General features: G+C 35.7%; 1 pseudogene; it reads right to left on the reverse strand.

The window, feature by feature from the left end:
- Positions 1–40316: 40316 nt before the first annotated feature.
- LOC139887964 (uncharacterized) lies at positions 40317–52653 on the reverse strand (annotated as a pseudogene).
- Between the last annotated feature and the right edge of the window lie 19436 nt (positions 52654–72089).

Here is a 72089-nt window from a genome sequence, read left to right on the forward strand (position 1 = left end):
TGGTTTTGGGTGTGTGTTCTTGCTAGAGAGAAAGAGAGAGAGATGGAGGTGGGAATGAATGGGTGAAAGGGGTTGACCCTTTGACCTAGTCAAGGGTTTGATCCCTTGTCAAGTTTAGTCCCTCAACTTTCGTTCGGGTGCGGGAATTACCTAAACGAGATAATTTAAAACGCGTATCAATGGGAGATGTTATAAACATATAACGGACTTTATATTAGTATAACGGAAAAGTAAATGGAAAAAGGCGGGATGTTACATTACCTACTCCTTAAAAGAAATTTCGTCCCGAAATTTAAGTAGGCGTAGTAGTCGTTGTTTCTTCCTCGAGATCTTGCGTTTCCGAATTCACGAATAGATGAGGATACTTCCTTTGCATTTGATCTTGTCTTTCCCAAGTAAACTCGGGTCCCCTTTTGGCGTTCCAACGGACTTTAACAATCGGAATTCGGCTTTGTTTCAATGTCTTGACGGAGTTGTCCACAATTTCAACCGGTTCCTCCACAAAATGAAATTTGTCATCAATAGTAAGTTCTTCGAGAGGGATGACGATATCGGGTTCGGCAAGACACTTTTTCAAGTTAGATACATGGAAGGTGGGATGAACGGAGTTCAATTGAGGCGGAAGATCTAAACGATAAGCAACGGTTCCAATACGCTCCAAGATTTCGAAAGGACCAATATACCGCGGATTTAGCTTCCCGCGTTTCCCAAAACGGATTACACCCTTCCAAGGTGCGACTTTTAACATTACTCGGTCACCGACTTGAAATTCAAGATCGTTGCGTCGTTTGTCGGTATAGCTCTTTTGACGACTTCGGGCCGTCCTAAGCCTATCTCGGATTTGAACGATTTTCTCGGTGGTTTCGTGAATGAGTTCGGGTCCGGTGATTTGCATGTCGCCTACCTCGGCCCAACAAAGAGGTGAACAACATCTGCGGCCATATAGCGCTTCAAAAGGTGCGGCTTTAATACTCGCGTGATAACTATTGTTGTAAGAGAACTCGGCGAGAGGTAAGTGCTTGTCCCAAGCTTTTCCGAAATCAACCACGCAAGCTCGTAACATGTCCTCTAAGGTTTGAATTGTACGTTCGCTTTGTCCATCGGTTTGAGGATGATATACGGTGCTCATGTCTAAACGCGTTCCCAACGCTTCTTGCAAAGTACGCCAAAATCTAGAAACGAAACGGCCATCTCAGTCGGAGATAATCGATAAAGGTACACCGTGTCGGGCTACGATCTCTTTAATGTAAAGTTGTGCAAGTTTCTCCATTTTGTCCGTTTCTTTCATGGCAAGGAAGTGTGCGGATTTGGTGAGACGGTCAACAATAACCCAAATGGTATCATAACCGCCCGTCGTTTTTGGTAGTTTGGTGATAAAATCCATCGTTATCCTTTCCCACTTCCATTGCGGGATCTCGGGTTGTTGAAGTAGTCCGGACGGTCTTTGGTGTTCGGCTTTGACTTTGGAACATGTCAAACACTTGGAAACATAAGTAGCTACGTCCCTTTTGATGTTCGGCCACCAATATAGTTGTTTAAGGTCGTGGTACATCTTATTGGCACCGGGGTGAATCGAGTATCGTGACTTATGGGCTTCATCTAAAATAAGGCTTCGTAGATCCCCATAACTAGGCACCCAAATTCTTTCGGCGAAATATCGGAGTCCGGTTTCTTTAACTTCGAATCGAGAGGTGAGGACGTTCAAGTGTTCGAGAGAGATGTTTTCATCCTTGAGAGCCTCATCTTGGGCTACCCGAATTTGGCTATTAAGGTTGGTGTGAATGGTGATGTTTAAGGCTCGGACACGAAGAGGCACCGCTCTTTCTTTTCGACTTAAGGCATCGGCTACTACGTTTGCCTTCCCGGGATGGTAACGAAGCTCGCAATCGTAATCGTTCAAAGTTTCAATCCACCGTCGTTGTCTCATGTTTAGTTGCTTTTGATCGAAAATGTGTTGGAGACTTTTGTGGTCGGTAAAGATAGTACTCTTGGTTCCATAAAGATAGTGTCTCCACATTTTAAGTGCAAAGACGACGGCTCCGAGTTCGAGATCATGTGTCGTATAGTTTCGTTCATGAATTTTGAGTTGTCGAGAAGCATAAGCAATGACTTTCGTTCGTTGCATCAATACACACCCAAAACCATGTTTCGAGGCGTCGCAATATACAACAAAGTCATCATTGCCTTCGGGAAGTGACAAGATAGGAGCGGTGGTTAGCTTCGTTTTCAAGATTTGGAATGCGGATTCATGTTCGGTCGCCCAAATGAATTTCTTTCCCTTGTGAGTCAATGCGGTTAGAGGACGTGCAACCAAAGAGAAATTTTCGATGAATCTACGATAGTACCCGGCGAGACCCAAGAATTGACGAATGTGAGTAGGAGTAGTAGGAGTCTCCCATTTATTAATGGCTTCGATTTTCGTGGGATCGACTTTAATACCTTGATCACTTACAACATGACCAAGAAATTGAACTTCCTTTAACCAAAATTCACACTTGGAGAATTTGGCATAGAGTTGTTCTTGTCTTAAAAGTTCAAGCACAAGTCGGAGGTGTTCCTCGTGTTCTTCTTCGCTTTTTGAATAGACTAAAATATCATCGATGAACACGATAACGAATTTGTCAAGATACGGTTTGCACACGCGGTTCATAAGATCCATGAACACCGCCGGTGCGTTAGTGAGACCAAATGGCATTACAAGAAATTCATAACTACCATAACGAGTTCGGAAAGCGGTTTTGGAGACATCTTCCCCCTTAACCCTTAATTGATGATAACCCGAGCGGAGATCGATTTTCGAATATACACAAGACCCTTGTAGTTGATCAAAGAGGTCATCGATGCGAGGAAGAGGATATCGGTTCTTAACCGTCAATTTATTTAGTTCACGATAATCAATGCACATTCGTAGGGATCCGTCTTTCTTTTTAACAAACAAAATCGGAGCGCCCCAAGGTGAATGGCTAGGTTGGATAAAACCACGATCAAGTAGTTCTTGGATTTGACTTTGCAATTCTTGCATTTCAGATGGAGCGAGTCTATATGGTGCACGTGCTACGGGTGCGGCTCCCGGAATAAGATCGATTTGGAATTCAACCGGTCGATGAGGTGGAAGACCCGGCAATTCGTCGGGAAATACATCGGAAAAGTCACTAACAATTGGCACATCATCGATATGCTTCTCATCAGACTCGACTTTCTTAACGTGGGAAAGGATCGCAAAACAACCCTTACGGAGCAGTTTTCTAACTTTAAGGCACGAAACGAGGTTGAGTCTGGTGCAACTCTTATCGCCATAGACAATCAAAGGTTCACCATTCTCGATAGGAATTCTGATTGCGTTAAGATCACAAAGAATGTGAGATTTCGTTTTGACTAACCAATTCATACCGATTATTACATCAAAGCTTCCTAGTTCCATGGGTATCAAGTCAATTTCAAATTCCTTACCCAAAATGTTTAACGTACACCCCCGGTAATATGTGTTGGCACTTAATAGTTTCCCGTTAGCCACTTCAATGGTATAAGTGGTATCTAATGGAAGAGGTGGAGTGCTAAAAGAATGAGTCAAAGTCTTGGATACAAAGCATTTATCGGCACCTGAATCGAATAAGCAAGAGACATAAGAATTGTTGAGAAGAAACGTACCCGTGACTAGTTCAGTGTCATCCCGGGCTTCCTCGGTGTTGATGTTGAAAGCTCGGCCGCGCGTATTGGGGTTATCTTTCTTCTTTGGGCATGCATTTCTATAATGACCCGTTTGGCCACATTCGTAACAAGTGCCCGTCTTTGGTGCATTGGGCCACTTTCGAGCAACGGGAGTGGAACTTTTACAATCGTTGGCCTTATGACCAACTCCTTGGCACCGGTGGCAAATTAACTTGCCACATTCACCAAAGTGATGTTTGTTGCATTTGTTGCAAAGAGGTAGGTTCCCGGCATAACCCCTCTTGCCGTCGGAAGTGAAAGATTTCTTGGCAAAGTTGTTGTTGCTTGATTGGGAGGGTTCCCACTTTCTTTTGTTGCCGCCCGATTTATCCTCGGTCTTAGGTGCCGGAACTACGATTTCGTCAACCGTTTCAATTAGTTGGCGAGCCATGTTCATAGCGGCTTGATGAGTAGTGGGTTTGGATGACATCACCCCTTGTTTGATGCTTTTTGGAAGACCGAGCATGTAGAGCTCAATCCTTTGAGATTCGGGGTTAACAAGATTAGGACACATCAAGGATAGTTCGGCGAAGCGTTGATTATAAGCTTTAAGATCGTTTCCGACCGCTTTCAAAGCTCTTAGTTCTTCCTCAAGCTTTCGGGTTTCTTCGCGCGGAAAATATTCAACAATCATCTTTTCCTTTAGATCGGCCCAAGAGAGGGCATGAGCTTCATCGGTACCCACCGATTGTACATAAGTATTCCACCATGTAAGAGCGACACCGGCGAAGGTGTGAGTGGAGTATTTGACCTTGTCTTGGTCCCGACAACCGCTTATGCTAAAGACGGCTTCCGTTTGCTCAAACCATCGGGTGAGCACGACCGGTCCCCCGGTTCCATCAAAAGTGTGAGGTTTGCAGCCCATGAAAGCTTTATAGGAGCATCCCTCGTTTGAGTTTCCGGCTCCATTGTTGTTGTTGTTGTTGTTGTGGTTGTTATTATTATTGTTGTTGGATGAGTGACCGGCCATGGCCGCATCTACGGCGGTAGCTATCATCCGTTCGAGAGCTTGTTCGGGAGTTTCATTGCGGCGTACACGACGAGGAGCCATTGTTCCTTCAAGACACAAGAATATCATTGATTAGTATTCTCAATAATACTAACCGTGATATAGAATAAAGATAAAGAGAAGTTTTTCCTCGACTCGCCTTAAATTCTTTATGTCATAATGTCGGAACGTTCATATGAGTCACCGTAATATAATCCCGGAAATTATATTACCCTGATTCGTATGTGCATTCGACATCATTTCATATAGTCAAGGTGGCGCGTCAATCAAATTAAACAACGTGAGATTAAGATGAACTAAGAGTAGATATGAGTAGAAGCGTTCGAGTATAAATGCACAAATAGTCAAGTAATTCCTACTTCAAGTCTATATGTCGGTTGTAGTCTAGACTCACCAATGTACCCTATGACTCGAGGTTGACACCAATGAACTCTAAATCCCTACAACCAACGCTCTGATACCATCTGTAGCGACCCGACCAAATCGTCATTGACGGCGCCGTCTACTTAGGTCCCGTTACGTGGTCATAAGTCTTTAAAACAACGTTTGACCAAAAGATATGTCGCATTTATTTCAAATGTAAAGGTTGTTCAAGTTTACAAGAATTGTTCCACCACAAGTTACGATACAAAGTTTTAAGTACAATTGAAACTTATGCGACACAATTTAAAAGTATCCAAAAGACGCTCCATGTATGCATATATACTCGACATCCCATGCAAGTATCAAAATAATGAGCGGAAGCATGTATCATGTATCGTTCAAGGACCTGAGAAAAACATAGAAATCTGTCAACGAAAACGTTGGTGAAATCATAGGTTTAAGTAAGTAAGTACAAGTGAACCACAAGATTTGCATCAATGAAATAATAGTAATACATTCCAAAAGTTTGTTTCACGAGCACCCAATTATCAAAGCTTAACATTCCTTCCATTGTATACCCCATCACTTAGTGCTAGAACAAACACTGATTCTCGAAAATATATTTCATCCGTAGACGGTAGCGAACCGTCAAAGATGAGGGTTGTCAACCCATATGGCCATATAACATAAGTTCTCGCTTACACCCGGCAAGTGTAACTAATGATAATCGAATTGAGGATTTTTGTTCTAAACTCGTATGTAGAATGTTTGTTTTCCCGTTCTTGTGTTCACTTAGTTCAAAAGAATCGTTTATGTTTTCTCATCCCAATATAAGTTCAAAAAGAGTAAAAGTGGGACTATGATCTCACCTTGAATGCACGAGTAGTAAAGTACTTCGACAAGTAAACGTGTGCAAAGAACAATGCTAGTCTTGACCTAAACAATAGGTTTGTATCAATAACGGTAAACACGATAGGTCAAAGATGTTCAATTAGTCCTATGGCTCGTTACGACTCGATTATTGAGCATGTGAAATCAAATTGTCAAGTTTCATGCAAGATACAAGTATATAAACAAGTTAGGAAGGTTGCAAAATCATTTGGTTAAGTTTGACAAAAAGTCAAACTTTGGTCGGTCAAAGTCAACGAAAAAGTCAACACGTTCGGGTCGTGTCCCGAACTATTTTTCTGAGGTTTTTAATCATGTATGAACATGCTAGGACAAGTTACATGTGAATCGGAGGTGCGTAGCATAGCAAACATTATTCGAAAATTGACCAAGTTGGACAGACCCAAACGGCGCGCCGCGCGGGTATATGGCGCGCCGCGCGGGTACCTGTGCAGAGAATTCTGGCAGTTTTTAAGTTTTATGCACGAACCTAACTTCAAACAATCACCATTTATGATCCGCAAACAATCAAGACAAGTACCTTATACCGTTGGGAAGGTAATTTGACGAGGAAAACAACTAAACACATTTCATCAATCAATCTACCTATTACAACAACCAAAACCGCATCTAATGCTTAACATTAACCGCATACAAGTTCATAAATGCAATTCAATGATTCGGGCAACCAATTTACATGAATGATATGCCGTTTCGAAGGTAATCAAGCATACAATCCAACTAAACACTTACCAATAATAATCCATGGCATTCAATGCATCACAAGTCCATTTCAAGTTCATCAAACCCTAACCCAAATTCACCAAAATCACTAATCAAGTTCATGAAGTTTTCTAAGGCAACCTACACATCAAATTGAAGCTAGTGATGCTAGTAACACAATTAAAACATCAACTTTTAACATCTAACAACATATGATCATCCAAAATTCAAGAACAACACACCAAAATTCAAGTTCATGCTAGTTACACTAAAACAACGAGATCGAGCATACAAATTACATACACGACATCACAATGAGCCATAGACACTAACTAACACCATTTCAAGTCAAAAACACGAATTTAGATAAATCTAGAGTTTTAGAAATGTTACCCAAACGAGATGAAGTTGGTACCAAAATGAAGAGGATGAAGAGAGGATCACGAATATGTAATTTATTTTGTTGTAAGCCTCCTAGATCGGATTTAGATGATGATTGAATGAATTTGGTTTTGGGTGTGTGTTCTTGCTAGAGAGAAAGAGAGAGAGATGGAGGTGGGAATGAATGGGTGAAAGGGGTTGACCCTTTGACCTAGTCAAGGGTTTGATCCCTTATCAAGTTTAGTCCCTCAACTTTCGTTCGGGTGCGGGAATTACCTAAACGAGATAATTTAAAACGCGTATCAACGGGAGATGTTATAAACATATAACGGACTTTATATTAGTATAACGGAAAAGTAAATGGAAAAAGGCGGGATGTTACAACTATGACTTGACCTAATTTGTTAGACAAATATTGACCAACACATAAATATATATAATTAATTTAAGTTCGTGAATCCGAGGCCAACCTTGCACTTGTTCCATGACGTTATATGTATTTTTACTACGAAATACAGTATTGTAAGTTTCATTTACCTTTTTACCCTTTATATTTTTGGGACTGAGAATACATGCGCTTTTATACATGTTTGACGAAATAGACACAAGTAATTGAAACTACATTCTATGGTTGAATTATCAAAATCGAATATGCCCCTTTTTATTAAAGTCTGGTAATCTAAGAATTAGGGAACAGACACCCTAATTGACGCGAATCCTAAAGATAGATCTATTGGGCCTAACAAACCCCATCCAAAGTACCGGATGCTTTAGTACTTCGAAATTTATATCATGTCCGAAGGAGGATCCCGGAATGATAGGTGATATTCTTATATGTATCTAGTTAATGTCGGTTACCAGGTGTTCACCATATGAATGATTATTTTTGTCTCTATGCATGAGAGGTGTATTTATGATAACTGGAAATGAAATTCTTGTGGTCTATTAAAATGATGGAAATAAATGATTATGATAAACTAATGAACTCACCAACCTTTTGGTTGACACTTTAAAGCATGTTTATTCTCAGGTGTTAAAGAAATCTTCCACTGTGCATTTGCTCATTTTAAAGATATTACTTAAAGTCTTTCATAGCATATTTCGAAGAACGTTGCATTCGAGTCATTGAGTTCATCAAAGATTATTATTAAATCAATTTATAGTTGGATAGTGGATATTATGAAATGGTATGCATGCCTGTCAATTTTCGATATAAAGAAAGATTGTCTTTTAAAAACGAATGCAATGTTTGTAAAATGTATCATATAGAGGTCAAATACCTCGCAATATAATCATCTATTGTGAATCGTTTATAATGTATATGAACGGGTCCTTTCAGTTGGTATCAGAGCGGTGGTCTTAGCGAACCAGGTCTGCATTAGTATGTCTAACTGATAAGTCGATAGAATGCATTAGTGAGTCTGGACTTCGACCGTGTCTGCATGTTAAAAGTTTTGCTTATCATTTTGTGTCGAAAATTAACTACTTATCGTCCTCAGGAAATTACCTGCTTATCATTTTTAGTCTAAGACACGTCTTGCTGCATTGATTGCATGAATAGTGTATAGACAAAAATTCATATCTTAGCATATCTGCTAAATCATATCTTATCGTATCTGTTACTTTAAACTTTGCGTGACATATCCCGCAAAGTCCTCCGTAATCTATGAAATCTTTTGATCTATATATATATATATATATATATATATATATATATATATATATATATTCTATGTAATTAGAATACCATCCGTTAGCCAAAATCATTTCATATCGGAAAAAAAAATCCTTTATCCAATCGTACGAAATGGAATTCGTCATCAGTTCAAGTCACTCAGATTCCGAAATGGAATCCCATTCAAGCTCCGAAAGCAGTGTGACCGGAATAGATCAACCAATCAGACATCACCTATTCTGGATGAATTGGGGATGGGTTCGTAGCCTCCTCAATCATTGGAGACAAGAAGAAGGTGATCCCTTCCATCCACCACATTGCCCTCTTGACGAAGAACCTGAAGCACTTACCGGCGAACCTGTCCGAAACACCATGTTCTCGCTCATTTCCAGAGTATCTCGTCATGATTATATATTACATCAAATTTTAGATTTTATTTGTCCGCTCGTCTGAACCGACAATCACCCCGGTGTAATAGAAGAAGTCAACGAGCTTCGCGCTCGGGTAGTGGCTTTGGAGAATATGGTGCAGAGATTACAAACACCAGCAGCAGCATCAGCAGCATAACCAGTACCACCATCATCAATGCCAACAGTACCATTACCACCTCCAACCACAACCGCGTCGTAAACCTCAACTTCACAACCTGTCCCACGAGCATCAACGTCATACGCACCATAGATACCAAGGAGTACCAACAACAATAACTGACGAAGTATTAATTCATAACTTCATTAGCGAAACATTCTGCGGCGATTATGTAATCTCTAAAGTCTTAGAGATTATCTAATCTAGCCCTAACCATAAATCAGTTAAGCGAACCAAAATGATAGAAGGAAGAGTAGAAACCCTAACAAAAATGGTGTGTGATTAACAAGCTAAACTTTCTCTACCAACAACATCAACAGTACCGTCAGCGTTACCAGCATCGTTAGTACAGTCAACATCCGAATCAACAACACCGATAACATCACAAACTCCGTCAGTTCAAGAATCACTGTGGACATCATTACGAATCAATAACGTGTATATTGTATCAACGAGTTATGAAGAATTAACTCATTCCCTCTGAAGAAATTATATGTATATTATATATATATATATATATATATATATATATATATATATATATATATATATATATATATATATATATATATATATATATATATATATATTTTGAAATAAATCTTTCCGTGCTAAGCTATTGTGTGTGAATCTTAACTACTAGGTTAATTCATATTACAAATATGCAATAATGTACGTCCTTCAGCCGCAACTTAACCAGCGTTAACTACAATCTCTGTCGCAATTCAACAAATTTCAATTCATAATAAATCAAGTATATATTTGATTTTACACTTTCATCATCGATGTACCCGAAACTTTTCTGATAACATCATTCGTACTTTGCGAAATTCACAAGAATTCCACGAACCAAACATCATACATCAACAAATAACGAAGTATTGATTCATAATTTCAATGTCATTAAAGAAATACTACGTAAAAGTTATGTACTTTTTAAAGCCTTTAGGGATTATTCAATTCTAGTTTCAACCGTAAATCAAATGAGTTTAATTTAACATTAACTCATTAAATCTATGTTACATCTGAAGAAAATATACATATATATATTTTCATAAAGACTGTAATAAAATTCTTTTGTACAAAATATTAATTGTGAAATTTTTTTTAACGGGTAGGTAATACCCGAGAGATATATAAATTCACAAATAATATGTTACATTCTTCGAATCTGATTCAGCAAATCATCCATTATACTCCCTACTTTCACAACAATATACATTCTTTTATAGAAATCAAAACAACCATACTCATTCAAAATTTAATTTCATATTCTGATTTTGAAATCTCAAAATTCAACTCGAGATATGACCAAAATCATCACTCTTAGATCCTTACATCTTTCACAAGCTATATTTTGACTTAAAAACTGTGTTAGAACATCAAATGTATGTTAACGATTACAATCTGTGTTCAAACCCTTCAAAAATTTCTGAAGACACTTCGAATGATGAGCAATCGAGATGATGATCCTACCACATGTTACCCACAGTTATGTACCCGAAAAACTCTTGAAACCAAAGTAAAAGTTTAAACAACGTATCCACGTCAGATTCTTTGGCATTTATTAGCAAAAATAACTTTGCGACTCCTATTCAAAGTAGCCAGTTTTGTCACAGCTCCAGCAAGTCAACTTTGACTTTTCAGTCAGACTAACTTTATTATAACCTTGAGATATACACCATCGTTACCAGGGAACCTTTTACATTCTACCACATTATTAGCAGATGTACCAACAACTTCATTACCCTTTGACTTTAGCCTCTCCAAAAAGTTATTATAATTATTTATTGAAACCCCATCATTTACTCATTCGCATCTTGTAATGAGAATTGCCATACGAATCATTGGGAATTAGCAATCAGTATTTTGAAATCTCGCAGCATGTCTACGCCAACAGTTATATGTGTATATATAACGTCTATCTTCTGGACTTAATTTGAATGTGAAGTTTCTGAAAAACACTCCGAACTACGAATTGGTTCTCCGAAAATGGAAAAAATGCTGATAAAGCAGCAAAAACTATAAACGACTTTAAACGGTAAAAGCTGGATGATAATGATGAAGTGTGCTGGCAAAGCGCAAAAAAAGAGAAGTTTTGGAACTGGAAAACGGATTGAGCAAAGTAGGAAGGAGGCTGTGGACAAATTACAAAGACTGAACCTGACTTTAAAGGATCCAAATGATTCAGTACCTGCTGAAGTCATTAACGAATACCTTGCTCCTTACTCTAAGCCCCTACGGACAATATTCTTCATCATCCTCTAATATTAGAAATTCTAAAATATCATCATATCTTTCATTATAAATATCCTCCATATTTCTGAAGATATTTTCTTAATTTTTCTTATTTGAAATCATTTACCTCTTCGCGCTATCTGTATTACATCATAAAAGAAACTATTTTAGTTTCTAAATTCTGAAACATTCAAGTTTAAAATAGGAATATTTTGAAGTAGTGTTGGGAACTGAAGCATGAATTAGTATAATATAATGACACTTGATCAACGTGATTATATTACAGTAAGTCATGCTGAGTTTCTAAATGAAACGTGATGATTCACAGATCATAACATCATCATGTGCCATGTTATACGACTCTTGTATTCTATTTAACCTCTAAAATATCAAGAAAATATTTCTTGATGATTTGGCCTTTTCCAAGGTATTCTAGTAATTTGACAAGTCAAGATCGTGCCATCACAATTTCCTTCCTAGAACATTAACAATGTTCATTCCGAAATTCATATCTGTGAATTCGGGACCATTACAAGCGGTGCTTAATCGCAAGAAGAAGAAACGAAAGGATAAAACTCCGAAATAGAAATTGGGGTATAAATTGCAGCAAATAAAAGAGAGCATTAACTGTGAATGATAATGATTATAGAAGACAGAAGCAGAGACTTTGAAATATAAGAGAACATATAAAGCCCAACAACATATCAGAAATTATAAACCATATATTTCGATGCATATAGCAATATAAGACACAGGAGAACTAGAAACACTATAAACCCAAGAGTATAGTAGAAGTAAATAGATTCTTCCGGCGGTAGATGAAAAAGAAGAATGACCGATATGAAAGTTAGAAGTATATCGAGAATCAGAACTGGATGGAGCATATTGATGAATACTTTAAAATATGAGTTGAGGAGGAAAGAATAGAAGGTGATGAAACATGACTAGGAACTTAGAAATCAACAGATTTAACTCACATAATGGCGAAATAAGTGAATCAAACCCTCTAGTGAATAGGTTAAGTTTTTTTTTTTTGATTAATTTAGTCAAACCACAACTAAATCAAGTGTGATTAGATCAACACCTAGAGCTATTATTCACCACCTGGGTGATTTGAACTGAGAGAGAATCGGAGGAACTCACTAGATCTGAGTGTGTGTAACAAATGAGAGGGTTAACCTAAAATGAAGAACATAAGACTTTATATACCCCTGCTGTTGACTCACCCATACGATTCATTCATCACATGTACGAGTTGGCTTCATCAGCTACGGGTGATCACTCACTTGTGCCTTCTCATTTAGGTTGTAATTGTGACTTAGCTCAACATCAATCGTGCGTATGAGCCTGTCAGCCATACTAGTGAGGCTTCACTCGTACGTCTAACTAAGTCTAACATAGTCAAACATCTAAATCTCGTTCCTGCAGTTCCTGTAATCACATACAAACACGGATAGGATAATAACGAGCAATCATGGTGGCATGTAAACTGTTGTACCTACAATGGACGTGGGTAGATGTCTAGGGACTTGCATAAAATGCATCAACAGAAGGTGTGAGTTGTAAGGAAACGAAGGAGGTGAATTTATAAGAAAATCTCTGACAGAACAATTAAAATGGACGATCGCATTTAAAGCGGATCCTAATTCCCTTGATTACCGGAGAGTCAAATCTTATTAAGAAGATTTTATTCAAATCCCTTGAAATCTGGGAATCAATCATATCTACGTCAAATGATAAGATGAATCTACACTTACTCATTTCACTCTTCTATGTTAGCTTCATTCGTACTCTTCATATAAATGGATTGTTTATCCAAATTATACGCTGGTGATAAAACTCTAATTTTCAGCCCGTATGCATCATGAAAACATACTTATTATTATTCACGACCTTTCCACTCAAATTTCGGGACGAAATTTCTTTAACGGGTAGGTACTGTGACAACCTGGAAATTTCTAACCAAATTTAAACTTTAATCTTTATATGTTTCCGACACGATAAGCAATATTTGTTAAGTTAAATTTCAAGAATTTTAAACTATGTTCATACATTCATTCAACCTCGACCAAGTTCCAACGATTCACGAACCATTAAACGAATATGATTATATATGTATATGTGTATATATATTATAACTTGAAACGTAAACAAAATATTAGATTAAATACTTTATATGATTGTATCTATTTCAAAATGTTTATCAATGGAATTAGAAGATAAGATCAAATGATTGAATTATCAGATATATTGAATTATGATTACAAGTCTCTGTTGAAAGGCCCACGTTGATTTGAGAAATCTTTCCATTTTAACAATATTCAGAAAATGGTAAAGTGATTTATAAATAAGAACAAATTGTCAATCACTGAGAACTAGACAAAGGATAGTGGAAGATTGAATCTCATAAAGACTCGATTGATCTATTTAGTTTCAAACGTACAAAAACGTTTTCAGTTTAAAAATAACTTTATTATTAAAACGTATATAACTTTTATAAATATCTAGAACCACTTTTGACAACTCATTACTTAACTAGTATGATAAAGATAACGATATTTATATTTTATTTTATTAAATATATATAACGATTTAAATTAATATTATATATATTTATACGCGTATTATACGTACATAGTTTTATACTTTTACTATACTTAAACTTTACCTTTACTTTATTTTTACTTTACTTACTTTAACTTTAATAATTCACTTTAATAATTCATACTTTAATAATTCACTTTAATAATTTACTTTAATAATTCATACTTTAATAATTCATACTTTAATAATTCACTTTAATAATTAAAAAATCTATTATAAATAGAATTCAATAGGTTTCATTATTTCATAGAAACTTGAAAATATTTTTTCTCTAAACTCTCTCAATCGATTTACATATATATATTTACTCCGTATTATTTCAAGATATTATTAGTATACATAAAATATTACGACGGAGTGCTGTCCGAGTGATTTCGAAATTGTTTTTCGAGTGGGATATGATTAAGGAAATTATGGGTTATAGCTATGGAGTTGATGGAGTATGGTTCATGGGTATGCTCGTGAGGTCAATATAGTGTTTATCATTTCCGTTGCGTCTACGTACCTTTCCTGCAATATTGAATCTCAATATTGATACGTGAGTACTCATAATTTAACTTTTGCATACTAATAGTGTATCCCTGACTAGTGCTCGAGTATTTAGGATTATGCATGCTTGTACTTTTGATATTGCCCTTAGACAGGTTAGGTTGAATCTTGAATTAGTTACACTTGCGGTTGAGATAAGGCATAAGATATGCATGTCCTTGGAAAGCTTGCGAAAAGTTAAGAACTTTTCCTTTAGATATCGAATGGTTTCGATGAACGGATTAGAAGTTATAATCAATTGAATTTTCGATATTTTTATTAAAAATGATTATTATTATCGTCGTTTTTATCGTCGTTCTAGTTTTATCTTATTATTATCATTATTATTATCTTTATCAATAAAAGGGATTTATCATTAAAAATTGTTATTTTTTTTATTATTACTATCGTTATTATCGTTAAAGTTATAATTAGTATTATTATTATTATTATTATTATTATTATTATTATTATTATTATTATTATTATTATTATTATTATTATTGGTATTATTATTATTATCATTATCATTATTAATATATATATCATTATTTAAAAATGGTTATTGTTATTGTTATTATTATTATTACTATATTATCATTAAGATAATTATTAGTATTATCGTTAATAATGTTATAGTAACTATCATTATTAATATTAGTGTAATTAAAACAAATATTTGTAACACCTAATTATTTTGATTACTATTATTATCATTATCATGAACACGATATAAAGGACGATTAAAAGCTATTAAACAAAACGATTAGGAAATAATGGGTAAGAGTATCATGATGAAATTAAAATATTATAAGATATTGATTTAGATAAAATTATCGTTCTTATTATTTTTATCATTACTATTATTATTAAAAGTATCGTTAGTATTAAAACTATCATTTTAACAAAAATTATCATTTTAATAGAAATGTCATTGTTACTATAAAATATCATTATTATTATTATTATTATAAATAGAATTATTATTTTAAAGATAATATTAAAAATTATCGTAAATATTAAAGTTATCATAATTAGAATTATCGTTTTATCATAATGTCATCTTAGTAATTATAAATATTGATATTTTTATAAAAATAATTATTATTACAAAATAATACAATTTTTACTTACTATCATTATAGATATTATTTTATCAAATAAATATGTGATACAAACATATTTTACTACGTGTAATAACTTACTTTAATAATACCTATCATATTATCTTTATGATATTAAATGAACCCTATAAATTTTATTACTTAATATATATAAAAGTATATTTTATTATATAAATTTAATATAAAATTTTATTTATTAATAAATAAATTATATTATTTACTCTAATAAATCTTTTAAAAATATTTAAAAATATAAAACGACGATATTTAAACTATATATTAATCATGTATAGATTTTTTGGAAATTATTTTGAGTCAAATTTACTTTTGTTGACTTTTGCATATTAGTCTCGAGCATTAGGATTGTAGTACACTATGACTTGACCTAATTTGTTAGACAAATATTGACCAACACATAAATATATATAATTAATTTAGGTTCGTGAATCCGAGGCCAACCTTGCACTTGTTCCATGACGTTATATGTATTTTTACTACGAAATACAGTATGGTGAGTTTCATTTACCTTTTTACCCTTTATATTTTTGGAACTGAGAATACATGCGCTTTTATAAATGTTTGACGAAATAGACACAAGTAATTGAAACTACATTCTATGGTTGAATTATCGAAATCGAATATGCCCCTTTTTATTAAAGTCTGGTAATCTAAGAATTAGGGAACAGACACCCTAATTGACGCGAATCCTAAAGATAGATCTATTGGGCCTAACAAACCCCATCCAAAGTACCGAATGCTTTAGTACTTCGAAATTTATATCATGTCCGAAGGAGGATCCCGGAATGATAAGGGATATTCTTATATGTATCTAGTTAATGTTGGTTACCAGGTGTTTACCATATGAATGATTATTTTTGTCTCTATGCATGAGACGTATATTTATGAGAACTGGAAATGAAATTCTTGTGGTCTATTAAAATGATGGAAATAAATGATTATGATAAACTAATGAACTCACTAACCTTTTGGTTGACACTTTAAAGCATGTTTATTCTCAGGTGTTAAAGAAATCTTCCACTGTGCATTTGCTCATTTTAAAGATATTACTTGAAGTCTTTCATAGCATATTTCGAAGAACGTTGCATTCGAGTCATTGAGTTCATTAAAGATTATTATTAAATCAATTTATAGTTGGATAGTGGATATTATGAAATGGTATGCATGCCTGTCAATTTTTGATGTAAAGAAAGATTGTCTTTTAAAAACGAATGCAATGTTTGTAAAATGTATCATATAGAGGTCAAATACCTCGCAATGTAATCAACTATTGTGAATCGTTTATAATGTATATGAAGGGGTCCTTTCAATTTCAGTATGGAATTGCATGGACTTAGTATCTAACTCTGCAACATTCTTAGCCATAACTATTAAAAGCAGCAACCGCAGTTAAAAATACCGGTGATGAACGATTTTTTTCCCTAAAACCCTGGAATCGAATGCTCTGATACCAATTGATACGAACCAAATGCTCGTATCGTGATAGAAACTAATAAAACAATAAAAAGATAGATAATCGATATTCGAGAGATCGATCAACTCTCCTGCAGTTTACTTTCAAGAGGTAAACTAACTCTCCAATAGTACTCAAGGACTCTTTCTTAATAATCCACATAATCCCATTACAATCCTATTGTCCTAGTTATAATAGATGATAGTAATAACTTAATAAATAGTAAATAAATAATAATTAATACTAATAAATAAGATACTAATGAAGGGTAAGTGAAGATAAAGAGTCACGGAAGATAAAAGGTCGTATCAGATACATAGATGCAGAGACTGATGAATCATCCACCAATACAACATTTTTCAGGGCATCAATATTGTTTATTACCAACCTTGGCTGTTCCATAAGCAATATACAAAGACATAGAAAAGAAATAATCATCAATATATGTACTAAAAAGTACAGGTTGTTAAGTAGTAGCAAAAATGGAGGTGTCTTCTGAATGAAAAAATCACTGAAAACCTGTAAAACACAATACTTTTTCAAATGAAACTTTTCTAAAAGAAGTTCACTAAGCCCACTTTTGTACAGCACTAATTACATTGAATCATTGATATCATATATAATTCAGAAGTTAGAGACTATTGTTAACTCAAATCAGAACTTAGGACATGACAAAATGAGAACTTTAGATTATGCTTATACAGAGTAGTAGCTTAATAGGCCAAACTTACTTGAAAGCTCTTTATTCACATAATGGGCATTGAATTTGGAGATGAATGCTCTCAAATTGCAGCTCAACTTTTCCATAAAGATAGGATGTCATCAACCCAGATAGGTAATCAATTAAAGTTTATTACTTTAATTAGCAATTAATCTTATCGTAATCATAATTCTAGTGTACCTTAAAGTAATCAGCTTGAGCAGCTCCAGACAGCAACTCCAACAACAAAAGAGGCCAGTCAGTAGCTGAATTAACCAAACTTCTCGAAAATCCTCCAGTCTTATTCAGATGTTTAACAACATCGGTTCTAAACCCTTGTTGAACCATAATAACCTCTTTAGCCAATTTCAATGCAACTAATCCTTCCTTATGATTCAACCCCACTTCAACACTCTCTTGAGCATTTGATCGAACACTTAGCGTGCATACTGCCTTATCCCACAAATCCACCAAATACCCCTTTTTTGATAAAGCCCGTTTCGCCAACTTTACATTCACCTTATCATTTTCACCAACTATCCTTTTCAAACTAGTATCCAAATTATGCCATTTCCCCAGCGTTCTAAAGATCTGGTGAGAACTAACAGTTCCTAATTCCAGACCTTTTTCAACCATCGATTCTAAACACTCCTCAAGCTGCATTCGAAGTGTGGGCAAAGCCGGTGGTTCGCAATTTGACCACGAACACCATGGAAACGAATGGCCATGGCGTGGGTGATTATCTTTAATTGACTCCGCAAAATCAACATAACCTGTAACATGAGGTCCTCTGTTCCACTTCTCCAAATGCCCTGTATTTTTCAATTCAAATAAACGGTTACTACTGTATAGAATTCAAAATGAAAATGAAAGTAAGTAATGTTGAATTACGTTCTAGGATGAGTGTGGTTTTGCCGACGCCACGTGGACCATGGAGAATAAGAGGTTGAATTTGATTTGAGATACATTGTATAAACACTTGATCCTTTTGATAGAATTGAGAAAATTGTCTTTAGTATAATTTGATAGACTTGAGTTTGAATGAAGTCAAGTTGTTTTGGTGTATTACCCTTTTCACCATATCTAAAAGTCAAGTTGGTGGTGTATCGTATCTTTGGACATTTCATAATGTGATGGTTTGTTCACAATCTATTTAATATCCATATCCTTGTTTTTCCGCCAAAGAAAAAATTGAGTCAGTGAATCGTTTCGTGGTGGCTAGTTGCTCGGTTGATGTATTGCTCGTTGACTCTCAAAAAGAGGGGCTGCTGAACGTGACCATTAACTCACCTATTGTCGATGTTTGGTTCATGTTCTGAAAGTGGGATTGGTGATCACAACGCTTCGATATCGGTGGTGAATGACACGCCTAATGCAATTGTTAATGTACCATCTTCGGTTTGCATTAGGAATGGAGAGAAAACATATATTCTGTGAATCAAACATATATTCTGTGAATGGAGAGAAAACATATAGATAAGTAAGTAACCATCAATTATACTTCACATACGCTTCCATTTTACATAATTAGAAAAAAAATGAGAAATCAAGAACCGAGAGACATAGATGGAAACACTTGACGTTACCTCACGGTAAATGAAAATATCGCGAAATCCAAAATCCATATAAGCTGCATATGAATAATAGCTGCAAAGTAATTATAGAAAAAATGATGAAGCATGGTGCGTGATATATGCATTATTCTACAAGTCGAAGAGCTTATACATAATGCAACTACTTTGTAACATATCATACAAAACTAAATGATTTGATCCATCAGCTCAATGACACTCTACTATACAAAGGCACGAGTTACATATATGATATAGATCAAAATAAAAAGGCTCTGCACAACATGTAGGTGATTGTGTTTTCTGATAATGAATCTTACCTGTAAGAAGTTACGAGAATACAGGCAAACACATCTCATTTGCACCTAAAGCTATCAACCTCCATATCAAACTGTCATTATACATAGATACAAAGACTGATGAATCATCCACCAACACAGCATGTTTCAGGGCATCAATATTGTTTATTACCAACTTTGGCTATTCCATAAGCAATAAACAAAGACATAGAAAACAAATAATCATCAGCATATGCACTCAAAAACTACAAAACTTATTCAAATGTAGCTTTTCTTAAAACATTTATTGAAATATAACACCCACTTTTGTACAGAAGTAGTAGCTTAATAGAACAAACATTGAATCATGATATCATATAAATTTCAAAGTTAGAGACTATTGTTAACCCAAATCAGAACTTGGGACTTGACAAAATAAGAACTTTAAATCAGTCTAATACAGAGTAGTAGCTTAATAGGCCAAACATAGAAGCTATTTATTCACATAATCGGCTTTGAATTTGGAGATGAATGCTCTCAAATTGCAGCTCAAATTTGCCACAAAGGTAGGATGTCATATAGTCAAGTGGTTTAAGCCCTAAAATATATCAAACACATCAAATGGATCACCGTTTGCAATATCTATCACTAATAATTACTACATAAGGTAGAAAGAAACTTACTCTTTATTTGGGTATTCATACTTTATGCATAAGTACTCCATCAACAAATTCATGGCACCTAGCAGCATTCAAATAGTCGTATCAATTGAAGTTCAAATATTTAAATAGTAATTAAACTTATCATAATTCAATTGGACCTGAAAGTAATCAGCTTGAGATGCTCCAGACAATAACTCCAACAACAAAAGAGGTCAGTCAGTATCTGAATTAACCAAACTTCACGAAAACATGCAGTCTTATTGAACCATGATCACCTCTTTAGCCAATTTCAAAGCAACTGATCCTTCTTTATGATCCATTCTCACTTCAACCCTCTCTTGAGCATTTAATCGAACACTTAGCGTGCATATTCCCTTATCGCACAAATCCCTGATACCCCTATTTCGACAAAGCCCGTTTCGCCAACCTCACATTCACCTTATCATTTTCACCAACTATCCGTTTCAAACTAGTATCCAAATTATGCCATTTACCCAGCGTTCAAAAAATCTGATGCGAACTAATAGTTCCTAATCCCGAACCTTTTTCAACCATGGATTCTATGTTGGAAGCTTCGACGAGCCCAACACACCCACTATAGAGGACCTAGACTATACTAGACTCACTACACCAACACTTTGACGTTGGTTAGCCTTTAATTTTATAAATCCTTAGTGCACAATGTACTTAGGCGACAGTGTCGACCATATATCTTTAGCCGGTATAACCGACCATGTATTACTTAGGCGGCAGAGCCGACCATATAATAAGAACAACAAAAGTGCACTAAGAACTTAAACACAAACTAAGGCTTGATCGGGAAACTTAACAAAAACACTTATATTAAATTACAATTACAATATTACTTACAAGCTTTCTCTTCTCTACTTTCGCTAACTCACACTCTTCTTCTCTTCTTCACAACTCACTTCTTATTTCACTCTCACAACTTACACACAAATGAAATCCTCACCTATATTTATACTACTCCATGGAAGTTTCTAGAAACTAGATATTTCGATGGATAAATAAATATCTAGATATTTCTATACAAATATCTATATTTTTCTTTTCTAGATTTTTCTTTTATAGATTTTTCTTTTATTTTCTAATATCTAGATATTTTCTTATACATATTAATATCTAGATATTTTACATATATACATCTACAAATTTCATATTATTTTATAATACCAAATTTGCATTGCATTTTAACACTCCCCCTCAATGCAAATTTTCTTTCGTTGATGACTTGCAGATCATTCCAAGTGCTTCTCTGAATTTTTCAAACTTTGGTTTACTTAGACTCTTGGTGAATATATCTGCAACTTGTTCATCTGTCTTTGTTGGCACCATCTTGATCTCCCCTTCAAGGACCTTATCGCGAACATAGTGATAGTGCACTTCTATATGTTTTGTTCTTGCATGAAAGACTGGATTCTCTGCTAGTCGAATAGCTGATAGGTTATCGCAGAAAAGCTCTACTTGATAGTCTGTTGATTGATGAAGATCTTCCATTAGTTGCTTCAACCAAGTACTTTCTTGTGTTGCTGATGATGCCGAACGATATTCTGCTTCAGTGCTTGATAAGGATACAGTTGGTTGTCTCTTACTGCACCGGATATTACTCCCGATCCAAGACTAAACATGTATCCAGTTGTTGACCGTCATGTATCATAGTCTCCAGCATAATCAGCGTCACAATATCCAGTCACCCGACATTCTTTTGTTCTCTTATATAAAATGTCAAAGTTAATAGTACCTTTAACATACCTTAAGATGCGTCGTACAACATCAAGGTGACGCTTCTTCGGATTTCTCATGTATCGACTAACCACTCCAACTGCATAAGATATGTCTGGCCGGCTTAGTGTGAGATAAATAAGACTTTCGACCATCTTTCGATACATGGTAAAATCTTGAAGACTTTTTCCTTCATCTGCTCGTAGTTTTGTATTCGGATCCATTGGGGTTGAAATATGTTTGTAATTAAGCATTCCGTACTTTTGTAAAAGATCTCTCGCATATTTTTGTTGTCCCAGAAATAATCCATCTCTTTTCTGCTCTATTTCGAGTCCAAGAAAATGTTTGAGTTCTCCAAGCTCCTTCATATGAAATCTGATAGACAGATTCTCTCTTGTTCTTTGGATCTCCTCATAGTGATCTCCCGTGATGATTAAGTCATCCACATATACAAGCACTATGGCTAGTTTTCCTTGATCTTGTTTCACAAATAAACTAGAATCTGAATGAGCAACTGTGAAACCACTTTGTACCAAGAACTCACCAATTTTCCCGTACCAAGCTCTTGGAGCCTGCTTCAAGCCGTATAGTGCTTTCTTTAATTTGCAGACATGGTAAGGATGGAACTTGTTCTCAAAGCCTCTTGGTTGCTTCATATAAATGTCTTTGTCAAGTTCTCCATGTAAGAAAGCGTTCTTGACATCCATCTGCCACAACTTCCAAGATTTGCTAGCGGCTAAAGCTAGTAGAGCTCGAATTGTTGTGATCTTCGCCACTGGACTAAACGTTTCTTCATAATCCAGCCCATATTGTTGAGAAAAACCTCTAGCAACAAGTCGAGCTTTATACCTTTCAATGGAGCCATCTGATCGAGTCTTCACCTTGTAAACCCATTTACAAGATATTGGTTTTACATCTTTTGGCTTTGGAACTATACTCCATGTCTGGTTTTCTTTTAGTGCATTAATTTATTCTTCCATCGCTTTCTGCCATTCTTGACTTTGTATTGCTTCTTCATAAGTGGAAGGCTCAATAGGTATTGATTCATCCACATGAGCAGCATTGGCATACCTCGGATTAGGTTGCCTCGGCCTTGTTGATCTCCGTAATTCTTGCACATGCTCCTCGGCATCCATTTGGCTTGAACGAACCTCTTCGGATGTAGATTGATGTACCTCAGTTTTCCATGGACTCGTTTTCTTAGAGTACGATCCATCTCCTTCTTTAATTGGATCCGATATGTGCTCTTTATGTTCTTCTTTCTCTTCTGGAACTTCTTTTAATCCATGAGATTCTGGAAGCTCTATCTTTTGAGGTGACCACCATGAAGAAGCTTCATCAAATACCACATTTCTTGAAGTATGACACTTTCCAGTATTTGAATCACAACATCTCCATCCTTTTCTTGATTCATCATAACCTACAAAAATGCACCGAATTGCCTTCTTATCAAATTTGCTTCGTAGATGATCTGGTACGAAGACGTAGCATACACATCCAAAAACCTTGAGATGGTTGACGGTTGACTTGATCTTCCATAATCTTTCATATGGTGAAATATATCCCAACTTTGTTTGTGGGAGTCTGTTAATCACGTATGAAGCCGTCCTCATACATTCGGCCCAAAATCTTCCTGGTACATTCTTACCATGAAGCATACTTCGACAGGTTTCAGCAAGATGACGATTCTTACATTCTGCCACTCCATTCTGTTGTGGAGTATTAGAGTAAGTTAATTGCCTTCTGATCTTGTGCTTCTCAAGATAGATATTGAATTCGGTTGATAAATATTCTCCTCCATTATCTGTGTGTAAGCATCGAATCTTAGTATTGAGCTCACTTTCTACATTGTTCTTGAACTCTTTAAACTTTAGAAAAGTCTCCGACTTCTCCTTCATGAAGTAAACCCACACATATCTTGAGAAGTCATCAATGAATGTCACCATATATTTCATACCCCCAAGTGATATTTGTTTCACTGGGCCGAAGACATCTGAGTGTATTAGCTCTAGTGGTGTCTTGGACTGATGCGCTGACTCCTTGAATGGCAATTGGTGAGATTTGCCAAATTGACATCCAGCACATATTGTATCTGTTCGGATATCAATTTGAGGAAGCCCATTTACTATGCGTTTCACCATCATCTCCTTTAACTTATTGTATCCCACATGCCCAAAACGTTCATGCCACAGATCAGCCGTCTCATTCTTTCGAGTCTTATCCACATATGCTGTTTCAGCAGATAGTACATAGACCGACTCTATTCTTTTTCCTTGCATAATTGGATTGCCAACCACCTTCACTCTCTTGAATACAGACACATCTTCTGGTCTAAAGAGCACATAATTCCCTTCTGCTGTCAATTGTGGTACTGACAGTAAATTCTTCTTTAGGCCAGGGACAAGATACACCTTCTCGAGTTGGAGCTTATGAGAGTCACCTTCACTTGGAATTATTGTCTTTCCAATGTGAGAAATAGACAACCTTGAATTGTTGGCTGTCAACATGACTCTTTTTCCTTTGTAATCCTCCATTTCTTGCAGCTTCGTCTCATCATTGGTCATATGATTTGAGCACCCAGAATCGATGATCCAATCATCTTTGTAGTTTATTTTTGACTTTAAAGTTGTTGTAAGAGCTTGATCATCTATGTCAGCTTCAACAGAGAGTCCAGCTTCTGCATCCCATGTTTCCTCATTAATGGATGCTTCAAATGTGACCGCTTTCTTCTCATCTCTTGCGGCGGCCACATTTCATTCGAAAGTTCGCCTTCTGGGGAATCTACATTCTCGAGAAAAATGACCCTTCTTACCACAATTGAAGCATTCACCATTCTTTCTCTTATCATTTTCCCCGTATTGTTGGCGATGATCTCTTCTTCCTTGTTGAGCTCCCCCTGAAGCGTTGCCTTTTGATTTTGGGTGGCCCTTCCACCCATATGTCTTACTTTCTTTCATCGCCTCTTGTCTTCGAGATGTTGCTTTCTTCTTATTGGTGAAGAGTGCATCTTCTCCGTCTTTTATGGTTACTTCATTCATCTGCTTGGCTAATGCCTCTTGATTAGCCAATAAATTCTCCAGCTCTATTAATGATGGTTGAATTGGCCATCCTCTCACAACGGCTATAAATCCATTATACTCGGATCTTAAGCCATGAATGATAATTCTCTTCATCCTTGCATCACTCACTTTCTCTTCAGGAGCAAGTTGAGATATCTCACGACAAATAAATTTCACCTTAGTGAAATACTGAGAAATGGATAGATTTCCTTGTCAGATACCTGCGAGCTCATTTTCCAAGAGCTGGAGGCGTGCTTCATTCTTCTTTGAAAATAATTTTTCAAAAGTTTCCCAAGCGGCCTTTGGTGTTTTCTCGTCACGGATGTGCTCCAATAGATCCTCCTCGATTGTAGTCTTCAATATAAATAAAGCCTTCCCGGCCTTGATGTTCCATTTTCTCAAGGCTTCGGCATTTTCTTTCGGTGGAGGCGTTGTGTCACTGCCAGTAACTATTTCCCATAAATCATGTCCTTGTAGGTAGGATTCTATGCAATTCCGCCAATAACCATAATTGTGGTTATTGAGACTCTTGATTCCACTGCTCGTACTTGCAAGATCTACCATCATGACGTCCAACGTCCAATAAGCTTGGTCCCAGACCGATGAGCTTTCACAGTTCCTAACTGTGCTCCGACAGAATCTCCCTTAGGGCCTTGGTGTTAACAAGACGATGTAAACGTCCAACGTTTACCGATGAGTACCTCCACTAGCAATGGTCCCGAACGACCCGCTCTGATACCAATTGTTGGAAGCTTCGACGAGCCCAACATACCCACTATAGAGGACCTAGACTATACTAGACTCACTACACCAACACTTTGACGTTGGTTAGCCTTTAATTTTATAAATCCTTAGTGCACAATGTACTTAGGCGACAGTGTCGACCATATATCTTTAGGCGGTATAACCGACCATGTATTACTTAGGCGACAGAGCCGACCATATAATAAGAACAACAAAAGTGCACTAAGAACTTAAATACAAACTAAGGCTTGATCGGGAAACTTAACAAAAACACTTATATTAAATTACAATTACAATTACAATATTACTTACAAGCTTTCTCTTCTCTATTTTCGCTAACTCACACTCTTCTTCTCTTCTTCACAACTCATTTCTTATTTCACTCTCACAACTTACACACAAATGAAATCCTCACCTATATTTATACTACTCCATGGAAGTTTTTAGAAACTAGATATTTCCATGGATAAATAAATATCTAGATATTTCTATACAAATATCTATATTTTTCTTTTCTAGATTTTTCTTTTATAGATTTTTCTTTTATTTTCTAATATCTAGATATTTTCTTATACATATTAATATCTAGATATTTTACATATATACATCTACAAATTCCATATTATTTTATAATACCAAATTTGCATTGCATTTTAACATTCTAAACACTCCTCAAGCTGCATTTGAAGTGTCCGTAAAGAAGGTGGTTCGCAATTCGACCACGAACACAACGGAAAATGAAAGTGAAAGTATATAATGTTGAATTACGCTCAAGGATGAGTGTGGTTTCGCCGACGCCACGTGGACCATGGAGAATGAGAGGTTGATGGACACGGTGGCGGAGAGAATGGTTGTTAAGGATGGTTTCAATAATTGGGTGTGGTATGAATGTATGATGCGCCAAGCTTTGCTCCCCATTTCAGTGTTTCTTTGAAATATTATTGCAGTTCCAATCAGGAGTCGTGTTGGTGGTGATGGTTTGTAACACCCACTGAGTGCCTTAGTCGTATCAACTCTGATCTCATTTTACCAAACCCTAAAATCGGTAACACATGTTTCTTTAGTCTTTAGATCGTCATTCCAGTTTTAATAACTTTTGCACCTAATTTTATTTTTCCATCGATCTAGCTTCGATCTGATTGTTATATTAAATTTAATCGTATGATTATTACTTTCTCAATTGTTGATTTTGTAACTGTGTTGCTGTTTAGCTAATTTTAGTTTTGGTGACTTTCTTCTTCCGATCTACTTCCATTATTTATCTGCTATTAGAATCATCCCGGTAATTTCTTGTTTATTTATCTGCTATCAAAACTGTCTTTTACAGATCCATTATTATATTCATGTATGTGGATAAGGTAATGTTTGTACAGATCCAGATCTGACTCCTTTTTCTCTGATTAGTTCATTTCAATTCCTGTAAAATTCGTATTATTAAAATACAAATGAAATTAAGTTCGCACAATTTCCATTTCATCTTCTGCTAACTTTCATCCCCTTTCTCACCAAATTCCCACCACCGTAAAACCACCCTAATCCACCCAACATCCACCACCAAAGTGTAAAAATGGAGTGTGTGAGAGAGAGTGAGAGGGGAGAGAGTGAGAGGAGAGAGAGTCATGCACACAGGTTTAGTACGACGGGGCAGAGAGATCGCGGAGAGGGAAAGCCTAGGGTTCCGACGACAACAAAGTTTTTCGGGCATCGTTTGACATCATTTATGTTCTTTAATTTCGGTGATCATTGGGCTATTTCTGATCTTTGGCGGGTCTTCAAGCAATTCGGCGATCTTAGGGACATCTACTTGGCAGGCAAACGACTAAGAAATGGACTCAAGTTCGCTTTTGCTAGGTTCCATGGTGTTGGAGATGAAGCACAGTTTCTTCGTCGACTAGAAAACATAACGTTTGATTCAAGACCAATTAGGGTTTTTAGAGCCGTCAACCGTTCGCAAAACCCTGACTCAAATCGTTTCAATACCAGGCCTGTTTTTCAAGGCAACGGACCAAAAGGTAATACTGGTGGTGCTGTCTGGATACCAAAGGGGTCATCAAAGGTGGGCACTAGTCGTGGAGATGATTTTCCGGCTCTCAATGAGGTATTCGGTGAACCTAAATCTAGGTTATTCTGTGAACCTAAACCTCAGGAGGATTTAAGAACACTGCTGATCAAATCTAGATCGAGAAAGGCCTGGAAATCGGAAGAAGCTGAAAGGTTTCGTACGGTGGAGGTTGAAGATAACTCTCCATTGGTGGGGATGGAAGATTGTATTATTGTTGGTGAACTGAAAAACATTGGTGCACTTAACCTTATTACCACGATAGGGCTGGCTAACGGATACGATGGTATACATATTAAGTACATTGGTGGCCTACATGTGTTATTGATATGTGCCAACAGTGTTACGGCCAAAAATATTGTATGTGATGCTAATTCGCCGGTGAAAAAGTGCTTTAATGAGTTAAAATTGTGGGATGGCCGTTCAGTCAATTCGGGTAGATTAACGTGGGTCGAGATCATAGGGGTTCCGTTTAAATATTGGTCTTGTAGTACCTTTAAATCAATTGCGGAGTGGTGGGGGCCAGCCCTGGATTTCAAGAATTGCAATATTATTCGTGGTAATCAAAATCTAATTTCGGGTAAAGTCTTGATTCATACTAAGAATGACGAACGCATTAATGGAATAGTAAAATTGGTCGCAGGCATCTGGTGCAAACATGTTGGTATTTCAGAATGTGATGATAAAATAGAACTTGATTTGAAAAATATTCCACAGTCGGATTGGGACAGCTCGGAAGATGAGGAAGAAATTCCGGATTCTTTGTCCGGTGATGACGCTTTTGATGAACTTGAAGATGGGGAGATTCGATCGGAAAAAGGTCAGGTGAATGGTGGCGGTCATGGCAGCTTACCATTACAGGTGGAAGATGATGGGTCTTCCTGCATGGGAATTAAGCAACCTTTTGATAAAGATAATAATGATGATGCTTTTTTGTCCAATGTGCAAGAATCACCTATAGATGCAAATATCTCCAAGTCCAGGACTCCGGATACCAAGGTGAGGTCTGATGTCTCGAATAAAAAAGTAAATCCTGAGGGCTGTTATTCAGGTACTAGTGTTGGGTCAGCTCACTTCAACTTAAATGGGCCCAACTTTCATGTTGATAAATCTGGCCCAGTATCTCGTGATAATCCAGCAAAGGTGCTTAGTGTTGATGGGCCTATTAATCAAAATAAGTTTAATGTCATTAGGTCGGCCGATCCAAGAGATAATGTGGTGATAGAGGATCTCGGTGATACCGATTGCTCATCGGATGAAGAAGAATGTAAAAGTCCAGTTAAGAACTACGGTGGTGACGGGGTGGAGAAGGCTAAGATTTCCGGTGATACATCCTCGTTGAATGTTATGGATACCGCTAACAACTATTTGCCTAAAAAAGCAAGTAAAGGGGTTGTTTATGCTTCTGATTCGTCCAATTGCTGCTGGAATTCCATCGGCAACTGGAAAGCTTCACCGAAAATTTTACATGTGAAAAAATCGACTAGGAAAGGGAAAGGCGTTGAGGATCCAAGTGGGATTAATTATGTGACATGTGGTAGTAGAAGATCGAAACTGAGTAAGAAGCCATCGTCATCTAGGAATAGCAAGAAGAAGGAGGTGAGCCAATTGATATCGGAAAACAATATTGGAGTTGAGGAATTCGGCACCAATCTTGGTCTAAAATGGACCAAGAAAGATATGTAAGTGTCTTCTTTCTCTGTTCGTATCTTCTTTTTATTTATGAAGATTATTTCCTTAAACATTCGTGGGTTCGGGTCCGGGAAAGAAAGTAAGTTTGGTGATGTTAAAAGCTTATGTTTGGTCGAAAGGCCCTCTATTCTAGCATTTCAAGAAACTAAATGTCATAACCTTGTCGACAATTGGATATTCGGGCTTTGGGGTTCTAATGATTGTGGGTATGTTCAAAAAGAAATGATTGGTAAGTCGGGGGGACAATTAATAATTTGGGATAAAAACATCTTCGAGGTTTATAGTGAGCTAATTGGTGACTTTTTTATTGCTATACGGGGGAAATGGAAACAGTCGGGAAATGAATCGATTATTGTCAATGTGTACGGTCCGCATGATGACGCCAATAAATGTAAGTTTTGGGATTCGCTTGACAAGATCTTGTGTATTGATGGTGTGTCGTGGGTCATTTGTGGGGACTTTAATGAGGTTAGAGATAAGGCGGAAAGATTGAATTGTGAATTTTTTTATAATCGGGCTAGGAGGTTTAACGAGTTTATTGATAGAAATAGTTTAGTGGACATTCCTTTGGGTGGGAGGAAATTTACTAGGGTTAGTGATGATGGGTTGAAAATGAGTAAACTAGATAGATTCTTGGTTTCGGATGACTTTCTTAGCTTTTGGACCGATCTAAAAGTGGTGGCTTTAGATAGAACTGTATCGGATCATTGTCCGATTATGATGTCGGATGGTGAAGTGGATTTTGGGCCTAAACCGTTTAAAATCTTTGATGATTGGTTCGTGGTTGAGGGTATTGACAAGGTTATTGCCGATTCTTGGTCTGGTCCAATGGGGGGTAACCGGAAGGATTGCGTTTTTCGTAACAAGTTAAAAAGATTAAAAGGAGACCTTAAAGAATGGAGTAAAGTTCACTTTGGCAAGCTTGATTGTGAGATTGAGTCGGTTAAAAAGGTGGTAACGGATCTTGAAATGAAAGCAGAAGTAGGTAGTTTAAAGGATGAAGAGCGGACTAAATGGCTAAACTCGAGAAAAACATGGATGGAAAAGGAAAAAATCAAGACAGGGATGCTAAAACAGAAAGCTCGTGTTCGTTGGATGATCGATGGAGACGAAAACTCAAAATATTTTCATAATTCCTTAAAGAGGAAATATAATAAAAACAACATCCGGGGGATTAATGTTAATGGGTCTTGGTGTGAAAATTCTAATACAATCAAAGAAGTTGCTTTCAACCATTTTAAGAGCATATTCGAGGTACATAATTCGGATGGACCAAGCCTTGAAGGGCTGTTTTCTGAATTGATTGCATCAGCGGACAACGAGCTCTTAGAAGCTCCTTTCACGGAAGGGGAAATTTGGGAATCGGTCAAATGTTGTGGTAGTTCGAAGGCCCCGGGACCGGATGGGTTCAACTTTGGTTTTTTCAAAAAGTTTTGGTCCATAATCAAAGATGATTTGGTAGGTGCTATCAACTGGTTTTGGGTTTTTGGCGAGTTTTCAAAGGGTTGCAATGCCTCTTTTGTTTCCCTTATTCCGAAGAAATCGGACCCGCTGAGTTTTAGTGATTATCGCCCGATTAGTCTTATTTGCAGTTATTATAAAATTATCGCGAAGATGTTGTCTTTGAGAATTTGTAAAGTGGTACCTAGTCTTGTAGGGAAGGAACATAGTGCATTTCTTGGGGGTAGATATATTCTAGACGGTGCGTTAGTTGCAAATGAAGTGGTCGAAGATCTTAAACGAAACAAAAAGCACGGCCTAATTTTTAAGGTAGACTTCGAGAAAGCCTTTGATTCGCTTAATTGGGATTATCTTCTTGAAGTGATGAAATGTATGGGGTTCGGTACCAAATGGTGTAAGTGGATTTCCTCGTGTCTTAAATCGGCTACAATCTCCATTCTCATAAACGGGTCTCCGACAAGTGAGTTTAATCTTAAAAGGGGCGTTCGCCAAGGTGATCCCTTATCACCTTTCCTTTTTATTATTGCAGCGGAGGGACTTAATATCCTACCGAAAAAGGCGGTTGAGAGAGGGATGTATAAAGGGGTGGAGGTGGGTAAAGATAAAGTCGTCATTTCTCATTTGCAATATGCGGATGATACGATTTTTTTGGCGAATGGAGTAGACGTAATGCGCGAAATTTAATGTACTTGTTGGAATGTTTTGAACGGGCTTCGGGGTTGAAGGTTAATTATAATAAAAGTCAATTATTTGGGATAGGCATTAGTAATGATAACGTGGAAGCTCTTGCGTCTTGGTGTTCATGTCTTGCAGGTCGGTTGCCTTTCATGTATTTGGGTATTCCCGTGGGTAATAAGATGAAGAAATTGAATGATTGGTCCCCGGTGATCGAGAAATTTAACAAGAGGTTAGCGGACTGGAGAGAAAAAATGATTTCATTCGGTGGACGGTTAACTTTAGTTAAGTCGGTTCTCTCTAGCCTACCTCTCTATTACTTCTCGCTCTTTCGTGCCCCTACTTGTGTGCTAAATTCTCTCGAGAGTGTGAGACGGAAATTTTTTTGGGGCGGGACGGGTTCTAACTCTAAAATGTCATGGGTTAAGTGGGAAAAAATCCTTCTTCCTCACGAAGAAGGAGGTTTAAATATCATGTCCTTAAAAAGTAAAAATTTAGCTCTTCTTTGTAAGTGGTGGTGGAGGTTTAAAACCAAAACTAACACTTTGTGGGTCGCCGTAATTCGTAGCATTTATGGTTCTAATGGAGGTCTTGTGCTTGGAAACGGGCTTGTCCGAAAACCAAACGCTAGCCTTTGGAATTCTATTTGTGTTGCAGGAAAACATGTGGACGGGTTAGGGATTTCTTTCTCTAAGTCTTTCATACGCTTGCTCGGGGACGGGAAAAGCACCTCTTTTTGGAATGACATTTGGGTGGGGAACGCAAGCCTCAAAGACAAATTCAAAAGATTATACAGGCTCGAGATTGACAAAGATATCAACATCAGTAACAAAACCGAAGAATTTAAGGGAGATGGGCTCGGCAATTGGGCCTATCCACCTATGGGACGAACGAATAGTGAACTAACTGAATTGCTAGATACTGTTCGGAACTTGCAGCTGATCGAAGATAAAAAAGACTGTTGGAGCTGGAATCTCAATTCGAAGGGTACATATATGGTCAAGGACTGTTCGGTTCTAGTGGACAAAGTCATCCTACCACGTGCGGTTAATTCAATTGAGTCATTGCGAAATGGTTTGGTTCCAAAAAAAGTAGAGGTGTTTATTTGGCGGGCGAGATTAGGTCGTATACCGGTAAGGTTCGAGTTAGATAAACGGGGCATCGATTTGAACAGCGTGAGATGTCCGATTTGTGATGGTGACATTGAGACGGTGGAACATATACTTTTTTCTTGTCAAATGGCCAAAGACATATGGGCGAAAGTCCTTAAATGGTGGGGGTATAATTCGGCTTTATTCGGGTATGAGGATATTTTTAATGGTACCTTCGGCTACGTAGCACATGATCACAAAAGGAACCAATGGCAAGCGGTTTGTTGGGTGGTTTGTTACATTATATGGAAGAATAGAAATGCAAAGGTGTTCAAGAATAAACTCGAGACGGTCCCATCTTTATTTAGCGAGGTTCAAGTTCTTTCATACGATTGGATTTCACGACGTTGCAAGGGTCATATTATGGATTGGCTTCAATGGTTCTCACAACCTTAGTTTCTCTCTTTTGTTAGTTGCAATCTTTGCAATTAGCTTAGGGCGGTGTAATTTGTTTTCTCTATTTCTTTCGTGATGTATTGTGTTGTTAAGGTTGCCCAGTCAACCATGTACTATTCGTGATTGTTTAATATAAGTCCTTCTTGCTTTTCAAAAAAAAAAAAAAAACACCCACTGATTTTAATATAAGTGTTAATAAGCTGAATTGTTCTGGGTCGTTTTGATAGTTTTGAACTTAAGGGACTGAATATGTAAAAAAATATAAAGACGGGTTTTAAGCAGGAAATGAGATCTGGAAGTCTCATTCCTTCCAAATCATTCTAGAGTATCATCCCTTTTAGTGAGAGAAAGGAAAACCTAGTGAGAGGAAGCTCTAATTGGTGAAGAAGGTGGTGATCATTACCCAATTTAGTGTGTAGTTTGGTGTTTTCAGCTACTAGATATCATTTTGGTACTAGAGGTAACCCTAAATCCGAATTCGTTATATTATTTGATTTTTATTTTGGTGTTAGGGTTTGAGTTATTGGTGATAATAAACCCTTAAATCTTAAGGATTTGGGTTTAATGAGTCTAGTAATGGGTCATGAAACCCTTGAATGTGGGTTTTTGATGAAATGACGAATTTGAGGTAAATTGGTCATTGGGTTGGGTGTTGAATTGTTATATAACTTGTGTTTGATGGTCTTAGTGATTCGTGGGACTAGTTTTGTGTGTGTCAAAACTAATTGTTGAAGTAGTCCTCACTCACTTTGGAAGTATTAATTTAAGCAATCAAGCAAACTCTCTTTTGTTTTGGAAATTGGAGTTAAATTCTGTATCTTGTGAAGATTAAGGCTATTAATATCTAATGTAATTCGCTAGATGTTATGGATATGATAAAAACACAAATAGTAATACTTACATGGACAAAAAAACAACAGAGATATTTATTACCGTAAATTAGTCCTTACTTAGGAAGCAGTGAATTCAAAAGTAAGCAATCAAACAAACCGAAAAAAATGAAGAATCAGACTCTCTTTGCTGTGCAAACTGAATAATTCTGTTTTTTGTGTTTTTCGCAGCTTGTAGTTGGTACTTTCTATCTTTGAGGACAAATTGTTCATGTGTTGCTGCTGGTGCTTCTTCTTCTAACTACAAACTGTAAGTTAAAGTAGCAAATTATCATTTTAGGTACATTCTTAACCGTAAATTTGTTTAGTTACATACTTTTGTGTTCCAATGATTAGTATACTTAAAAATTTATTTATTCATTTTGTTTAACGACAAAGCAATTTAGAATTACAACACATACATTTTATGCTATTAATCTAAATCCTTTTTATTTGTTGTCATTGCAGTAAAGATGAGATATATTGATATACAAAAAGCAAATCTTCAATGGCGTCTAATTCTATATCATCAAATTATAAAAGATATCAACTATGACGTGTTCTTGAACTTTAAACAGGTAATTAAGATAACTTTCTATAATGCTCATATATCTATCTATGTTGATGTTGACAAAAACCTACCAAACTAAGATTTGACATTAAGACAACAAGCATTCAAGATGTTCCACTAATCTTGGAACATCTGTTTAGATGTATGTGATAACACTCGAAGACTTGTCGTTATATCGTCATTTAAAATCGCCATCCTTTTTTCTAGACTAGCATGAATCCCTTGAAAAGGTAATAGCATTCCAGTAAGTCAAGCTAATAGGATTGGATACTCCATTGGGTGTGTTATTCAAATCCTTCCAACAACTGTTAAAGTTTCTCTCCATAAGGGAGGGTTAAAGTTTCTCTCCATAAGGGAGGGGATAGTGTATCTACACTTTGTAAACAAGTGGTCCACATCCTCCAGATTTGATTGACACAATGGGCAGTTAAGCGAGTCCAAGTTTGTTCCTCTTTTGGAAAGATTCGTGCGTGTTGATAATCTATCTAAACTCAACCTCCATATAAACAAATTTATCTATTTGGTATCCATGAAATCCACTTAATAGTGGAGATGTTAGCAAGCTTTTTAACAGTGAACTTACCATTTGAGTTCGACGACCAACTCCAATCATCCGGTTTTGTGGATAACGGTTGTGCTTGTGTCAACATTTGCTCTAGTTCCTCCTTTTTGTCTAGTGTTCTCCCTCTGATCGTAGGAAACCATTGCCACTTACCCGTTAATCCAACTTCATTGTTTTGAACCCGCTTGGAAACATTGCAATTCTTGTTCGGGTCTAACGCATGTATGTAGTCTGTGGAATTTATTTTTGAGATATTCATTTGAACCAGGAAGCCACTTATCGTTCCCAAAACATCGTTGAGTCTCCTGCCCCAATTTTTCGAACAAAAGAATTAAGAAAAGAGATGCCGAACTGATCACATAAAAAAACCACATTTCCTGATCTCACTCCAAAGTCATTCTTCTAACAGTTCACACAAAATTCAACAAGTTCCTGACAAAAGTGAAAACAAACAATAGCCAAGTACAATAGTACTTAAACATATACAAAAATTAGTCATAACCAGACTCATTTTGTTAAACTAATCAAGACCTGCAATATTTTTATATTGTTTCCGATCACTGTTCATTCGTGATCGGTTGACATACGTGTTATCAACACATATGGGGAGATTTTTGGTAATGGCGGTTACTTGAGTAACGAGGTAAACCATTCATATCTGTTGGTCAATATTGATAATTGATACTTGATAATTTAGAACTTAAATAAGTATTATAGGCATTATTAAACTATATTAATGATTTTATACTAATTCTAACTGATTTTCTTTTTGCACAGGACACCAGGAATCAGTGGGTCCCACCCAGGGTCGGGTTTCATGATGCACACTTGAAGGTGCTTTGCACACAGGTACTTCAGGGGCGAAAAAAGTCGCAACGAACCTGTCAAAAGTGGCAATTTCACCCGCAAAAGGAATGGGGATGTAGCAGCTCTTTGTGCGTGTACCACAAAGCAACAGCTTCTGTATCAGTATCAGGGCCATCAAGCAAGCAGGCCTCAAGGTAGTATTACTTCAATTTTTAATGATCAGTTTAATTATATTAGTATTTAACAAGTAACAACTACTGCATTAAGGAAATCAGAAAGGCAGGACTAGAGGTAGTATTATAACTGAAATTGAAATACTTGTTTTTAACATAAATTTTCATTTTTATTGTATTTCAGTTCTAACTTTGTTTTTTTGTTTTTGTTTTAACTCTTAGTTTATTGGCTCTCTGAAGAAAATTAATCTGTATGGACTGAAGTTTGAAGGTGGCAAGAAGTTTTAAAGTTGTGAGAAAATACGTTTTAGTTTAAGATGTAATGGTATGGTATAAAAGTATTTAATCATAAAATTTACTTTCTTAAAAGAATACTACATTCAATACACATTTATCTTTAGAAAGTTTTGTGTTAATTAAATGTTTTGTATATTAATCTTATATTTATTTATTTACAGCTTGCTCAGTATTTGAGAACATCAGACCAAGACCCGCAACACAACGGTTTATTGGTTGCTGTTGCTAACCGGGATATTGTGAAAAAGAAAAAGACTGTTATTAAGGAAGGAGGTTTTGTAGGTGCTGTGGTTTTGAAGCTGCGCATTGTAGATGTGTTCTCCAGAATATTCAATCAGGGTTGCTATTTCGCCAACCAAGTAATCGAATAACATACGATTGATAATATTGATCGATAATTGATTTAGAGTTTGATAAACATTCATTTGTATAAGTATATTTAATTCATTAATTAATGAGTTAGTTTAAACTGAATGCTGAAATGGTCAATTTTGCCAGATGATTTTATACTACCAATTAATTTTTTGTACAGGAGATTGAAAACAAGTGGGACCCACCGGGGGTTGGGTTTCACGACTCTTACCTAAAGATGATTTGCACCTCCTGTGAGTTTAGGCGCAACAATGTGGCGACTAATCTCTCCAAATGTGCTATAATATAAGCAAAAGAAGTGGGAATGCAGAGAATGTTTGCACACGTACCTACAAGTAAAAGTTTTGCCATCAAGGCTATCAACAATGCAGGCTTCGAGGTAGTATTTAGTTCAATTTAAATGCTACTACATATTAACTGAAACTACTGAAATACAACTAGAAACTAATAGGGTTAAGGCTACTCAAGGGCCATATACTTTTTATTTTGTCCCGATGTAGTCCATATACCAAAAAAAAAAAATACTATTATAGGCCATAAACTTTAAAAAAATGTGTTAATGTAAACCATTGACCTGATAAATAAGGTTGATCGATTTTGTAAGTTGATCTTCAAAAAAGTATAATTTTTTTTTGTTCTAATGTAAGCTTTATACAAAAAAAGTACTAATGTAGTTCACATACTTTCAAAAAGTGTATCGATGTACATCACATACTTTCAAAAAGTGTATCGATGTAAACAAAAGGTGGCCTGTTTAGCCGGTAACAGGTTACCTTTTGTTTACATCGATACACTTTTTCAAAGTTAATGGCCTATAATAGTATTTTTTTGGGTATATGGACTACATCGGGACAAAACAAAAAGTATATGACCCTTGAGTAGCCCTGACCCTATATAATTCAATTCAAAAGTTAGAGACTATTGTTATCTCATATCAGAATTTGGGACTTGACAAAATAAGAACTTTAGATCAGGCTAATATAGAGTATCAAACTCATCAAACATATTGCAGTTTGCAATATCTATCACCAATATTTAATTAGTAATTAAACTTTTCATAATTCGATTGTACTTGAAAGTAATCAGCTTGAGCAGCTCCAGACAACAACTCCAACAACAAAAGAGGCCAGTCAGTAGCCGAATTAGCCAAACTTCTCAAAAACCCTCCAGTCTTATTCATTCAGATGTTTTTAACATCATTGGCCCTAAACCCTTGTTGAACCATAATCACCTCTTTAGCCAATTTCAAAGCAACTAATCCTTCCTTATGATTTAACCCCACTTCAACACTCTGTTGAGCATTTAATCAAACACTTAGCGTGCATACTGCCTAATCCCACAAATATTGTAGCAGTTCTTTGAAATATTGTAGCAGTTCCAATCAGTAGTCGTGTTGGTGGTGATGGTTTGTAACACCCACTAATTTTAATATCAGTGTTTATGTTTATAAGCTGAATAGTTCTGGGTCGTTTTGATAGTTTTGAAACTTAAGGGACTGAATGTGTAAAAAAGATAAAGACGGGTTTTAAGCAGGTAATGAGATCTGGAAGTCTCATTCCTTCCAAATCATTCTAGAGTATCATCCCTTTTAGTGAGAGAAAGGAAAACCTAGTGAGAGGAAGCTCTAATTGGTGAAGAAGGTGGTGATCATTACCCAATTTAGTGTGTAGTTTGGTGTTTCAGCTACTAGATATCATTTTGGTACTAGAGGTAACCCTAAATCCGAATTCTATTATTTGATTTTTATTTTGGTGTTAGGGTTTGAGTTATTGGTGATAATAAACCCTTAAATCTTAAGGATTTGGGTTTAATGGGTCTAGTAATGGGTCATGAAACCCTTGAATGTGGGTTTTTGATGAAATGACGAATTTGAGGTAAATTGGTCATTGGGTTGGGTGTTGAATTGTTATATAACTTGTGTTTGATGGTCTTAGTGATTCGTGGACTAGTTTCGTGTTTGTCAAAACTAATCGTGGAAGTAGTCCTCACTCACTTTGGAAGTAGTTAATTTAAGCAATCAAGCAAAACTCTCTTTTGTTTTGGAAATTGGAGTTAAATTCTGTATCTTGTGAAGATTAAGGCCTATTAATATCTAATGTAATTCGCTAGATGTTATGGATATGATAAAAACCCAAATAGCAATACTTACATGGACACAAAAACAACAGAGATATTTATTACTGCAAATTAGTCCTTACTTACGAAGCAGTTAATTCAAGTAAGCAATCAAACAAACTGAAAACAATGAAGAATCATACTCTCTTTGCTGTGTAAACTGAATAATTCTGTTTTTTTGTGTTTTTCGCAGCTTGTAGTTGGTACTTTCTATCTTTGAGGACAATTTGTTCATGTGTTACTGGCTTGCTGCTTCTTCTTCTAACTACAAACTGTAAGTTAATGTAGCAAATTATCATTTTAGGTACATTCTTAACCGTAAATTTCTTTAGTTACATACTTTTGTGTTCCAATGATTAGTATACTTAAAAATTTATTTATTTATTTTGTTTAACTACAAAGCAATTTAGAATTACAACACATACATTTTATGCTATTAATCTAAATCCTTGTTATTTGTTGTCATTGCAGTAAAGATGAGATATATTGATATACAAAAAGAAAATCTTCAATGGCGTCTAATTCTACATCATCAAATTATAAAAGATATCAACTATGACGTGTTCTTGAACTTTAAACAGGTAATTAAGATAACTTTCTATAATGCTCATATATCTATCTATGTTGATGTTGACAAAACCTACCAAACTAAGATTTGACATTAAGACAACAAGCATCTAAGATGTTCCACTAATCTTGGAACATCTGTTTAGATGTATGTGATAATACTCGAAGACTTGTCGTTATATCGTCATTTAAAATCGCCATCCTTTTTTCTAGACTAGCATGAACCACTTGAAAAGGTAATAGCATTCCAGTAAGTCGAGCTAATAGGATTGGATACTCCATTGGGTGTGTTATTAAAATCCTTCCAACAACTGTTAAAGTTTCTCTCCATAAGGGAGGGGATAGTGTATCTACACTTTGTAAACAAGTGGTCCACATCCTCCAGATTTGATTGAGACAATGGGCAGTTAAGCGAGTCCAAGTTTGTTCCTCTTTTGGAAAGTTTCGTGCGTGTTGGTAATCTATCTAAACTCAACCTCCATATAAACAAATTTATCTATTTGGTATCCATGAAATCCACTTAACAGTGGAGATGTTAGCAAGCTTTTTAACAGTGAATTTACCATTTGAGTTCGACGACCAACTCCAATCATCCGGTTTTGTGGATAACGGCTGTGCTTGTGTCAACATTTTCTCTAGTTCCTCCTTTTTGTCTAGTGTTCTCCCTCTGATCGTAGGAAACCATTGCCAGTTACCCGTTAATCCAACTTCATTGTTTTGAACCCGCTCGGAAACATTGCAATTCTTGTTCGGGTCTAACGCATGTATGTAGTCTGTGGAATTTATTTTTGAGATATTCATTTGAACCAGGAAGCCACTTATCGTTCCCAAAACATCGTTGAGTCTCCTGCCCCAATTTTTCGAACAAAAGAATTAAGAAAAGAGATGCCGAACTGATCACATAAAAAAACCACATTTCCTGATCTCACTCCAGAGTCATTCTTCTAACAGTTCACACAAAATTCAACAAGTTTCTGACAAAAGTGAAAACAAACAATAGCCAAGTACAATAGTACTTGAACATATACAAAAATTAGTCATAACCAGACTCATTTTGTTAAACTAATCAAGACCTGCAATATTTTTATATTGTTTCCGATCACTGTTCATTCGTGATCGGTTGACATACGTGTTATCAACACATATGGGGAGATTTTTGGTAATGGCGGTTACTTGAGTAACGAGGTAAACCATTCATATCTGTTGGTCAATATTGATAATTGATACTTGATAATTTAGAACTTAAATAAGTATTATAGGCATTATTAAACTATATTAATGATTTTATACTAATTCTAATTGATTTTCTTTTTGCACAGGACACCCGGAATCAGTGGGTCCCACCCAGGGTCGGGTTTCATATGCACACTTGAAGGTGCTTTGTACACACAGGCACTTCAGGGGCAAAAAAAAGTCGCAACGAACCTGTCAAAAGCGGCAATTTCACCCGCAAAAGGAATGGGGATGTAGCGGCTCTTTGTGCGTGTATCACAAAGCAACAGCTTCTGTATCAGTATCAGGGCCATCAAGCAAGCAGGCCTCAAGGTAGTATTACTTCAATTTTTAATGTTCAGTTTAATTATATTAGTATTTAACAAGTAACAACTACTGCATTAAGGAAATCAGAAAGGCAGGACTAGAGGTAGTATTATAACTGAAATTGAAATACTTGTTTTTAACATAAATTTTCATTTTTATTGTATTTCAGTTCTAACTTTGTTTTTTTGTTTTTGTTTTAACTCTTAGTTTATTGGCTCTCTGAAGAAAATTAATCTGTATGGACTGAAGTTTGAACGTGGCAAGAAGTTTTAAAGTTGTGAGAAAATACGTTTTAGTTTAAGATGTAATGGTATGGTAACTTCTAAGCTTTGTTATTTTCTGTTGACGTAATTACTTAATTTCAAATTAGGTTTCCGATCTAGAAGAAAACTATGGATTTCGAAATAGATTGTCAATTTGGGATTGCAGTCTGTTTGTAGTGATGATGATTTAGGGTTTTGAAACTTTGATTGAAACATGTGATTCAGAAATATGCGGCCCTGTTGTATGAGGCAACATCAAGCGTCGATTTATTGGCGACTTGACTGCCACTTAGAGGCTAAATTGAACTACATGCTTGATTTAAAACCCTTGGAAATTTGTTTCTACCATTTTCATGGCGTCTCGATTTTGTTAGTTTTATTATTTATTGTATCTATTTTATTCTATTTATTTATCTATATTTATGTAAATTATTTACTTTATCTATTTTTATTTTTGTTTTATTTTACCCTACTTTTTTGGGCCGGAGGTCTTCTTGGAAGCAATCTCTTTATCCGTCGAGCAAATAGATGGAGGACTTTCTCTACTCTTGTGAGTGTTTCACTCGGGGTGGAGAAATGATTTCTCTTTATTCTAGGATAGAGGAAGGATTGTCTACGTCTCACCTCCCCCATACCTCACACATGTGGGATTGGACTTCTTGTTGTTGTTGTCGTCGTCGTGATTCAGAAATATGATTTGTATAAATTGGGGCCATCGTATGCATCCCTGTTCACCTAAACGAAATTAATGATGAATACGAAAATGTTTTTCACACTTGCCGTTGCTATAAACTCTGGAGTCGTCATGTATATAATTTCGTATGAATATGATGACTATAAATAAAAGTTGAAGCAAGAAAAGAGAGTAGATGAAGATGAGTTGGAAGTGGATTGTATAATGGGGTGGGTAAGTGAGGATTTATTTATTTAGAGAATAAATATATTAGTAAGGAATCTTGAAGTGAAGATTTAGAGAATATATATATATATATATATATATATATATATATATATATATATTGGTAGGATCAAGAGGGAAGTAACCATTCGGGGGGAAGCAAAAACTTTTTTTTTTCTTTTCGTTTTTTGAAAAAACTTTGTTCAATGTTTTTATTTTGGCGGGCAAACGCTCGAAGAAGTAATATATAACAATTATCGTGTTTTTCGAGCGTATTTTGAGGTTTTAGCTATTGAGGTTTAGATATTAGGGTTTATAGGGTTTAGATATTAGGGTTTAGAAATTTAGGGTTTAGGGTTTAGATTTAGGGTTTAGATTTAGGATTTAGATTGAGTTTTTAACACGAACGGTTTAGAGTTTAGGGTTTAGGGTTTAGGGTTAGGTGTTTTGGGTTTATGGAATAAATTCAAAACACCAAACCCTAAACCCTAAACTCTAAATCGGGCTAAATTTTACTTCACAAAACATGAAGAAAAAAAAAGTTCATATTCTTCACGAACAATATTATCTTGAATGTTATTTTTGTCGATCGTTTTCCCGCCTAAATAATAACATTCATCACGAAGTGTCTCTTCTAAATGTTCATATTTTCGTGCGATCTTGATGCCGGAATTTTTTTTTTTAAAAAAAACGAAAAATTTTTTTTTGCTTCCCCCCGCTTCCCTCGATTGGTTACTTCCCCATTGATCCTGCCCATATATATATATATATATATATATATATATATATATATATATATATATATATATATATATATATATATATATATATATATATATATATATATATATATATGATTTAAATGACTTGCTCCATATATTTTACTCCGTATATTATAATAGACTAGTTTATAAGTTACAGTTATGGAGTATCAATTAAATAAAATCAAACATCGTAATTATTTGATGTAAATTATTCCTACGTTACTCATATAGTCATCTATATCCATCCTACCATCTATCTATATCTATATTCATATGAAACTTGATAGAAGAAAAAAGAAATAAAAAGAAAAAGTAACTCTTAAATTTTTTTCAGGACTAACCAACCATTCAGCGCTACATCAGCACTTCCATCCCACTTCCTTTCCAGGACTAAATCAGGATTAAATACTCCTAAGAATGACACTCCTTCATCACTCACTATATTAATTAATTAATCAATTATACAAGATTAGTAGCAAAAAGTACCACAAAACTTGCAAGCCTTCCTTCCCCAAATGTGTTGTAAATTGACAGAAACATGGACGAGTCTCGTGGGCGACGGCCTGGGCGGCCCTGGGCGGTGCCGGTGCCATCGGCGCCCAGCCTGGGCGCGAGCTGGGCGGAGCCTGGGCGCAACGGTTGGGACTACTCTTACTCTTAGATCTTAGAAGAGTGATACATGAGCTTTAGTTTGAGTTTATATACATAGTGATACATGAGCTTTATTTGTTTGGATTACAAGCGTGACCGTGATACGAACATAAACACCCAAAAAATATATCACCTACTCGTAAGGTACCCCGTACCTCGACAAAAATATATTTGACCGTGTTGACTAACTAGAGCTCGACACATCACAAGGAGTCATTCACAAAATCCCGAATGTAATACGAGTATAGTCTGTCATTCAGAAGGACAAGCACTTTTATTTATATGTTAGTACAATTTATGACATATCATCAGGCAAATTTGGATACACAACAGCTACAAAGATCGGAATAGTGTTAATAATATGTATCAAACAGTACTTGTTATATTAAAGATGACAACTTGGTATATGATACTGTAAAACTTCTAAAAGGAAAATGATCTCTTACATTGTTTCATTGAGGTCAGTGATAAAGCTTATGTAAGTATATATGAATTCTACTTATTGCCTACTTGTAACATGAGATGTCGATAACTGCGTCCCCTTACAACTCGGTGACACTCGAAAAGTAGGCAATTTTTTAGGCTCATTTGAATTCTCTCCTGTACAAGCCTGCAGTAAAAAAGATTGTCAACTTATGGTAACATTTTGCTTCATTTAAGGTAACTTGAGATAAATAAAGCAATTTTTTTACCATCTCACAAGACATCGCTGAATAGCCCGAGATATTGGGCTAGAAAAGGATGGATCACATTGTACATGAATAAACCAACCTGTAAATTTGAACCAGTTACCTCAATCATTGCAAAGAATAACAAGTTATAAATGATAGGACCAACTTTGCAAAGAATAACAAGTTACCTTAATCATTGCATTTACAGAAGGATCGTCAAAGATCTCGAGACTACAATCAGCAAAGTAGTTAATCTGCGCGTGATTTGTGCAACGAATTAGTATATACAGATAATATTGGATAATAACACAAACAGAAAAATAAACTAACATATCAAGACTCTCTTAATAACCAAGGGAAATGGATAAAAAAAAAACACAGCCAATCAGAATGAAGATACACATTTAAACCGAACCATCTCTATAACCATGGCAATATCGACCCATGTAAAGTTTTCCACGACTAAGTTAAAAGGGTAAAATCATCAAATTTGGCTTTAAAGGAAATGAGGCAAAAGTAGTTTCAACGCATACGATTAGTCACTTTATTTGAAACAGTCACAATTTTTTTTTGTAATTTGTAATCATACTTTACACAATAAAAATCAATATTAATCTGTCTATATCTGTGTAGTCTTCAAAACCACATAAAAGTTACAGGAAAGACACACAATTGTTAAGAAAAAGAAGATATATTAACCCGAACTCTCCATTGACTAAACATTGAATAAAATCCATAAGTTGAAGCTTAGCCCATTCTGAACGCTGTAACGGGTCATCCTTCTTTGGCAGATGCCTCCATGGAGCCCCAAATCTTAATTAATCTTTTGGATATTTTCCCTTTTGAGCATCAAATGCAAACTTTTGCAAGAGTCTCTATCCATGGCAGGATTCACAACGGTTACCTATAAATAGAGATTTCAACAAATGGGTCAAACACAACTTTAAATTCTTAACTTGATGAATGAATGATCATTAACAATTTGTACATGATTTCTAATATATCAAATAAGGTTTGACTCTTACTTGCAAATATGCCAGATAGGCATCTATGACATCCTCGAATGTACTTTCTTTATCATCCATAAGCCTGCATAGAGAAATACATATTACATATACATATTTATATAAAAAGTGTGTTCAAATGTTTATGCAGAATTTGCTTATAGTTATACAATACTCACACTTGGTAATAATTGCTCTGTTTAAGTGCATATATCTCGAAAAGATGTCGTGCATTGGGACCAAGGACCTCAATAATCAAATCCCACTACAAAGGAACAAAATACAACTATTAGTTGTTCAAATCCAGATACTCAAGCAACCGAATCTTTCTAAAACAACACAAGGAAATAGTCAAAGAGATATATATGAATTCGCCTCTGACTAGCTAATATAATCTGAAACCATATGTACTTTTGCTTGTGGTGGGGTCCATCCAAATGTCTGCAACATACAACAAATCATACAATATATTTAAAGACTGCTAGGAACAAGCTCCTATAATCAAAAGATGTGCTAGCACTTGAAGAAATACTATTCTGAATGAGGGAAAAATAGATAAGTAACTAACCATCAATTATAATTTCATATGCTTTCATTTTACATAATTAGAAAGAAAAAAATGAGAAATCGAAAACACTATTATTAGAGGAAATGAAAATGTCGGGAAATCCAAAATCCATATAAGCTGCATATGAATAATAGCTACAATATTATTAGAGGAAAAATGATGAAGCATGGTGCGTAATATATGCATTATTCTAAAAGTCGAAGAGCCTATACAGAATACAACTATCTTGTAACATGTCACACAAAACTAAATGATTTGATCCGTAAGCCCGATGACACTCCACTATACAAAGGCGTGAGTTACTTATTTATCAAAACAAAAAAAAAAAAAAAAAAAAAAAAACTTTGCACAACATGTAGCTGAATATGTGTTCTAATATTGAATGTTACCTGTCAGAAGTTAAGAGAATAACAGGCATTTGCACCTAAAGCTATCAATCTCCATATCAAACTGTCATGATACATAGATGCATAGATTGATGAATCATCCACCAACACAGCATTTTTCAGGGCATCAATATTGTTTATTACCAACTTTGGCTGTTACAAAGACATAGAAAACAAATAATCATCAGCAAATGCACAAAAAAGTACAGGTGGTATCGTAGTAGCAAATGGGGGCGATTTCTGAAAGATAAAATCATTGAAAACCTGAAAAGCACACAAATTGTTCAACTTTGTACATGAGTAATTACATTAAATCATTGTTAACTCAGATCAGAACTTGGGACTTAACAAAATAAGAACTTTAGATCAGCCTAATATGGAGTAGTAGCTTAATAGGCCAACCATAAGAACTCTCTTTTCGCATAATGGGCATTAAATTTGGAGACGAATGCTCTCAAATCGCAACTCAAATTTCTAAAAAGATAGAATTTCATCCACTCACACAGGTAATCTAGTTCAACGGCTTATGCACTAAGGATATATCAAACACATCAAAGGCATTACAATTTGCAATATCTATAACCAATAAACACTATATAAAGTAGGCAAAGGCTTATACTCTTAATTTGGGTACTTATACTTTATGCATTAGTACTCCATCATCAAAATCATGGCAATGATCAACATTCACATAGTCGAATCAATTAAAATTTATAAATTTAATCAGTAATTGAACTTATCATAATCATAATTCTACTGTACCTGAAAGTAATCAGCTTGAGCAGCCCCGGACAACAACTCAATCAACAAAAGAGGCCATTCAGTAGCTGAATTAGCCAAACTTCTGGAAAACCCTCCAGTCAGCGTTGGCCCTAAACCCTTGTTGAACCATAATCACCTCTTTAGCCAAAGCAACTAATCCATCCTTATGATCCAACCCCACTTTAACACTCTCTTGAGCATTTAATCGAACACTTAGCGTGCATGCTGCCTTATCCCACAACTCCACCAGATAACCCTTTTTCGACAAAGCCCAACCTCACATTCAACTTATCATTTTCACCAACTATCCGTTTCAAACTAGTATCCAAGTTATGCCACTTTGATAGGACTGAAAGTCAAAGTCGGTCAAACAATGAGTCATCGTCAATATGGCCATGGTGTTTGTGATTCGACCACGTACACCACGGAATGGCCATGGCGTGGGTGATTATCTTTCATTGATTCCGCAAAATCAACATAACCTGTAACATGAGGTCCTTTGTTCCGCTTCTCCAGATGCCCTGTATTTTTCAATTCAAATAAACAGTTACTACTGTATAGAATTCAAAATGAAAATGAATGTAAGTAATGTTGAATTACGTTCTAGGATGAGTGTGGTTTTGCCGACGCCACGTGGACCATGGAGAATAAGAGGTTGAATTTGATTTGAGATACATTGTATAAACACTTGATCGTTTTGATAGAATTGAGAAAATTGTCTTTAGTATAATTTGATAGACTTGGAGTTTGAATGAAGTCAAGTTGTTTTGGTGTATTACCCTTTTCACTATATCTAAAAGTCAAGTCGGTGGTGTATCGTATCTTTGGACATTTCATAATGTGATGGTTTGTTCACAATCTATTTAATATCCATATCCTTGTTTTTTCGCCAAAGAAAAAATTGAGTCAATGAATCGTTTCGTGATGGCTAGTTGCTCGGTTGATGTATTGTGTAACACCCCAGGTAAAACGTTCCCCGTAGCATGATATTGTCCGCTTTCCAGAGATAGGGACGTACCCTTATCTCCCCCGTAGGTTGCTCACATATTTTTCTTGGCGACCACACACGACGAACACTTTCCCAGGAGGTCACCCATCCTGGTAGTGCTCTCGCCTGAGCACGCTTAACTGCAGAGTTATCATGGGATCTGTTGCGCATGTGGTCCCAAAACGGGTCATGCTAGGAAAGGTCTCCACACCCTTATAAGGCATGCTTCGTTCTCATCTCCAACCGATGTGGGACGGATGTAACACGGGTGTTACAATCCTCCCCCCTAATGGGACACAGCGTCCTCGCTGTGCACGTTTGGTCCGGGGCCTGGCTCTGATACCATCTATAACACCCCGCCAAAATACCATCTGACGGCGTGTTAATTCCGGTCCCACAGTTAACAGTTACGCCCTCTATATGAAACGTTTAAAGCAATCGCATTTAATTTTATTTAAATTAATAACTTTCAAAAACAAAAGTCAGAGATTTCAAAATAGAAACACTGTTGTGATCGTAACCACAAGCAAACAGTATTTAAACAGTATAAAAGTTTTAAATGCGAAAGTAAATAATGTTCTTTAAAATCAAATGCTGACTCCACGGCCAGACATGCAGCAAACACAGCGGAAGCATACCTCTTAAGGACCTGAGAATAACAACATGCAAAAACAGGTCAACAAATAATGTTGGTGAATCTACAAGTTTAAAGTAATGTAACAGTATCTGAAAAACAGTTATCAGAAAAATAGTTTAATTTCATTGACCACAAGATTCTATCGCAAGCACAAACCGAGCACCTGAATACTAGCAAAGACCCGAGTATAGCCACTATACCCACCTTACCTCGTAAAATGTTATACATTGTTCAGATGTATTAAATGTTCAAAGTAAATGCACCACTGCTTTTATAGTGGGTGAGGTTGTCAACCTAACAGATCCGTCCATCTAAATTGTGCTTACCAATGGTATTAAAAGTATTCAAGCTAGAGGCTTTTTGAACAAACTCATTATGCATATGTGTAGTACTCATGTCAATATAAAAGTAATTGAAAATGTAAATATAACAGCGTGTATTCTCATCCCTGAAAACATGTAAAAAGCGGGACTGTAGACTCACCTTTGAATAAGCTCGGAATAAAAGACAAATGACTTGTACGGTTTAGACCCGAGTAGTGTAACCTAAGTATACGTATGTAGGTTGGTCAATATATGTATCTTATATAAGTGTGGTTTCATAGTGTACGTTGTCTTATTGCTCGACTCGACGCGATTTTAAAGTAAAAGTCAACTATATCATGCAAGTCAAACAAAGTCAACCGAAGTCAAACCGAAAGTCAAACTTGGTCAATGTGGTCAAATAAAGTCAACATCAGTAGGTTCATGTCAAATATTGGTCAATAAGTCAAACATAAGTCAAACAATACGTTTTAGGTCATGAATAATCATTTTCACAATTTCAGTTCATCGTCATGCACAAAATTTACGAACACGTAGCACACTTAGCATATTATCACATAGTAAAAAATTCAAGTAAATATGAAAAACTACAGATAATAATTAGACTCAAAATCGATTCCAAAAAGTCCAGCCAGGGACTCATACGACAATTAAAAGTCAGGAATCAGAAGGAATACATTTGGGGTTTGCCAAGTCAGTTTCTGACCGCGCACTGATTTCATTTCGGATATAACCGGAGTTAGGAACATGCAATTGATACAAGACCAGTGGCCATAGTTCAAGGATAAATCAAAATAACACATATCAAAAACCTAGCAACTTTTGTTTAGCCAATTTGTACAGTTTATTCGTGCAATTTGATCATTCAGTTTTCAGCTCAAACCAGAATTCACATAAAGTATGGCTCTATTGTGCCCAATGCATAAGGTTTCAGAGATTGACATAAACTAACAATAAGTCACATATAATGTTAAGTTTTATTTTCCAGAAGCATACATGCTCAATCAATATAAAAAATTCACAAAGTACAAAACCGTATTCAATTTACAAATTCGATTCCCATTTCGTTAGTCACATTCGCATACGATTATCCGAAGATCTAGATACAATTAGCGTATGATATCTACATGAAAGATGAAGTAATTTTTGTCTATTTTTCAAATATGCAAAGCTTTAATCACAGAAGTTAACACATTTTATCATACAAGGTTATTTTCATGCAAGTGCTGTATAAAACTTCATTTACACTAATTCTAGCATATCTCAGGATATACATAAGCAAACGACATGATATCCTAGTCTAACTTGAGTGTTTTTAAATTATCTTTCCAGTGGTATAAGTCTCACATGCCAATTCTTTTTCTATCAATACCAGATTTCTGTTCAAGCAACAATAACACAACGATAATTCAAATCGACATAACTTAATCATACGGAAACGAAATCAAGCGAATCCAAAGCCTAAACTCAATAGTTTTTCGCAAGGAATCTGATTATAAGATAATAATTAACATTTGAAAAACTTAATTTTTCTGATCAAACAAATACAAATTCGTTTTTAAACCCTAACGCATCAAACAATCAAAATAACGATTACAATTAACACGTACGCGTATAGACTTGAGCAATTGACAACATAACTATGAATCTTTATAAAAATCAGATTTTTAAGAATTATGGTTCATGCAATTATACCTTTGATCGCTAAATTAAATACACCAGCGCGTAGAGGAGATCGGGAATTGCAACTTTCGTGTTCGAGGTTTAATCTAAAAATCAAAAATTGATGGTATGGTGGTGGTGATGATGTCGACGGTTCAAGGGGAGGGAGAGGGAGTCGACTGCTTAATTTTTCAGTGAGGGTTTTACCTAAATTGTGTTAATACTTCTATTTATACTAACCCTAATTTAAACAATTAACACATAAGCCCCTAAACTTACAAAATTTGAAACATAAGGGGCCCTCATGGTGTTCCCGGGCTCTCGTTTTGTAATCCCGTGTATTCGTGGTCCGTTTTAAGTGCCGTTTAGTCGTACCGAAGGCCCGGAACGCTAACCCAATCGTTAAACGCAACCAATCGCTTAATTTATTAAAAACCCAATAAATTAAATATTTCAAAAAGTTAATGATTAATAAAATTAATTATTAAAATAAACCCGAGCGTTTCGTTGTTCAAAAGCTATTATCAAAATCGTATCGTTTTTATCGTATTTCATTATCCGAAATATTTATTTGAATCAATATCAACCCATATTAATTATTGAAACCCTCCAAAGGTCAAGTACGCATTTAATACACGTAAACACATAAAAGTTAAATAATCGCTGTGAAATAAACTAATGGAAGGTTAACGGAAGTAACGAAAAAATCAGGGTTGTTACATTACCCACCTGTTATTGAAAATTTCGTCCCGAAATTTTAGAGAACGTCCGCTGAAGTAGTTTCCTCGGAAAACAGTTGTTGATACTTCAGTCTCATCTGACCTTCACGCTCCCACGTGAACTCTGGTCCTCTCCTCGCGTTCCACCGAACTTTAACGATAGGGATTCTGCTTTGCTTCAATTGCTTGACCTCATGGCCCAAGATTTCGACAAGTTCCTCAATGAAATGGAGTTTGTCATCGATACGTAGTTCCTCTAAAGGAATAATCAAATTATCATCGGCTAGGCACTCCTTTAGATTGGATACATGGAAAACGTCATGAATACCGCTGAGTGCTTGTGGCAGCTCCAATCGGTAAGCTACTGGTCCAACTCTTTCAGTTATCTCAAACGGTCCAACATAGCGAGTACTCAGTTTACCTCGTTTCCCAAATTGTACAACACCCTTCCAAGGTGATACTTTAAGCATAACTTTGTCTCCAACTTGGAATTCTATGTCCTTTTGTCTAACATCGACATAACTCTTTTGACGACTTCGAGCCGTTCTCAATCGTTCCTGAATCTGTAGAACTTTTTTAGTTGTCTCCTGAATAATCTCAGGACCTGTCAACTGACTATCTCCCAACTCGCTCCAAGAAACGGGAGATCTACACTTCCTTCTATACAATGCTTCAAATTGAGCAGCCTTAATACTCGTATGATAGCTGTTATTGTATGAGAACTCAGCTAGTGGTAAATACTTATTCCATCCGTTTACGAAATCAATGACACACACTCTCAATATGTCCTCAAAATTCTCTGAATAGTTCGTTCGCTCTGGCCATCCGTCTGGGGGTGATATGCTGTACTCATATCTAAACGAGTCCCCATTGCTTTCTGCAATGATTGCCAAAACCTGAAAGTAAATCTGCTGTCGCGGTCGGATATAATGGATATAGGCACACCATGCCTAGAGACGATTTCCTTAATGTATTTCTGAGCCAACTTCTCCATCTTATCAGTTTCCCTTATCGGTAAGAAGTGTGCGGACTTAGTGAGATGACCCACGATAACCCTAAGAGTATCGTGACCTCCCGCCGTTCTTGGTAGTTTTGTAATGGAGTCCAAGGAAATTCCTTCCCACTTCCACTGGGGAATTTCTGGTTGAATCAGTAATCCTGATGGCTTCTGATGCTCAGCCTTGACTTTAGCGCAAGTCAAGCACTTCCCGACATAAGTGGCAATGTCAGCTTTCAAATTCAGCCACCAATAAAATGCCTTCAAATCTTGGTACATCTTATCTGATCCCGGATGAATTGAGTATCTCGACTTGTGTGCTTCCTCCAACACTAGTTCTCTCAATCCACCAAAATTTGGTACCCAAATTCTGTTAGCGAAGTACCGTGTTCCGTCCTCCTTGACGTCAAACTTCTTATCCATCCCTTTGAGAAATTCAACATCAACATTCTCCTGTTTCATGGCTTCTTGTTGTGCTTCGCGGATTTGTGATGTGAGATTCTTACGGACAACTATGTTAAGCGCTTTAACCCTAAGAGGTTTCTCTCGCTCCTTTCTGCTCAAGGCATCTACCACAACATTCGCCTTGCCCGGATGGTATTGAAGTTCGCAGTTATAATCATTAAGTAGTTCCATCCAACGTCGTTGTCTCATGTTGAGCTGCTTCTGATCGAATATGTGCTGTAAACTCTTATGGTCTGTGAAGATAGTGAACTTGGTTCCAAACAGGTAGTGTCTCCACATTTTGAGTGCAAAGACAACAGCTCCTAACTCAAGGTCGTGCGTAGTGTAGTTCTGCTCGTGAATCTTTAACTGACGCGATCCATAAGCAATACCTTTTTTTCGTTGCATAAGCACGCAACCCATTCCTTGACGTGAGGAATCACAATAAACAACGAAATCTTCACTTCCCTCGGGTAGAGACAATACTGGTGCAATTGTTAACTTCTCTTTCAACAACTGAAATGCAGTCTCTTGCGGTTCTGACCACTCAAACGTCTTGCCCTTATGAGTCAATGAAGTTAATGGTCGGGCGATCTTAGAGAATCCTTCAATGAATCTCTGGTAGTAACCAGCTAGACCCAAAAATTGCCTAATCTGCGTTGGCGTCTTTGGAGTTTCCCAATTCTTAACCGACTCAATCTTTGCTGGATCGACCTGTATTCCATTGGCCCCTACAACATGACCAAGAAATTGTACTTCTGCTAACCAAAAGTCAAACTTAGAGAACTTTGCATACAACTACTCGTCTCTAAGCATAGTTAATATCGAACGTAGATGCTGCTCGTGCTCTTCTCCGTTCTTGGAGTACACCAATATATCATCAATGAACACAATGACGAATTTATCTAGGTATGGTTTACACACACGGTTCATGAGGTCCATGAACACCGCTGGTGCGTTCGTCAAACCAAACGACATCACTGTAAACTCATAATGCCCATAATGTGTTGTAAATGCTGTCTTCGGGACATCGGCTTCTTTGACTCTCAATTGATGATAGCCGGATCTCAAATCAATCTTTGAATAACAACTAGATCCCTGCAGCTGATCAAATAAGTCATCAATCCTCGGTAGCGGATACTGATTCTTGATTGTCAGCTTGTTCAATTCTCTGTAGTCGATACACAACCTCATCGACCCATCCTTCTTCTTAACAAACAGGACCGGAGCTCCCCAAGGCGAAGAACTCGGTCGAATAAATCCCTTGTCTAACAACTCTTGCAATTGATTAGACAACTCTTGAAGTTCTGGGGGAGCAAGTCTGTATGGTGCGCGAGCCACTGGTGTCGCTCCTGGCACTAAGTCTATCTGAAACTCAATTTCTCGATGCGGTGGGAGACCTGGTAATTCCTCCGGAAAAACTTTCAGAAATTCCTTAACTATAGGAACGTCTTCGGGTCTCCTTTCTTCTGGTACAATTTGGCTTACATGAGCCAAGAACGCGATACATCCCTTTCTCACATACTTTTGGACTTTCAAGCAGTTAATGAGATGTAATTGTGAACCATTCTTTTCACCATAAATCATCATAGGTTCACCGTTAGCAATAGGAATACGAATAGCCTTTAGGTCATAGACCACCTCGACTTTGCAGAGATAGGGACGTACCCTTATCTCCCCCGTAGGTTGCTCATGGATTTTTCTTGGCGACCACACACGACGAACACTTTCCCAGGAGGTCACCCATCCTGGTAGTGCTCTTTCCTGAGCACGCTTAACTGCAGAGTTCTCATGGGATCTGCTGCGCTTGTGGTCCCAAAACGCGTCATGCTAGAAAAGGTCTCCACACCCTTATAAGGCATGCTTCGTTCTCATCTCCAACCGATGTGGGACGGATGTAACACCCCGTCAAAATCCCTTTGACGGAACGTTAACTCTGGTCCCAGTGCTTGGCTTGACTTCTACGTAACGGCAACAATTTACCGCGGAAGCAACTAATACTTGAGAATAACAACACGCAAAAACAGGTCAACAAATAATGTTGGTGAATCTACAAGTTTAAAGTAATGTAACAGTATCTGAAAAATAGTTATCAGAAAAATAGTTTAATTTCATTGACCACAAGATTCTATCGCAAGCATAAACCGAGCACCTGAATACTAGCAAAGACCCGAGTATAGCCACTATACCCACCTTACCTCGTAAAATGTTATACATTGTTCAGATGTATTAAATGTTCAAAGTAAATACACCACTGCTTTTATAGTGGGTGAGGTTGTCAACCTAACGAATCCGTCCATCTAAATTGTGCTTACCAATGGTATTAAAAGTATTCAAGCTAGAGGCTTATTGAACAAACTCATTATGCATATGTGTAGTACTCATGTCAATATAAAAGTAATTGAAAATATAAATATAACAGCGTGTATTCTCATCCCTGAAAACATGTAAAAAGCAGGACTATAGACTCACCTTTGAATAAAGCTCGGATTGAAAAGTGAACAAATAACTTGTATGGTTTATAGCCGAGTAATGCAACCTAAGTATACGTATGTAGGTTGGTCAATATATGTATCTTAAATAAGTGTGGTTTAATAGTGTACATTGTCTTATTGCTCGACTCGACGCGTTTCAAAGTAAAAGTCAAGATATAGTCAAGTAATTCATGCAAGTCAAACAAAGTCAACCGAAGTCAAACCGAAAGTCAAACTTGGTCAATGTGGTCAACTAAAGTCAACATCAGTAGGTTCATATCAAATATTGGTCAACATGTCAAACCTAAGTCAAACAATACGTTTTAGGTCATGAATGATCATTTTCACAATTTCAGTTTATCGTTATGCACAAAGTTCATGAACACGTAGCATACTTAGCACATTATCTCATAATACAAAATTCAAGTAAATATGAAAAACTCCAGATCATATATATACTTAAAATCAATTCCAAAAAGTCCACCCAGGGGCTCATACGACAATTAAAAGTTAGGAATCAGAAGGGATACATTTGGGGTTTGATAAGTCAGTTTCTGACCGCGCACTGATATCATTTCGGCTATAACCGGAGTTAGGAACATGAAATTGATACAAGACCAGTTGCCATAGTTCAAGGACAAATCAAAGTAACACATATCAAAAATCTAGCAACTTTTGTTTAGCCAATTGGTACAGTTTATTCGTGCAAGTTGAACATTCAGTTTTCAGCTAAAATCAGAATTCACATAAAGTATAGCTCTATTGTGCCCAATGCATAAGGTTTAAGAGATTGACATAAACTAACAATAAGTCACATATCATATTAAGTTTCATTTTCCATAATAATACATTCTCAATCAATATACAAAATTCACAAAGTACAAAACCGTGTTCAATTTACAGATTCGATTCCCATTTCGTTAGTCACATTCGTATACGATTATCCGAAGATATAGATACAATTAGCCTATAATATCTACATGAAAGATGAAGTAATTTTTGTCTACTTTTCAAATATACAAAGTTTTAATCACATAAGTTAACACATTTTATCATACAAGGTTATTTTCATGCAAGTGCTGTATAAAACTACATTTACAATAATTCTAGCATATTTCGGGCTATACATAAGCAAACGATATGATATCCTAGTCTAACTTGAGTGTTTTTAAATTATATTTCCAGTGGTATAAGTCTCACATTCCAATTCGTTTTCTATCAATACCAGATTTCTGATCAAGCAACAAAAACACAACGATAATTCAAATCGACATAACTTAATCATACGGAAACGAAATCAAGCGAATCCAAAGCCTAAACTCAATAGTTTTTCGCAAGGAATCTGATTATAACATAATAATTAACATTTGAAAAACTTAATTTTTCTGATCAAACAAATACAAATTCGTTTTTAATCCCTAGCGCATCAAACAATCAAAATAACGATTACAATTAACACGTACGCGTATAGACTTGAGCAATTGACAACATAACTATAAAACTTTATAAAAATCAGATTTTTAAGAATTAGGGTTCATGCAATTATACCTTTGATCACAAAATTGAATACACCAACGCGTAGAGGAGATCGAGAATTGCAACTTTCGTGTTCAAGGTTTTATCAAAAGATCAAAAATTGATGGTATGGTGGTGATGATATGGTCGACGATGGGAGGGAGCAGGAGGGAAGAAAACTGTGTTTTATTTTTATTAAAAGCTAATTAGGTTTAACACAAACCTTAAATACTAGCCCTAATTATCCTAAATTGCACATAAGCCCTTCCACTAGCCAAAATTAACAAAATAAGGGGGAGGGGGTGGGGTTCGGCCGAATGGGGCCCACCATAGGTTCCCGGGCTCTCTTTTTGTAATCCAGTGTATTCGTGGTCCGTTTTAAGTGTCGTTTTGTCGTACCGAAGGACCGGAACGCTAATCCGATCGTTAAACGCAACCAATCGCTTAATTTATTAAAATCTCAATAAATTAAATATTTTAAAAAGTTAATAATTAATAAAATTAATTATTAAAATAAACCCGAGCATTTCGTTGCTCAAAAAGCTATTATCAAAATCGTATCGTTTTTATCGTATTTCATTATCCGAAATATTTATTTGAATTAATATCAACCCATATCAATTATTGAAACCCTCCAAAGGTCAAGTACGCATTTAATACATGTAAACACATAAAAGTTAAATAATCACCGTTAAATAAACTAGCGGAAGGTTAACGAAAGTAACGGAAAAATCAGGGTTGTTACATTACCCACCTGTTATTGAAAATTTCGTCCCGAAATTTTAGTGATCGTCCGCTGAAGTGGTTTCCTCGGGAAACAATTGCGGATACTTCAGCCTCATCTGGTCTTCACGCTCCCACGTGAACTCTGGTCCTCTTCTCGCATTCCACCGAACTTTAACGATAGGAATTCTGCTTTACTTCAACTGTTTGACCTCTCGACCCAAGATTTCAACAGGTTCCTCAATGAAATAAAGTTTGTCGTCGATACGTAGTTCCTCTAAAGGAATAATCAAATTATCATCGGCTAGGCACTTCTTTAGATTGGATACATGGAAAACGTCATGAATACCGCTGAGTGCTTGTGGTAGTTCCAAACTGTAAGCTACTGGTCCAACTCTTTCAGTTATCTCAAACAGTCCAACATAGCGAGGACTCAGTTTACCTCGTTTCCCAAATCGTACAACACCCTTCCAAGGTGATACTTTATGCATAACTTTGTCTCCAACTTGGAATTCTATGTCCTTTCGTCTAACATCGACATAACTCTTTTGACGACTTCGAGCCGTTCTCAATCGTTCCTGAATATGTAGAACTTTCTCAGTTGTCTCCTGAATAATCTCAGGGCCTGTCAACTGACTATCTCCCAACTCGCTCCAACAAATGGGAGATCTACACTTTGATGTTTAAAGCTAAGGGGTATAAAATACTATTAATTTTTAGCAGGAAATACTATTAAATACGATACAATTTTACACAAGATATTTATTTATTTATAGAATGGATATACTTAAACCTTGCTACAACACTTATAGGCAGTGTACCTAATCGTACAGTAGTGTAGTTTTTAGTAAGTCCGGTTCGTTCCACAGGGAAAATCTTTAAACAAAGCTTAACGCTATATTAGTTTACTTTTATAAAAATACAAATATATATATAAATAATATTATTATTATAAAGGGGGTTTTTACCGTTTAATGACCGGTTTGTCGATTTTAAAACTTTAGTCGCAGTTAAAACAAATGTAAAATAATAAATAAATACAAGACTTAAATTAAAGCGTAAAGTAAATAACGATAATGAAATTGCGATAAATAAAAGTGCGATAAAATAAACTTGCGATAATTAAAAAGTACGAAAATTAAAGTGCAATTAAATACAATAACAATAAATAAAATGCGATAATTAGAAGTGCAATTAAATATAAAATAAAGGAAATAAAATATGAAATAAAAGAATTATGCTTATTTAAACTTCCGTAATCATGATGTTTGACGTGTTGATTTTAGTTTTATGCCCATGGGTTAATTGTCCTTTGTCCTGGATTATTTAATATGTCCATACGGATTTGTCCATAATAGTCCATCAGTCATAAATATAAAGAGCGAAAGCCTTCGTCAAATTATTCTTATTCCCGAAGTCAAATATTCCAACTAATTGGGGATTCGAATTGTAACAAGGTTTTAATACTTTGTTTAATGAATACACCAGGTTATCGACTGCGTGTAAACCAAGGTTTTACTACTTTGTTAACAATTACACCAATTACCCTTGAATGTAATTCACCCTTGTTTCAACAAGTCTATTAACTATTAATCCAGTTCCGTGTCCGGTAAAATGAATAATTATTGGTATTTATAGATATCCCGCCCACCGTACCCAGTCAAGCGTATGTGGTTATATATAAATACGTCGAATTATAAGTTTGTATATTAAATTAACAAGGTGTTGTTTAGTTAATATAAAACCCATTAATAGCCCATAGTCTAATTTCCACAAGTGTCGTTCTTTTATCCAAACCCCAATTATGGTACAAAGCCCAATTACCCAATTTTAGTAATTAGCCCAACATCATGATTACTTTAGATTAAATAAGCATAATAATAACTTAGCTACGAGACATTAAATTAAAAAGGTTGAACATAACTTACAATGATTAAAAATAGCGTAGCGTTACACGGACAGAATTTCGACTTACACCCTTACAACTTTCGCTAACATACCCTTATTATTAGGATTAAAATTAAAATTAAAATATAAATATAAATATATACGTTTAGATAGATGGATGGATATATATATTGTTTTTTTTTTACGATCAGAATGCGCGAGCTTTATAGGCAGTTTCTAAATTTGGGGCTCCGCGACTCGCGTAATTTTTGCACTGCAAACTCCGCAACTCGCGGAGTTTGCTTTTACAGCTCACACAAGTTTGGAGCCTTTCTTGCCGACGGTTTATAATATATTATATAATATATAAATAATTATAAGAATTATTTAAATATTATATTATATTTATGTGCATAGTTGACTTGTAATTTTTAGTCCGTTGCGTCGAGCGTTGAGAGTTGACTCATGTCCCGGTTCCGGATTTTCGAACATCCTTGCGTACAATTTAATATCTTGTACTTTTCGTTTTGAATCTTGTACTCTTGTAATTTCGAGACGTTTCTTATCAATAATTGGAACCTCTTTGATTGTCTTTTGTACTTTTGAGCTTTTTGGTCGTTTGCGTCTTCAATTCGTCGAATCTGTCTTTTGTCTTCACCTTTTATTATTTAAACGAATATCACTTGTAAATAGAACAATTGCAACTAAAAGTTTGTCTTTCTTGGGGAATAATGCTATGAAATATATGTTCGTTTTTAGCATTCTCAAATATTCCCACACTTGAGTGTTGCTTGTCCTCAAACAATATCGTCTTGAAATACTAGAATCACTTCTTTATTCTTCACACTTTGTACATCAGTGATTTCTATACGGCGGTATAAACAATGGTAGTAACGATGTGGTTTACAGTCCCACATGACTATAAAATTTAGATCCATTAAGGAAATTGGATCTTTATTTGAAAACATTTGATCTTTTGAACATTAAATCTAGTTTTTACCCTAGATAAGTTTTCCGGAATAACCCCTCACCGGTGTTTGCAAAATATTTTTGTGGGTTTGGTGGGTTTCAGATTTGAAAATGTTAGCTCAAAACTTATGGTTTTGTGTCACCCACTTGCTAACCTTGTATTAGGAAAGCAACACGTCCAGTTTACTTGTCCCGTATATTACCTTTCGGTAAACTACCGTCCGGTTGTAAAGGAAAGCGTTGAACAAGCAACTGTTAAGGCAATGTTCCTTGACATGCTTTTAATTATGGTCTATAATGTGTCAGACGCAATTACTATCCTTGGTAGGAGCAATAGCAAAGCTCACCCTTATAATTTGTAGGTTTGGCACAAGGTCCTGTCTTTGACCACTATGCAACCACCGTTCTTACGGTTGACACCCGATTTGGTTCAGGTGACCTAATGAATTCCTGGTGAATTCCTAGGATTTTACGTTCAATGGTAATGAACGCATTGAAAATGGGTTTTTAGAAAACAAATCGGTTTGTAATTTTGATCAAAAATTTTTCTCGTTCAGGCTCGAGTTTAGATATCATTGAATTCCATGAGTTTGTAATTCTCAATCTTTAAGGTCAATCTCAAGGATTGAGTAATATCAGGCTTAAAAGCTGATTTTTGATCTTTTAAGGAGATTATTCTTTCTGGGGATCTGATTCATTAGTCTTATCCAGCTAATTTGCACGGTGCCCCCCATTGTACGAGATAAATCTTTCTCATGGTTAGGATAAATCTGACCACTTGGCGACCCTGTTTAATGCTGAGGTCCGTGGATTTCCTGCTGATTTTAGTGATGACTTTTCTAGGTTTTTCGTCAACCTACAGCTGGTCTGGACGACAACTTCCTGACCTAAATCAAGAAGCGCGTTTCTTTTTCGGAAGACTTTAATTCCTTTTAATGATGGAATTGATTCATCGTGTAGATCCATCTCTTCTTTTCTTTCATCGGGTAAAACAGTTTAGTTTAGTCCAAAGCAAAAGTATTTTCAGTTATTTGTACAAAAAATATGTGACATATGTTTTGAATAACTTGGAGAATTTTCCCACGCTTGGCTTTTATTTTCCTTTTTATTGTCCTCTATTCCATTTTAAATGAATTTTAACATTTTGGTTTGTTTCTCAATTTATGTCCTTTTCGAGGTAACAATAATTTCGGTGTTAACACCTAGTTTTATCGTTCATAAATATGTATAAACATGATTTTGAGTTCATTTAGTTGAAAATTTTGAAATTTTTTACTAGAATTGGGTAGTCAGTATATAAGACTAGGGCTGTTCTTTATTATCAGAGAGCACTAGATTCTAATACAACAACTACTTTACTAGTATTTTTAATGGTAACCAAGTGTATAAAGTAAAAATTTTAAAATCCGAAAGAATTTAACCCCTTCCCACACTTAAGATCTTGCAATGCCCTCATTTGCAAGAAATCAGTAACAATTTAAATTATTGAGGGTGATTTGTGTGAAAATGATTAAATTTTACCAAAGTTTCCAAATATATTGGCGTTTGTTTGTTGAATGATAAATGGTGCATATCATTTGTTCATTCCGTCTTGTTGTTATTTCACATATATTTTGCATCTTGTCGTCAAAATTAGTTGCTTTTGCTGAACTTAATGCCAGTCTTTGAAAATGCGTTGTTTTACCCTGTTGTGTGCATAAGATAAACTGCAAACATATATACATATTTTTGAAGTTTGGTATATTACCCCACATTCAAAAATTATTAAAATCTAAGAATAAAAGTTAGAAAATTATAACAACTATTACAATATTAACATAAGTATTAAACGTATCAACATTACAAATTACAAAATAAATATAACTAAGTAGACTAGGGATGATACTGATACCAATAGGGGTTCCATGCATAACCATAGGTGCTATAAAATGCTTCGGCTGGGTTATACGTAGGATACGGTGGTTGAATCTCTATAGACCAGGGAGGGAATATGGGCTTTGGAGTAGGAATATAGTTTCTACCTATATGTTGGCAATAAGCTATGATTTGGTTTTGATGAACTTGCCAATCTTCAAATGCTCTCTGTCTAGCATTTTCGTACTCCTGTGAAGCTATAAACCTTTGCATTTCTTGCATTTCATTTCCCCCTCCTACATTACCTTGCTGTTGGTTTCTCTCAACCTGTGGATGTCTACCATGGTATTGTACTGCGACGTTATTTCGCCTCTTCAAAACTTTCGCACCATGGTATACATTTAAACCTATTGTATCGCGGGGTTCTGGTTCTTCGACTAATAATCCCCCCCGACTTATATCCACACCGAGATATTCAGCAATCAAAGTAATAAATATACCACCTCCTATTATGCTATGCGGTCTCATCCCCCTAACCATAGCTGATAAATAATAACCCACACAATAAGGTATACTCACAGCGCTTTGCGGGTCTCGAATACACATATGGTAAAACAAATCCTGTTCATTTACCTTTTCCTTGTTCTTACCTCTTTGTGTAATCGAATTAGCTAAAAACCTATGAATTACTCTTAATTCAGCTCTATCTATATCCAAATAAGAGTAATTTCCCCCTTTGAATCGGTGATGGCTTGTCATTTGACTCCATACACCATGTGTATCAAAATTTTCATCTATCTTTCTACCATTTAGTATCAACCCTCTACAATCGGCAGATGCTAACTCCTCAGGCGTATATATACGTAAAGCCTGAGCCATGTCTAGTAAAGACATGTGGCGCATCGAACCTCCTAACAAAAATCTAATAAAAGATCGATCGGTTAAACTAGCTACCCGATCATTTAACTCTATACTACACAACAATTCTTCACACCATACTTTATATACAGGTCTACGCATGGTGATTAAACGTACCCAGTCGTTAAAAGTAGAATTACCATACCTCTGTGCAAGTAATTCCCTAATTGGCCCGGCCAATTCTACAGCTTCTAATGGTCCCCATTCTATGACCCTAGGTACCTCAACAACTTTAGAATGAAGAGTATGCAAACCCCTTTGGTATTTTGGATAATCTATCCAAAGTCTGTCAAATCTCAGGTTCGGGTGCAAATCTTCCAAGTGCATATCAGAAAATGTCATGACTGGATGAGGTATATCTTGTTTGTAGTAGTTATCCACCTCCTGTTGTTCCGCATTCTCAGCAGGAGCATTGCGAGCTTGGGATGAAGATTCACCCCTTTCAGTCTGCAAAACACATCAAACACAATTTTTGTGCATCCAAATATGCATTAGTGTCAGCAAAATCATCAATCAAAATAATTACAATGACATGATCAATTTATATCAAACTTAAACTCATTTTCATATTTTCATCAAATCTACACTTTTTCAAATAAGCATATACGAAAATGTTCGCCAAGTTCATAAGCATTTAACTCAAATAACATGTCAAAATAATCATTACTAGCAATTAAACAAGTTTCAAATGGCATTATCTCTCAAAAATCAAGTTCCTGAATTTTTAGACTTGAAAAAGTCCACTTTAATTCTCAAAATCATGTTTAGGCTCAAAGTTTGGATCATTTAACTACCTAAACATGTTACACTACTTAATTTAGCAACAATTCATGACAAAAATCGGCCATAACCTGTTTATATCAAAAAGCCCCAAATTGCTCAAGAACACAAATCCTAGATTACTCAAATTTGAAGTTTAAGGCTTCTAATCATGTTAAATAGCATCAATCTAGGTTATACAAGCATAATACATAAACAATTTAAGCATAATTACACTAAAAAGCATCAAAATCAAATTGGGTATAAAATTGCTCAAGAACACTAATTTTCGGATTAAATGGTGTTTAGGTGTAGAAATTTACCGTTTTTCTTGAGTAATTCCTTGATAGCATCCTTCTCAACATGATTTTAGTAAAAGATTTGATGATTAACGGTTAAAAATTGTGATTTTGGGAGTGTTTTTCGGGTTTTTTCGGGTATTATTTTGGCAGTATTTTCTGTGTTGTGGGTTGGGGACTGATCAGTTCTGCGTGTTTATTTTTTTTTTCTGATTTTTGATCCCTCCGCGAGTCGCGGTGTTTGGACCTTCAAACTCCGCGAGTCGCGGAGTTTTTTTTTTTTTTTTATATCTTATACTAATTAAAACAATTAAGTAATTAATTTTAAAATTTTGTTTCCCTTGTTATTTAGGACGAGGTCGTTTCGGATCGATGTCCTAGTCCGTCCTTCGACAAAATTTTAAAATTTGTCTTTTGTAGCGATTGTTTTAAAAGCTAAGATTTTGGGGGGTTTTTTTTTATAATGTTTTTGGCATACTTTAATTCAATAAGATTTAAAATAATGATAATAAAAGTTCTCGTCCCTCCTTCGGGTAAAGAAATTTCGGTTTAAAGACCTAGTCTTCAACTTACGACGAATTTTAAAAATCATATTTTTAACTTAATGAGATAAAGTAAATTTTTGTTTTTAAATTCACACAACTTAAATATAAAATTCAAAATTAATATTAAAAATTCACACCAAACTTAAAATTTGAAATGCATAAAATTAAAAATTCATATTTTAAAAATTAAAAATTCACACCAAACTTAATTTAAAAATTCATATTTATAAATTCACACCAAACTTATATTAATTTTTCAAATATTTACAATTTTAAATATATTGTTTTTACAAAGTTTACAATATTAATTTAAGATTTAATTTTAAAAACATGGTAAAAATAAAATTAAAAATCTTTTTGGCTTTTTATCCCACTTTAATCAATCAAATATTATCAAAAATATGCGCCCCTCTTTTCGGTAAAGTAATTTCAGTTCCAAGACCTAATTTAACTCATGACGAATTTTTGAAATATTTTGAGTTGATTGATTAAAGATATTTATACCTTAAGAATAAACGTTAAATTTCGCAGTGATGTAATAAATTTTTGAATGATATCAATAATTTCGGTCGCCAAACCTAATTTTATTCAATACCAATTTAATACTTTATAACGAACAAATTAGCGTTTATTATCAAAAGGTTAAAAATAAAAATAAAAAAAAATAAAAACTGTACAAACATACCTGTGAAATAGATTTCTTAGTTATATGATCTATCATATTCATAAGATAGTCGGTTTAATTGGTTTTCCATGGCTACATAGGCGTAACCTCGAGTATTCAGTGTCTTTTCTTCTAAACATATGAACGGTCCGTCTCTGCATAAAGTAACAAATTCAGTGTTTGAATAGGTTTGATTATTTGAACATTTACCTCCATGTGACCATTTTCCGCATTTGTGACATCGTTCTAGGTGTCGTGCTCTTCTTTTCGCTGCGGATTTTGATTTTCCTTTACCAAATTGTAACTTATTATCTTCGCATCTGGATTCTTTTCTTACTCCGTCCAATCTTTCTCTGATTACTGATACTATTTCACTCGGTAGTGTGTCATTATTACGTTTAGTGATCAAAGCGTGTAGCATTAGACCATGGTTTAGTTCACAGGCAGTCTTCATTTCCTAAAAAAATAAAAATTCAAAATGGGGGGAGAAGACTAGTTCTTTGGGGTCTGCTAGGGAAAGACCGTTCGGGTTTCATTTTCGAGAACTACACGAAAACAGAAAATCTAACTCTAACAGAAATACATAAACCCCCTATACTTAGTTGAAATTGTGATTAACATTATTTTCAATTGAATCTTCAACAACTTGTATATCTTTGACTTTTACTTCAATCCATTTGTTGATTTCCTCCGTAACTTTCACAAATTCAACTAACATTGCCTTTTCTTTTGACGATAAATTGGATATTAATCGGTTATATAACTTAAAGTTTCCTTTAATCTTAGCATCATGAATCCGTTTATAAAGTTTCTTCGTTGAACTATTAAAAATGGGTTCATCTAATTTCGTATCATCAACGGCATTCTTTGTGATTGGATCATCATTAAGTGTTTCTTCATCTTCCCCACACTTATGCATTTTTATTGGTCTAACAGTTTTGGTTTGTGGAGATCTAAACTTTCGGTTCACAAAGGTGATCGATGTATCACCATCCCTAAGTGTCATTCTACCTTCTCTTACATCAATGAATGCCTCGGTGGTTGCTAAAAATGGGCGACCTAGAATTAGAGGAATATCAAGGTTTTCCTCCATATTAATCACTATGAAGTTTGCAACAAAGGTCAAACTTCCCACGTTAACAAGTAAATTATTTGCTATTCCAACCGGGTGTTTAATGGTTTGGTCAAATGATTGAACACCTATTTTGGTTGGTTTTAATTTACCCATGCCTAATCTTTTGTATAAGGAAAGAGGCATAATATTTGCACTTGCCCCTAAATCTGCGAGTCCATTATATACAGCACCATCATTAAGTAAGCAAGAAATGATAAATTCACCCGGGTCTCCTGCTTTAGTAAGTCGAGTTGGTTTGTAAACCTTTTTCGGGTGTTCTTTCCTTGGTTCTTTCATTTCTATTTGAATTTCTTGTTCACATTTTTCTTCGTTTCTTGGAATGGGAGGTTTGTATAGGAATTCTTCTTCATCACTCAAATTTGAATCCTCCCTATATTCTAATTTTGATTTTTCATATGTTGTTGATAACATATTTATGTTTTCATTTTGAAGGTTTTCTTGGGTGATGAAATTATGATTAACTTCATTGTCAACTTCCATCGGACCATGTATGTAATGTTTAACTCCGTGACCATTAACTTTAAATTCAATCCCATTTGAATTTATTAATTCTATCGTTCCGTATGGGAAAACTCTTTTGACTATGAAAGGTCCAGACCATCTTGATTTCAATTTTCCAGGAAATAGCTTGAATCGTGAATTGAAAAGAAGAACTCTGTCTCCTTCTTTAAATTCTTTTGAACTTCTGATTCTTTTATCATGCCATTTCTTCGTTCTTTCTTTATAGATTAACGAATTTTCGTATGCTTCATGTCTTAATTCTTCTAATTCGTCTAATTGACTTAATCGTAGACGTCCAGCTTCATGTAAATCAAGATTACATGTCTTCAAAGCCCAAAATGCTTTGTGTTCAATTTCTACTAGAAGATGACATGCTTTTCCATAAACAAGTCTAAAAGGTGTGGTTCCAATTGGAGTTTTGTAGGCTGTTCTAAAAGCCCAGAGTGCATCCTCCAATTTAATAGACCATTCCTTCGGATTTGATCCTACGGTTTTCTCTAGAATACGTTTTAAAGCTCGGTTGGTATTTTCAACTTGTCCACTTGTTTGTGGATGATATGCGGTGGAGATTTTATGAGTTACTCCATATCTTTTAAGAACTTTCTCAAGTTGATTATTACAGAAATGAGTACCCCGATCACTTATTAAAGCTTTCGGTGTTCCAAACCTTGCAAAAAGACGTTTTAAAAAGTTGACTACAACTCATGCATCGTTAGTTGGGAGAGCTTGTGCTTCCGCCCATTTAGATACATAATCAATGGCTACGAGTATATATAGATTATTATGAGATTTTGGAAATGGACCCATAAAGTCAATACCCCAAATGTCAAATACTTCACATACTTGTATGACATTTTGTGGCATTTCATCACGTTGACTTATTTTTCCGGCCCTTTGACAAGCATCACAGGATTTGCAAAGAAGGTGTGAGTCTTTGTAAATTGTAGGCCAATAGAATCCAGCATCATAAACTTTTCTTGCTGTTAGTTGAGGCCCATAATGCCCTCCTGTTGGTCCTGTGTGACAATGGTTTAAAATTTTACTAGCTTCATCTCCAAATACACATCGGCGTATTATTCCATCGGGACAACTTTTAAACAGATGTGGATCTTCCCAAAAATAGTGTTTTATATCACTGAAGAATTTCTTTCGTTTTTGGTACGATAATCCTTTTTCAAGGAATCCACAAACTAAGTAGTTTGCATAGTCTGCAAACCATGGAATTTCTTTATAATCTATCTTCAATAGATATTCATCAGGAAAGTTGTCTTGTATGGCCGATTCATTTAGAACTTCTAATTCGGGATTTTCAAGACGAGAAAGATGATCAGCGGCGAGATTTTCTGCTCCTCTTTTATCTCGGATTTCAATATCAAACTCTTGTAAGAGTAAGATCCAACGGATTAATCTTGGTTTAGCATCTTGTTTCGAAAATAGGTATCTAAGAGCAGAATGGTCGGTATAGACCACCGTTTTTGCTAGAACGAGATATGATCGAAATTTGTCAAAAGCAAAGACAATAGCAAGGAGTTCTTTTTCAGTAGTTGTATAGTTCGTTTGTGCTCCTTGTAACATCTTACTAGCATAATATATAGGTTGAAATCGTTTTTCAATCCTTTGTCCTAAAACGGCTCCCATTGCAAAATCACTTGCATCGCACATTAGTTCAAATGGTAGATTCCAATTTGGTGTTATCATGATCGGCGCATTAGTGAGTTTCTCTTTAAGAATATTAAAAGATTTGATACACTCATCTGAAAAGATGAATGGAGCATCCTTTTCTAGGAGTTTATTCATAGGAGTGGCAACTTTAGAAAAATCTTTTATGAAACGTCGGTAAAAACCGGCATGCCCTAGAAAACTCCTAACTCCTCTAACATTGGTGGGATGTGGAAGTTTAGCAATTACATCTACTTTAGCTCTATCCACTTCAATTCCTTCTTTTGAAATTTTTTGTCCAAGAACGATGCCTTCTTTAACCATGAAATGACATTTCTCCCAATTAAGTACTAGATTTGATTGTTCGCATCTAATAAGCATTCGTTCCAGATTAACTAGACATGATTCAAATGTATCACCGAAGACTGAAAAGTCATCCATGAAAACTTCCATGCATTCTTCTATCATGTCGTGAAAAATCGCCATCATACACCTTTGAAAGGTTGCAGGGGCGTTGCAAAGTCCAAATGGCATGCGTTTGTAAGCAAAAGTACCATAAGGGCACGTGAATGTGGTTTTCTCTTGGTCTTCGGGTGCTATTGGAATTTGAAAATTTCCGAAAAATCCATCTAGAAAACAATAGTAACTATTTCCGGCTAATCTTTCCAACATTTGATCTATGAAAGGTAAGGGAAAGTGATCTTTTCTGGTGGCGTCATTTAATTTTCTATAATCAATATATACACGCCATCCTGTTACAGTCCTAGTAGGAATAAGCTCATTTTTCTCATTTGTAATGACAGTCATGCCACCCTTCTTAGGCACGCATTGAACTGGACTTACCCATGGACTATCAGAGATTGGATAAATTAGACCTGCGTCTAGCAGTTTAATAATCTCTTTCTTAACTACATCTTGCATATTAGGATTTAGTCTTCGTTGGCGTTGCACATACGTTTTATGACCTTCTTCCATACGGATTTTATGTGTGCAATACGAAGGACTTATTCCTTTAATATCATGAATCTTCCATGCAATGGCTGGTTTATGAGCTTTTAACACAGAAATGAGTTGTGATTTCTCATTTTCAGTAAGAGAAGACGATATTATTACAGGTAGTTCAGATTCACCATGTAAATAAGCGTATTCTAAATGGTTTGGAAGTGGCTTTAACTCTAATTTCGGAGGTTCTTCTATCGATGATTTGTATCGATATATGTCTTCTTCTTTTAGCATTTGAATTTCTTCTGTTGTTGGTTCATATCCATTAGCTATAAGTGTAGCTAACATTTCAGCTTCATCAATTGGTTCATTACCTTCTCCTAAAGAACATTCTCCTGTTCCTTGTAATTCTGGAAATTCTTCTAATAATTCTGTATGTGCATCTATAGTTTGAATATAATAACATGTATCATCTGCAGATTGTGGTTGTTGCATTGCTCTATCAACTGAAAAGGTAACACTCTCGTCCTCTATACTTAGGGTCAATTTCTTACCGAACACGTCTATCATTGCTTTAGCCGTATTTAAGAATGGTCTTCCTAATATGAGAGGAACTTGAGAATCTTCTTCCATGTCTAGAACAACAAAATCTACTGGAAATACTAAAGTACCAACTTTAACTAGCATGTTCTTCATTATCCCTCTAGGATATTTTATTGATCGATCGGCTAGTTGTATACTTATTCTAGTTGATTTCAATTCTCCAAGGTCTAGTTTAGCGTATAGTGAATACGGCATTAGATTTATACTAGCACCTAAGTCTGTTAATGCTTCTATTGAACTAAGACTACCCAGAAAACATGGAATTGTGAAACTTCCTGGATCAGATAGTTTTTCTGGTATCTTATTCAACAGCACTGCTGAACAATTAGCATTCATGGTAACAGCCGAGAGTTCTTCCATTTTCTTTCTATTTGAGATTAGATCTTTTAAGAATTTAGCATATCTAGGCATTCCTGAAATCACATCAATGAAAGGAAGATTTACATTTATCTGTTTAAACATATCCAAGAATTTGGATTGCTCGGCTTCAAGTTTCTCTTTCTTCATTTTACTCGGGTAAGGAAGTGGTGGTTGGTATGGTTTAACATAAGGTTTATCCTTAACTGTGTTATCTTCATTAACCTTTTCAACTACCGGTTCTTTTTCCTTATCTTGATCAGGTTGTGGTTCTTGTGGAGTAGGAATAGCTTCATCAGAAGTTACAGGTATTTCAGGTGGTTTAAGTGTTGTACCACTTCTTGTGGTAATGGCTTTAGCTGTTTCATTTCGGGGGTTAGTATTTGTATCACTAGGTAGACTTCCCGGTTTTCTTTCACCTATTAACCTTGCTAGGTTACTTACTTCTTGTTCCAGATTTTGAATAGAAGCTTGTTGATTTCTAAATGCTTGAGCATTTTGTTCATTAGTTTGTTTCTGAGATTTGAAAAACTGCGTTTGAGTTTCAACTAGCTTCGTCATCATATCTTCTAAATTCGGCTTTTTATCATCGGTTTGTTGTGGTGGTTTGTTTTGAAAATTAGGTCTTTGCTGATTGTAATTATTATTGGATACTTGTTGATTGCTAGGACCTTGTTGGTTGTTGTATGGAATATTTCGGTTATAGTTCTGGTTTTGATTGTAAATAGGTCTTGGCGGTTGATAATTATTCTGATAATTATTTCCAGGCCTTTGGTTTATGTATGAAATATTCTCTCTTTGTTCCATTGTTAATTCAATACTGAGACAATCTTTTGTCAAATGTGGTCCTCCACACTGCTCACAACTAATTCGTATTGAGTGAATATCTTTAGTCATCTTTTCCATTCGTCTCTCGACAGCATCTATCTTTGCGGAAATGGAATCTAAGTCATGGCTAGAATCAGCTCTAGCTGCTTTAGATGATCTAACGATATCTTTTTCTTGGTGCCACTCATGTGAGTGGGAAGCAGTGTTATCAATAATTTTGTAAGCATCAGTTTCGGTTTTCTTCATAATAGAACCACCAGCTGCTATATCGATGTCTTTCCTTGTAGTGATGTCGCATCCTTGGTAGAATATTTGTACTATTTGACAGGTGTCTAAACCATGTTGCGGACATCCTCT

Source organism: Rutidosis leptorrhynchoides, chromosome 2, assembly GCF_046630445.1.
Source record: "Rutidosis leptorrhynchoides isolate AG116_Rl617_1_P2 chromosome 2, CSIRO_AGI_Rlap_v1, whole genome shotgun sequence".
Taxonomy (NCBI): domain Eukaryota; kingdom Viridiplantae; phylum Streptophyta; class Magnoliopsida; order Asterales; family Asteraceae; genus Rutidosis; species Rutidosis leptorrhynchoides.